The sequence below is a fragment of the Mirounga angustirostris genome, unplaced genomic scaffold (assembly GCF_029215605.1).
Source record: "Mirounga angustirostris isolate CCGP_5_RB_7025 unplaced genomic scaffold, mMirAng1.0.hap1 SCAF_4, whole genome shotgun sequence".
NCBI lineage: Eukaryota > Metazoa > Chordata > Mammalia > Carnivora > Phocidae > Mirounga > Mirounga angustirostris.
In genome coordinates this window covers 1,425,006-1,493,555 of record NW_026991712.1, presented here as the reverse complement: position 1 = coordinate 1,493,555, position 68,550 = coordinate 1,425,006, and the positions used below count along the sequence as shown (strand labels likewise).

The 68,550-nt window shown below is 55.3% G+C and overlaps 3 protein-coding genes across 4 annotated transcripts; 1 reads left to right on the top strand and 2 right to left on the bottom strand.

Moving 5' to 3' along the window:
* Window positions 1-13,488: 13,488 nt before the first annotated feature.
* On the bottom strand, window positions 13,489-17,257 carry LY6E (lymphocyte antigen 6 family member E). 2 transcript variants are annotated; one of them, XM_045895808.3, is made up of 4 exons: window positions 17,048-17,257; window positions 15,069-15,177; window positions 14,556-14,675; window positions 13,489-14,478 (listed from the first exon to the last, which is right to left on the bottom strand). In XM_045895808.3, the coding sequence occupies exons 2-4, from the start codon at window positions 15,118-15,120 to the stop codon at window positions 14,258-14,260; spliced, it is 393 nt and encodes a 130-aa protein (XP_045751764.1). In that variant the 5' UTR covers window positions 15,121-15,177; window positions 17,048-17,257; the 3' UTR covers window positions 13,489-14,257. The 2 variants fall into 2 exon arrangements, with proteins under 2 accessions (XP_045751764.1, XP_045751763.1); XM_045895807.3 differs by having other exon boundaries at window positions 15,069-15,174; window positions 17,048-17,255.
* Window positions 17,258-31,400: 14,143 nt separating this feature from the next.
* Window positions 31,401-32,682, bottom strand: LOC123858679 (lymphocyte antigen 6H-like). The gene is made up of 4 exons (XM_045895806.2): window positions 32,614-32,682; window positions 32,377-32,433; window positions 32,073-32,189; window positions 31,401-31,809 (listed from the first exon to the last, which is right to left on the bottom strand). The coding sequence occupies exons 2-4, from the start codon at window positions 32,426-32,428 to the stop codon at window positions 31,565-31,567; spliced, it is 414 nt and encodes a 137-aa protein (XP_045751762.1). The 5' UTR covers window positions 32,429-32,433; window positions 32,614-32,682; the 3' UTR covers window positions 31,401-31,564.
* Window positions 32,683-60,495: 27,813 nt separating this feature from the next.
* Window positions 60,496-62,867, top strand: LY6L (lymphocyte antigen 6 family member L). The gene is made up of 3 exons (XM_045895556.1): window positions 60,496-60,568; window positions 60,650-60,766; window positions 62,647-62,867. Exons 1-3 carry the CDS (start codon window positions 60,496-60,498, stop codon window positions 62,865-62,867), a joined length of 411 nt encoding a protein of 136 aa, XP_045751512.1.
* The last annotated feature ends 5,683 nt before the right edge of the window (window positions 62,868-68,550 follow it).

The following is a 68,550-nucleotide window of genomic DNA, read 5'->3' as shown; positions in this document are numbered from 1 at the left end:
CTGGTGCTCTGGGCCAGGTGCAGGAGGTGCACAGGGAATGTTAGTCAAGTAGAAGAATTGCAAAGGGGGGGGGGACATGGCAGAGACCCCTGGAACTCCATTGTCCTGGCATAGTCCCCTCCCTGCCAACTCTCCCCAGGGGTGTCCTTCGGGTCTGATCTCTGACGAGGCCTGCAGGGGTCGGCTGCGTGTAGGGCAGGAGGGTAGTCGGTATGCCTGGCCAGGGCAGGGGCAGAAACTGCAGGTGCATCTTTAAGCCTGGACTTGCCCTTGTTCCCAAGGGCAGAGCTGCCCTGTCCCTCCTGTCCACCAGCAGGTGGGGCTGGTGGTCATGTTCAAAAAAAGAAACCATGGTGGATTGACCAGTCATAAAAACCCAGTTTACCAAATTTATAGCAATCAGAATAGTCGAGGTCCATTTCTAAGAGTGTGCGGTTTTAGGTGTTTACCCGTTTGCCCACTTTTGACCTTTCTGAGGCCATTCTAGCCTTTTATTCTAAGGATTTATCTTCCCAATTTCATGTCACACACAAGCATTACAAGCTGATTGGAAAGTGAGGGCCTGCCTGAGGCTGAGCTGCAGAGCCACGGACCCTGTGTGTCCCCCCACACCCAGCGTCAGGAGCGCGGAGGAAGGAAGGGATTCCAGCTCGGAGAAGTGCTGTCTCCAGTCAGGAAACACAAGACTGCACAACCTTCGGCCGGCTTTCACTCACCTCCCATAAGCGGCTGAGAGCAGGCCCCTCACTTTGTCATAACTGGCTCTGTGCCAAACGTCATCGGGACCCAGATGGATCAAAGTTCAGAGGAAACTACTCAACTTCAGAGAAACTCTGCTTTTGCTGTGGGAGGGACTTCCTGAGCAGCAAAGGGAAGGTTTCATAGTTTCCATGATAGAAAATGTCAGTCTTGGGCCACCTGGGTGGCTCAATTGGTTAAGCGTCTGCCTTCGCTCAGGGCATGACAGTCCTGGGATCGAGTTTGCATCAGGCTCCTTGCTCAGTGGGGAGCCTGCTTCTCCCTCTGCTGCTCCCCATGCTTGTGCTCTCTGTCTCTGTCAAATAAATAAATAAAATCTTTAAAAAAAAAAAAAAAAGGAAATGTCAATCTTATGCACAAACAATAATTAAAAGCTGAGAAAAATGCTCGACAAGAGACTTTTATCTTTAATATATAAGGAAGTGTTAAAATTGCCATGCAGGCAAATAACAGGAAGAAGGGACCAGTGACTACTTTTTTTTTTTTTTAAGATTTTATTTATTTATTTGAGAGAGAGAATGAGATAGAGAGAGCATGAGAGGGGGGAGGGTCAGAGGGAGAAGGAGGCTCCTCGCGGAGCAGGGAGCCCGATGTGGGACTCGATCCCGGGACTCCAGGATCATGACCTGAGCCGAAGGCAGTCGCTTAACCGACTGAGCCACCCAGGCGCCTTATTTATTTTTTAAAAGATTTTATTTATTGAGAGGGAGAGAGAAGGATAGCATGAGAGGGAGGAGGGTCAGAGGGAGAAGCAGACTCCCTGCCGAGCAGGGAGCCCGATGCAGGACTCGATCCCGGGACTCCAGGATCATGACCTGAGCCGAAGGCAGTCGCTTAACCAACTGAGCCACCCAGGCGCCTGGGGCTGGTGACTCCTAAGCAAACGGACGGACATGAATGCTCAGCCTCACTGGCAATAAAAACTTCAAACAAGGAGGCCCTGTCTCACCCAGCCCATGCCTTCTGCTGTTTTATTTGATTTTCAATCGTAAAACCCAGTGTTACTCAGAGTTAGGAATGAGCACTGAGGAAAACTGCACACAGCTGTGGATTCTTCTAGAAGACAGTAGGCTAATCTGTGCCCAAAGCTTTAGACCGTCCCCAGCCTCTGACCTAGTCATCCCAATTTAAGAAAGTTATTGAAAGGCAATAATCAAAAACGCAATGTGCATTTAGGACTATATTATTCATATCTGAAAAGGCACAAACAAATCAATTCAAGAGAGAGGAACGAGGGACGCCTGGGTGGCTCAGTCATTGGGCGTCTGCCTTCAGCTCAGGTCATGATCCCGGGGTCCTGGGATCGAGTCCTGCATCGGGCTCCCTGCTCCGCGGGGAGCCTGCTTCTCCCTCTCACACTCCCCCTGCTTGTGTTCCCTCTCTCGCTGTGCCTCTCTCTGTCAAACAAATAAATAAAATCTTTGAAAAAAAAAGAGAATGGAACGGGAGGCAGCCATTCTTCAGAGGATTAAGAGCCTGACGACTGACAGAGGCTGTAGGCCTGGGCCTGGAGACAGTGAGGGGCGGCAATGGAGCCTCAGCTCAGGAGCCCCGAAAGACCAGCGGCGGCCAAGTCCCCAGGTCACACCCTGTACAGCAGCAAGGACCCAGCACAGACACGCACAAGTATCTTGTAGTGTCCCACGTTTGTGTCCATTCTCTCCTGGAATCTGAAGTATGGAGGTGCAGGCCCGGTGCCGTTGGGACAGGCCAGGAACTGGGGCGGGGAGGTGGGGCCCAGAGATGGGGAGTGTCATGCCTGAGGTCACACAGCATGTCAGTTGCACAATGCGAACGGGCTCCAGACTCCTAACACTGCATCTCTTGAGCATTCCTGAGGCTGGCCTCACTGCTAGCTACTGAGGTGGGTACCCGGACACAGGGCCAGCCGCCCCCTGCTCTGCAGCTCACTGCACTCTTGCAGAGAGCTGTATTACAACAGGAGGCCTTGGAGAAAACCAGACTCTCCTGGAACCCAGGGCAGGTGTTTCTATGGTTACCCTTTCCTGGCCTGGGGGACCTGCAACACATACGACAGAGGGCTATTGATTGAAACCTGTGGAATGTACTCTTCACCCCTCTGAGCAAACCTCCCAGGGGCCTGCCCGGACCCTTCCAGATTACTCTCCCATTCTATGGGGATGCACAGGAAAAGGTGAGTGAAGTCAGGGCACTGCATGTACCCAGGGTCAGGGTTCAGTGTGTGACCAGGAGCAGGGCTCAGGGTGTGAAAAGGGTCAGGACTCAGAGTGTGACCTGGGTCAGGGCCCAGCATGTGACCAGGATCAGGGCTCAGGTGTGAAAAGGGTCAGGACTCAGAGTGTGACCAGGGGCAGGGCTCAGAGTGTGACCAGGGGCAGGGCTCAGAATGTGACCAGGGTCAGGCTTCAGTATGTGACCAGGATCAGGGCTCAGGGTGTGAAAAGGGTCAGGGCTCAGAGTATGACCAGGGTTAGGGCTCAGAGTGTGACCAGGGTCAGGGCTCAGAGTGTGACCAGAGTCAAGGCCCAGAGTGTGACCTGGGGCAGGACTCAGAATGTGACCTGGGTCAGGGCTCAGAGTGTGACTGGGGCCAAGGTCAGTCTGTGTTGAGGGTCAGGGCTCAGAGTATGACCAGGAGCAGGGCCCAGAGTGTGACCAGGGTCAGGGGTAAGTGTGTGACTGGGGTCAGGACTCACCATGTGACTGGGGTCAGGGCTCACAGTGTGACCTGGGTCAGGGCTCAGAGTGTGACTGTGGTCAGGGCTCAGCGTGTGACCAGAGTCAAGTTCCCATGTGTGACCAGAGGCAGGGCTCAGCGTGTGACCGGTGTCCAGACTCAGCATGTGACCGGGGCCAGGGCTCAGTGTGTGACGAGGGTCAGGGCTCAGAGTGTGACCAGGATCAAGTCTTATACCCTCTCCCCCATACACTTCCCTCTTCCTTTATGTGCAGCCTATACCTTCTGTTCAATAATTATAACGATCTGTCTTTTAAACTGAGCATGTCCTGTGCCACACGCTGTGTGGAGTGTCCCACATGGACCATCTCCTTCATTCATTCTAAGGACCTTGGGATGGGGACAACAGACTCATTCCCATTTTGGAAAGAGAAGACTGAGACCAGGGCAGTTACAGCATTTGCCTGGCAAATGTATGTACTGGATTAGAAACCGGGTCTTCTTGGGGCACCTGGATGGCTGTCAGTGGAGCATGGGACTTGATCTCAGGTTTGTAAGTTGAGCCCCACGTTGGGTGCTGAGATTGCTTAAAAACAAAATCTAGGGGTGCCTGGGTGGCTCAGTCATTAAGCGTCTGCCTTCGGCTCAGGTCATGATCCCGGGGTCCTGGGATCGAGCCCCGCATCGGGCTCCCTGCTCCGCGGGAAGCCTGCTTCTCCCTCTCCCACTCCCCCTGCTTGCGTTCCCTCTCTTGCTGTGTCTCTCTCTGTCAGATAAATAAATAAAATCTTAAAAAAAAAATCTAAAAGAAAGAAAGAAGGAAGGAAGGAAAGGGGAGAGAGAGAGAAAAGAAACAGGGTCTTCTCAGACTCTTCTGATCTCACCAGCCGCTCCATAGCCTCCTGCCGCTTGACCCGCGAGCTCTGCAGCGCCCAGCCTCCTTGCCCTCCTGAGGGGCGGTGCTCACGGTGCCGGGTGGTCTGGCAGAGCAGTGTTCTCTCTCTCTTTTTCTTGAAGATATTTGTTTATTTGAGAGAGTGCGAGAGCACGGGGCAGAGAGAGAGAGACCAGGGGGAGGAGCAGAGGAAGAGGGAGAAACAGACTCCCCGCTGAGCAGGGAGCCTCGATCCCAGGACCCTGAGATCATGACCTGAGCCGAAGGCAGACGCTTAACGCCTGAGCACCAACCCCCATGCCCCAAACAGGTGCTCTCTGCAAGATGTGGGCTGGAAGCGGTACTCTGGTCACCAAGGGGCACCTGGGCTGGGGGGACAGAGCTGGTGGTCGGAGGCCATGCCCGGGTCCTGCCCTGCCCTCTGACACCACAGCCTCATAGGCTGGGACCTGGCATGAGCCTGGTGGCAGCCTCCCAAACCAAACCCCTGGGAGGTACCAGCTTGCCAGACACGTCTCCCCCCCACCCCCCCCACCCCCAGTGTAGGGAAGCCTGTGAGCATCACCGCCCCATGGGTGCACACGTAGGCTCAGACAAGGAAGCTGCAGAGCCTGTGGTTGCCTTCTGGAGAGGGCAGCACAAACCCCTGAGGTGGGGACTCTGAGCAGCAGAGATCCTGGTACCAGGTGAGCCCAGCCCCGCAGCCCCTCACAGCACCTCTGGGGACGTCAGCCAGCCCGATGGAGGGCAACTCTCCAGGGGCTGCAAAAGCAATAGTGGGTCCAGTGACGCATCTGGGTGAATTAGGAAAAGGCTGAGGGGTGCTGGCTGCATTCGATGTGGGAACTCCGGCAAGCCCCTTCCTTTCTGTGCCCTGGCTTCCCCTTCTGGGCAGCAAGGGACCCCTCCAGAAGGTCAGCTTCCAGCCCTCAGGATGGCAGTCAGGGGCTGGGGGTACCCAGAGGAAGCAGGTCCATTGGCTCACCCAGCCAAGCCGGCAGGAGCAGAGCAGGTACAGGGCAGGTGCAGGGGGCAGGTGCAGGGCAGGTGCAGAGCAGGTGCAGGGGGCAGGTGCAAGGGTTAGGGGCAGGGCAGGTGCAAGGGTTAGGGGCAGGGCAGGTGCAAGGGTTAGGGGCAGGGCAGGTGCAGGGCAGGTGCAGGGGGCAGGTGCAGGGCGGGTGCAGGGCAGGTGCTGGGCAGATACAGGGCAGGTGCTGGGCAGGTGCAGGGCAGGTGCAGGGTAGGTGCTTGGGGCAGGTGCAGGGGGCAGGTGCAGGGCAGGTGCAGGGCAGGTGCTGGGGGCAGGTGCAGGGGGCAGGTGCTGGGGGCAGGTGCAGGGGGCAGGTGCAGGGCAGGTGCAGGGCAGGCAGGCAAGTTGTGCCTGGCCTGTCCTCAGAGGGCCTCCGTCCAGCTGTGACTGGGGTGGGGCAGTTACAGCCCTCACTCACCCCTGACTCTCTCTATCCCAGCGTGCCTCATCACCTGAGGTGTGGTCAAAGCAAGAAATCCTTCCCCCTGTTCCCCAAATGCCCACAGCTGCCCAGGCCCTCCCGTCCCCCTGACCCCCTGACACACCTCCCCCTCCACCCCTCCTCTCACCCAGCAGGCATCCATGACAGGTTGCAGAGAAGTGGGACCCCCACTTGTCACAACAGACACCACTGACGGGACAGCTCAGGCAACAGAAACCTGCTGTCTCTCTCGTAGTCCTGGAGGCCGGAAGTCCGAGCTCCAGGCGTGGGCAGGGCTGGTCCTCCTGGCGTGTGGATGACTGTCCCCTCCCCACGTCCTCCCATGAGCGTCTGTGTGTGTGTGTGTCTGCGTCCTGTTCTCCCCTTCTTGTAAGGACACCGGTCAGCGTGGATCAGGGCCCCCAGTGACCTCCTTTGTCCTAATCACCTCCGCAAAGACCCATCTCCAAGCACAGTCACCCTCTGAAGTGCTGGTGTCAGAACTCCAACATGTGAATTTGGGGACATAGTTTATCCCGTGACACAGGAGGAAGACACGGGTCATGATTGCTTGATGGCAGCCTTGTCTGTAGCACCCCCAAAAGTGGAGACAAAGATGCCCCCACCGGGTGAGGGTTATGGCACCTGTGATGAACCCACATCAGGAAGGGCTCAGCAGAACTAACTCGGGGTCTCCAGGATGTTATGCTGTGTGGAAAAGCCACAGACTGTGTGACTGCATTTAAATCACATTGTCCTGCACCCACGTCCACAGCAGTGTCATTCACAATAGCCAAGACATGGAGGCAACCTAAGTGTCCACCCACGGTCCAATGGATGATGAATGTGTGGTGTATACATAGTGGAATGTTACTCCGCCGGGAAGAAGAAGGAAATCCTGCCATTTCGGAAACCTGATGGACCTGGTGAGATAAGTCTGAGAAAGACAAACGCTGCCAAATACCTGAAGATCTCACTTACTGACTTATACATGGGACCTAAAAAGAGAGGAAGAAGAAAGAAAAACCGAACTTGTAGAAAAAGAGATCAGATCTGGGCGCCTGGGGGTGGCTCAGTCGGTTAAGCTTCTGCCACCGGCTCAGGTCATGATCGTAGTAGGATCCTGGGATCGAGTCCCAAATCCTGAATCCCCAATCCTAGCTCAGCGGGGAGCCTACTTCTCCCTCTCCCTCTGCCCCTCCCCCTGCCCTCCCTCTGCTCGTGCTCGCTCTCAAATAAAATCTTTTTTATTTTTTATTTTATTTTTTTAAAGATTTTATTTATTTATTTGAGAGAGAGAATGAGATAGAGAGAGCATGAGAAGGGGGAGGGTCAGAGGGAGAAGCAGACTCCCTGCTGAGCAGGGAGCCCGATGCGGGACTCGATCCCGGGACTCCAGGACCATGACCTGAGCCGAAGGCAGTCGCTTAACCAACTGAGCCACCCAGGCGCCCCAAATAAAATCTTTTTTAAAAAACCACACACAGGGGCGCCTGGGTGGCTCAGTCATTAAGCGTCTGCCTTCGGCCCAGGTCATGATCCCAGGGTCCTGGGATCGAGCTCCGCGTCGGGCTCCCTGCTCAGCGGGAAGCCTGCTTCTCCCTCTCCCGCTCCCCCTGCTTGTGTTCCCTCTCTCGCTGCGTCTCTCTCTGTCAAATAAATAAATAAAATCTTTAAACACACACACACACACACACACACACACACACATTAAAAAAAACAGAGATAGAGATCAGACCTGTGGTTTCAGCAGGTGGGGTGGGAGAGGGGAGGTGGAGGAGGGGCGTCCAAAGGACCGACAGGGCGCGATGGAGAAGCAGGTGCTGGCCCGTCAGGTGGGCGCCAGGCGCCTCGTGCGGCTCTCCGGCGCCTCTGCAAGTGGACAAGGGAGTGGATCCTGAGTTCTTGTGGCGAGGAGAGGACATTTGTGCCCCTGTCTGAGGGCCTGCTTTGGCCGTCGATTCACTGCAAACATGACTTAGGTCAGCACGCGGCACAGCGGACGCCCGCAGGCTGCACGTCGGTCACGTCTCCATAGCAAGGGCAGGAAAGCAGAGCAAGAAAGCGCACCAAGCACCGTTCTCAAAGTGACCCGTTTGCGGGGCGGAGAGCCGCGGAGCAGCTGCGGGGGCTGCTGGCGGTGCGAGGAGGGGCCTGAGTCGCTCCGAGCGTGGTGGGAGCGCTCCGCACGCTCGAGGCGGGGAGGCCGCGGGGGTCCTAGCGCCGCGGGACGCAGAGCGAGGCCCGATCGGCGCCCGCACCGGTGTCCCCGAGGCTGGGCCGCTGCGGGGAGGCTGAGCCGCTGCGGGGAGGCTGAGCGCGGGGCCGCGGGCCTCCCGTGAGTGCACGGCTCTGTCGAAGTAAAACTTAAAAAAAATCAGAGCTTTTGTGTTCTATTGTTTCTTGTAATGGTTTTATTAGCTTTTTTTTTTTTTTTAAGATTTTATTTATTTGACAGAGAGCACAAGCAGAGGGAGAGAGGGGGAGAAGCAGGCTCCCCGCCGAGCAGGGAGCCCGATGCGGGGCTCGATCCCGGGACCCTGGGATCATGACCTGGGCCGAAGGCAGACGCTTAACGACTGAGCCACCCAGGCGCCCCGGTTTTATTAGCTTTGGATGAATAATTTTCCTCATCCACCTAAATTTTCAAATTTTCACGTTAAACGTGTTAGTAAAATCCTTGAGTTGGGTTTTAAACGTGTTGGTACTGTCCTCGTCTGTTTGGGCTACAGCCACGAACGCCACGGCCGCGGGGCGGGGCGGGGCGCGGAGCTCAGCCACGGGGGCGCTGAGGTCGGGCCGCCTGTTGGCGCAGAGCCCCCTCCTCCGGGCGTCAGCACCCGGCCCGGGGGCTTTTGTAAGCACCCTAGTCCCAGTCATGAAGGCGGGACTCTCAGGACTCAGAGCCCAGCCAGGGTTAGGCTCCGAGGCGGTTCAGAGGAGACAGGCCCCTTAGACCGCTGCACGATTTTCCCACTGCTGAGACCGCTGGTTCCCCTTCTCATCCTGACTAGTCTCACCACACTTACACATGTCATTAGTGTTTCCAGACGAATCACTGTTGGGGAGCCCTGTCCACTGCAGGCATGGCTTCTGGGTGGTTACGTTCTGATCTCTTATTAGTTTCCCTTCCACTTTTTTTTCCTTCTATTTGTTAGGGATTTATTTTGCCGTTCTTTCTGTAACTTCTTTTGATGGTCGCTTTCTTCATCAATGTTGAATCTTTTCTTGTTTTTGATGTACCAAGGTAAGACCATACAGTTCTCTCCAAGTGTGGTCGGTTGCTTGCAAGTCTGTCATCATTTAGTTAGCGGGCTGTCTGATTCCCATTTTGATTTCTTCTGTGACCCATGAGTTATTTATTAAAATTTTTCTTTATTTCCAGGGCGCCTGGGTGGCTCAGATGGTTAAGCCTCTGCCTTCGGCTCAGGTCATGATCCCGGGGTCCTGGGATCCAGCCCCCCATCAGGCTCCCTGCTCAGCAGGAAGCCTGCTTCTCCCTCTCCCACTCCCCCTGCTTGTGTTCCTTCTCTCGCTGTCTCTCTCCGTCAAATAAATAAAATCTTAAAAAAGAAAATAAAATACTTCTTTATTTCCAAATAGAGGACTATTTTCTGTATTTGTGTTAATGGTTTACAGTATAATTGCATGGTGATTGCAGAAACTACTTTGTGTGATTTCTGTTTTGTCTTTTGATAATGTAATTATACAAGATTGATTTAAAAAAAAAAAGCTTTTATTTATTTATTTGACAGAGAGAGACCCAGCGAGAGAGGGAACACAAGCAGGGGGAGTGAGAGAGGGAGAAGCAGGCTTCCCGCTGAGCAGGGAGCCCGATGCGGGGCTCAATCCCAGGACCCTGGGACCATGACCCGAGCCGAAGGCAGGCGCTTAACGACTGAGCCACCCAGGCGCCCCACAAGATTGATTTCTTTTAAGATTTCAGGGCTCTCCATGTTCCACGGTTTTGCTTCAACCCTTCCGTCGTCTTACAATTCAGGTGGATCTCTGGGAACAGCATATATTGGGTCTTCAAAAACTATTCAAACTTTAATCTTTAATTGGAGCATTAAATCCATTTACATTTAATAAATTATGGAGATACACTTGGGTTTTAATCCTCCATATTACTATGATTTTTTATGGCCTACCCCTATGCATCTATGTTCCTTTCTTCTTTTCTCTCTTTGCCTCCTTTCTTGGTGATTTTGTGTATTTTTTTCATCCTTCCCTTTACTAGTTTGGAAGTGGAGATTCCCTTTGGAGGTGTGCAATGCTGATCTAGAGAAAGCACAGACACACGAATGTGTCACCGGCAGGAGAGGCCCCACCCAAGGCGGTGCCCGGGGCCCCCCACCCCATCCCCTGCAGGCTCTGCAGCTGTGCTGGGCTCAGCACTTAGCTCTGTGTTTTGAATTTCAAGTCTCCCTCTACAAATTGTCTCCCACAAGACACACTTACTAATCTTCTTACAAAATCAGTGTTCATTTAGATTTACCACTTATTCACCAGTATTTTCCTCATTCCTGGATCCTTCCCTTCCAAGTGGTATCCTTTTCCTTCTGGCTGAAGAATACTTCCTACACTTTCTTTTAGTGCAAGTATGCAGTAAGAAACTCTCGGATTTGTTTCTCTGACAATGGTTTTCTTTCAACTTTATTTTGGTACTTTTGCTGCACAGAGAACTCTAGGTTGTCATCTACTTTCTTCTGCTTCCTAGTTGCTGTCAAGAATTCAGGGGTTATTCTCAGTGTCACTCCTTAGTAGGTGATCTTTTTCTCTAGCTCATTAAAAGATGACAAGGACTGGGGAGAGGAGGCGCAGGGCCTGCCCAGCCTGGGCCGAGACCACCACAGGAGGAGGCCAGAGCCGGGGCAGGATCCCTCCACCTCCCAGGCCAGCAGGTGCAGGCAGCAGAGCCAGCAGCCTGGGAGGGGCAGGCGAGGGGGCAAGGGCCAGACACACCCATTCCCTCCCCAGAGAGAGATCCCCTCCCTGCGGGGACTCGCAAACCGAGGCCAGAACACAGAGCTGACTTTGGCTACTGAGATGGGGGGTGGGGTGTCACCCGGGCACCTGACGCTGAGGTCAGGGAGTCTGGGCTCCTGACGACTGTGCGCCTGGCCCCTTACTGCAGCCTGGCAGGTTGCCAGGGCAGGGCGAGAGTCTGGGGCTCCTTCGGCCCGCCCCTCCCCGCCCCTCCCCGCCCCTCCCCGCCCTACCTGCCTTCCTTCCGGCTGCGGGAAATGGAAACTTAGAGCTCTGGGCTCCTCCTCCCACCCCTCCGCCCCTTCTCACCCAGCCCCACCCCACCTCCTGCTGCTCCCGCCCAGCCCCCAGCCTCTCCCCTCCCCAGAGGGGAAGCAGGAACCGGGGAGGCCACCAGCCTGGGAGCCCAGCCCTTAAGGACCTGCCCTCCCACCCAGAGCAGAGGGGGTGCAGAGCCCGAGGGCCACCCACCCCGTCGTGCCAGTGGCTTCATGCCCCCAGCCTCAGGGGGGCTTCTGAAAACGGACAAGCATTACCATCTCTGAGTGCAGATGTAGGAAGGGTAGTAAGAGATGAAGAGCCCCCGGGAAACGGTAGGCGCTAGAGATGCAAGCCTAAGAGACTGCTAGCAGGAAGGGAGCATGGGGTGCACGGCTATCCTGCCACTGCCCCAGCGCCGAGCCCAAGTACCTGACCAGGGCTCTCAAGTTTCAGGCCCACTTGTGCAACTTCCTCTGCCCAACCCACCGCGGCCCACGGGTCTCACCTCGCCAGTCTGAGCCATGCTAGCGCGCTCGCTTGATCTATGCTGAGTGAACAGCACGGTTAATGCATTCTACCCGGGGACTCAGGGCCCCGAGGGGAATCGTCTGTGACAACACCTGCCAGTGTATCTGGGGGACATTCTGATTTCTAGCTCCTTGAATTCTTTTTCTTTAAAAAAAAAAATCTTTTTTAAGTGATCTCTACACCCAACTGGGGCTCGAACTTCCAACTCTAAGATCACTCCACAGAGCCAGCCAGGTGCCCCTTCTTTTGTTTTTAATGCTGGCCTGACCCATTCAGGCGAATCACATGCTCACTGCCCACTGAATCTCAATCAGGCTGCTCTGATGTGCTTCTGGATCCTTCTACAAGGAACTGGTTGGGCCTGGGTCTCCTTCCTCTTATCACCCTACTGGGGCAGATCCCTCCTGCCCCGCTTATTTGGGGGCCGTCCCTTCCTTGGGCGCAATCACTGCGCTGTCACCTGGCTCTGTGTATTGGTGGGCTGTCCCCCTTTGGTGGCCGTGACAATGACATTTCCATGCTCCCGTGCCCATGCCTGATCTCAGGGATTCCCTGGAGATGGGCCAGGATCCTGAGCCCCACACTGACCACTGTCCCACCCTGCTGGACACCCTGTTCTGTGGTCGCTGGACACAGGCACACCGGAGCTTCTGGCCAGCCCAGGACAACCTGGGTGTGCGGGCGTGTGGGGGGCAGGGAAGCTGAAGGGACTGCATTTCGCAAAGTCTCTGTCCTGCTATTTCTCCCCTTGGTCACAGTGATTCATGCCCTGTAGTTCCGCTTGCGTCTGTGCAAACCAGAGCTTGTTTTCTGCTCCAGGGGGAGGCAAGACAATTCACCGTTCCGAGTTCCTCCTAGGCCCCAAACACCTGGTAACACCTGGAAGAATGGGATCCCAAACACGTCCCAGGACACGAGCCTCCAACAAACCTGGGCCGATGCTGGCATCAACACCCCCACCCTCAGCGAGTCTCGGACTAACACCCACTGTTCACCTGACACTCACCTTTGATGGGACTCTACCCTGGATTCCTGAAGGAACAGTAGCCCGGACCCTTTCTAATAGGAACCCCCAACCCGAAGGGACAGGGAGTCTCCCAGACGCTCCATCCACTATACTCTAGCCCTTGCGCTCGTCAGTAAACTTTGCTCTCACTTCCTCCTGGCTCCCATCTCATTTCTAGCCTGCATGAAGCCATGGACCCTCTCGGCGGGTCCTTCGGGGCCCCCTCTGGGACCTCAGACGCGGCCTGCCAGCATGAAGTGGACGCCAACCCGTCCCACCTTCCCAGAGCGCCCCGATGTGCCACGGCCTCCGCCACGCCCCCAGCGGGATCAGAGAAGTCCTGGGCTGCGAACACAGAGCCTTCCCCGGCAGCGGCCCCTGCAGATGGCTTCCCTGGTCACCACAGACACAACGTGGCTTGCAGAGCAGAAGTGGGCTCAGGGCAGGGGTCTCACTCACCCGCTCACCGGGCCCCTGCCTGCCCAACCAGGGTTTCCTGTGCCCACCTCGGCCCGACGGCCCCCAGCATCCCATTCTCAAATCCCAGAGAGCCGGGCGCTGGTGCCCGTCCCACGTGCATGCTCCTGCAGGCTCCTCGCCTTCTCCCTGTCCAAACCCATTCCTCCCTCTGGAGGGTGCTGCCTCCCTCCCAGAAGCAGACTGGCCGCCCTCCCTGCTCCCGGTCCTGCCCTGTCCGGCCTTTGTCCTGCCTGAGGACGAACTTCCCACGTGGCCCGGCCTGGTCTGGCATGGGAAAGAGTGCAGGATGCGGGTTAGGGTTAGGGAGGTCCCCTTCTAGGCCTTAGGGCAGCGAGCTGTGGACTCGGGGAAGCCCTCTCCCCGATATGGGCCTCAGGGTGGGGCTGTACCACAGGGGGACCCCCCACGTTAGGCCCCTGCTGGGAGGGGGACTCCCAAACATGCAGCCACAGCCAGAGTGTGAAAGGTGGAGAATGTGTTTATTTGAGGCACCAAAGCAGCAGGCCGACTCCAATGTGGGGGTGGAGGGGGGTGGTGCCGCAGCTGGGGGGCGGGGGCTGATTCCTGGGTCCAGCGGCCTAAACCCAGACGCACTGGAAGCCCATCTTCTTCCAAAAGGCCACCGTTAAAGTGGGTGAACGTGGGACGCAGAAAGGCGAGAGAGAAGCAGCTTTGTTGTTGGGGCTCGGGTGGCTCAGCCACCGCTAACGTCGGACTCGGGTCTCTGTCCCCCCGTCACGGCCCGGCTCTGGCAGGGCCTCACACTGCACGCACGCACGGGGGCGCACGCACGCACACACCCGTCCACACAGCTGAGAGAACGCACTCCCCTCTGACAACAGCACGCTGGTCCCCCTGGGATGCAGCGGCACAAAGCACATCTCCCACCCCACCTGGGCACAGACGGAGCAGAGCCTGGGGCGCACGTGCCCCTCCCAGGGTGTCCCCAGGACTCAGTTCTGACTCCGGGCCCTCAGCCCTTCCAACCTGAGGAGGTCACATCCCCGCCCGAGAAGTGAGGTTAGGGGCCGCCTCGGAGGGCAGATGGGGGCGCAAGGGGCAGGCCTGACCGTGGGCACCGACGGCGGAGAGCGCTGGGATCGAGCAGGGTGAAGAGTCAGAGGAAGAGGCTTCCACATCGTTTCGGGGGCTGGCGGGGCGGGGGGTGGGGGGCGCGGGCCTTCCTTCCTGAGCTGGGGGTGTCTGGGCCAGCTGCCGGGCCCCAGCGGTCAGGGCCCGAGCCGCTGCAGGGCGGACAGCAGGCTGAGCAGGAGCCCGAGGCCCAGCACTGCGCCGCTGGCCCGCAATCCCCGGCCGGCGGTGCTGAGGTTGCATAGGAAGCTCTGGCAGCAATAGGTGCCGACGGACGCCACGCCCAGGTTGATGCTGGGGCTGGGGCAGATCGGGGAGCAGCCCTTGTTCAGGGTGTGGCCGAAGTCCACCAGTTTCCCTGCACAGGACAGCAAGGCGGTGAGGGGGGGCGGGGGGGGGGCGGCCGCGCGGGGAGGGGCGGCGGCCAGCACTCACCGAGTCCGGCAGAGGCGGACACCGTGACGCAGTAGCTGTCGGAGTCCGCGCAGATGGTCGGCTTCAGGCAGTAGAAGTTACTGTTCTGGTTCGTGCACGAGAAGCACACCAGGGAGTGGGCTGCAGAAGAAGGGGAGACGCTGCAGGTGAGACCTGTCTTGGGCCCTGGGATGCCTTCCAGCGGTGTCCCCTGCCAGTCCCGAGCCAACACCTAACCACCTCCCAATCATTTGCCGATGTTATTCGAGCAATCATCACACTCCAGACCTTGGCCCTGCAGGAGGAGCTCCAGGGACGTCCCAAAGCACAGTAGTAAGTGTGTCAGGGTCAGAACTCAGGCCTCCGGGGGAGCAGCAAGGAGCAGGGACCTGCTTTGCTGGGGGAGAGGACCGTTCGGCCGGCCACAGCAGGTCAGGCAGGAACAGGCCTGAAGGGCCCCTGGGCACCGCTCGGGGGAGTCCAGGAGGAAAGCACAGCTCAGCCAACGGCCCGGGGCCCCAAGGGGCATCTCACCTTGCTCCACACTCAGGAGGGCAGCCAGCAGCATGGGCAGGAAGACCTTCATTCTGGAGGAGACCGGTGTCCGGTCTGGGGCCTCACAAAGCCAAAGATACTGCTCCTGCTTAGAGAACAACTCGGTGAGGGACCGGGCTGCCCACTGGGAGGAGGGGCCAGAGCCTCAGGCCCTGGGAGCTGCGCTGCCCCCATTTGATAGACGGAGGGGCAGGCGGGAGGGGGGCGCCTATCCCTGGCAGAAGCACAGCCAGCACACGGAGGGTCTTCCTGCCCCATTCCCACCTACCCCTCAGTGTGCCCACTCCTTCTAGTTGAGACCCGTCCCCCAGCCTGTGGTGCTTGCTGCTGGGGCCAGATGAGGGAGCTCATGAAAGATCTCAGGATCACACAGAAAGGGAGGCCAAGAGAGTGGCCCCTGCTGGTGGTGCTGGGGGTGGGGGGAGAGTGGCCAGGAATATTAGCTGGCCTGCATCCAGGACTTTCCATGAGCCAGCTCCATTCCTGACATGAGGGACTCGGGCTGGGCTGGGTGCCGAGCGCCCACCTCCAGCAGTTTTCTATGTTTCTCCCTATGTTATTCAAAGCTGACGACAGCGAACCTATAAATATCTGCTATTCCCCCATCTCGTGCCTGAAAAAGAGGTTCAGCGAGTCTCAGCTAGGTAGATAGGAGTCTATGGGGGCTGCCTGGTGCCCTCCACCAGGACCCTCTCCTGGGCAGAGACCAGTGGCAGTGGGTGGAGAAAGCACAAGGAGGGGAGCAGCTGGGGTTCTGGTTCCCTGTTGGGCAGGAGGCATGATGTGGGAGGAGCAGTCTCGTGCCTTCTTCGGCTGGGGACGCCATGGGTGTGGGAAGGGCATTCTGGGCCTGGGGAGCAGGTCCCAGGCACTGGGAAGAAGAATGCCAGGGAGACAACAGGCTTCCCTGGCCCAGTTCTAGGCCTGGGATGACATCCTGGGGTCGGGGATAGGAGCTGCAGATGCCCAAGAGTAGGGCCGAGCCCAGCTCCAGATCCAGGTAGTTCAGGGAGAAAGGAGCCTTAGTTTCCTCTTCTGTAAAGTGAGGTTTGGGCCTGGAGAAACTGAGCTGTTCTCAAGGAAGCTCTGGAATGCACAGCCGCCGATCACAGCCCGTGTCCCCACTGTCCCCTGCCAGGCCCCCAACCAAACAGGCCCCACTGGGCTGAGTCGGGGCACTGGCTGGAGTGGATGGACATGAGCAGGGTCAGGCCAAGGGGCCCCGAGGGGAACCAGTGGGGCTCGGGGACAGTGCCATCTGGGACCCAGACTGCCCACTCCTGCCCCAGGCTCGCAGGGCTGATTTCTGACAAGGCCAGGCATCCAGTGACTGGGGGCCACTACAGAGGTAGGAGCTAGTCCTTGTCCCCGAAGATCGAAGATCGGAAGGAGCCAGATGGCTCAGTAGGGGGGTAGGGAGTGGGGGGGGGGCGCTGGGGGTGGAGGCTCCTAGGCACCTCATATGCTTGCATAATCTTTGGCAAACAAGGAGCTTTCACCCCTTCCCAGAGTAGGTTCCAGTCCCCAGGGTGGTCCACCAGGAAGGGCACTCAATTCTTCCCATCCTGCTGCCCCGCCAAGATCCCAGGCCCCTTCTTAAATCAGCAACGATGCCCCTCGCCAATCCCCACGGGAGAGGTGAAGGGGAACCTAGAGTCGGGTGATGGGCCCCAAGCCTGCGCGGCTCTGGGCCACCCAGCCAGGGAGGGCGCCTGGTGTTGGTCTGCGCCCGCTCCAGCCCCGATCTCGGGAAATATTCGGAAGGGCTGGGAGGGCTGGGGGATGGGAGTGGAGGCTCAGCCCCCAGGCGCCAAGCCCACCCGTAAGCCCGGACTCCCAGCCTCCTCCAGTCCCTCCCGCGTCTTTCCCGGCACCCTGCTCGCCCCGCCTCCGTCCTGCCCGGGGCCAAAGGGGTCGTCCCCGCTCCCCCAGCCCCGGTCCGGGCCCCGCCGACTCACGCGGGGCAGACGCAGGTCCACGGCCTCGCCGAGCTACCCAAGTCTGGAGCCCAAGCGCACGACACCCCGGGACTCCGGCAGCCGGCAGCCGCGGCGGGCGGGGGACCGCAGGCGGAGTCGGCGCCCGTGCTGGCGAGGGGCGCAGGGGCGAGCTCGGGGCGCAGGGGCGGGCGGGGCGGAGTCGGCGCTCCCGCGGGCGGGGGAGGAAGCAGGGGCGGAGTCGGGGCTCCCGCGGGCGGGCGCGGGGTTGGCTTTCCTGGGCGCGGGGGCGGGGGCGGGCTCCGAGTTCCCGGACCGGGCGGGGCTGGCGGGCCCCCACCTCGGCCCCCAAGCCCAGCCCCGGGGAGGTGTCGCCGGCCCGTCCGGCCGGTCCTTCTGGTCCCCACGCGGGGCGCGCGTCATCGCGGGGCAGCCGGGCGACGTGTGGCGAGCGTGTGGGGGCGGGGACGGGGGCCCACCGGTAGCCGGCCGCGCTCGGGCAGGGCTCGCGTCCCTTCTGCCGAGTGCCGTGGAAGCGTTTCAGACCCCGGGGCCGGGGCCGGTTGGGGGCGGGGAGGAGGCCGGGAGCTTGCCTCTAGCTCGCCGTCCCCTCTGCCCCGCGGTCCCCCGGGGTCCCAGGCTCCTGGCCTCGCCTCGGGGCCGAGGCCTTAGCCCTCCCGTGGGTGGGGGAGGAAGGTCGCAGGGGGCAGTGGTTGTGGGCCACAGGGATCTCCAGCGAGACGTCCATCTTTGCTGGTTCCGGATCCCTTTTCGCTCTGGGCGCAGGGGTTGCCTCTTATGGGGCTGCCCCCACCTGGGCCACGACACTCAGCCAGGATGCTCCCAGGCCTCCAGCTCACTCTGCTGCTAGAAGATCCTTTCACAAAGCCGGCCTCATGTGACCCTCCCAGCGCAGAGCCTAGAAGCCTGCTAGGATAAAGCCAGCATCCTTAGCCTGACAGCAAAGCCTTTCGTGCGTTCTCTCAATAGGTATTCCCTGGCTGGACCTGCACCATCCACTCTGGGCAGGGAGGCCCGGCTCTGGCCAGAGAGGGCGGTCTGGCAGGACCCCACGCCCCTGCATCCTGCTTCTCATTGGCCAGGATGGGAGACCAACTGCAGCCAGGGGAGCGGGAGGTAATGGGCTTGCCGGCAGGCCGGGCTGCCTGGTCCTTCCATCCCCCTCTCATTTGGTGGTTTCCCCTCCTTCTGCAGAGACTTTGGCGCAGTTTGCTGAGTCTCAGCCACCTGCTTGTTTTGGAAATGCACTTCACAGTTCACAGCCACACTTCCTGTGGGGAGCTGTGGCACCTGACCTTTTCTCTCAGGCTTTCTGGTGGCACCTGTGGGTGAAGGTGGTGGAGGGCGCGGGGGAGGGGGGGTGGGGGGAGAGGCTTCTTAACTATCACAGTTGGGGAGGCCAGGCAAGGGGGAGGGAGTCGAGGCAGAACGGCAGGGTGGCCAGGAGGGAGCTGCATGGGAAGAGGGGCCATTGTAATGGACCAGTCACATGAGAAAGGCCTAGGGGTTCATGAGGCGTTCATGGGAGTGTGCAAGGGAGTGCGTGAGTGTGTGGTTGGTGTGTATGAGTATGCACGGAAGTGTGTGTGTGTCTGCACAGTTTGGGGATCAGGGTCAGACGTTCCAGTGGTTCTTTGTAACATCCTGATGATGTGGGATGGATCAACTTGGGAAGGCTTTGGGGGCTCTCTCCTTGGAGGCTGAAGGTGAGGCTCTGCACATGTCCCAAGAGGTCCCCAGCCAAGGAGCGGCGATATCTTCTAGGGGTGATGGCCCTGCTGTCCCCGGGGACATGCGGTAGGCCACAGTCCTTGGTTACCCTTTCTGGATCTTACCTTTGGAAGGCAGGGGGGTGTCTGGGTGGGGCTTCCTCATCCTTTCCCCAGGCAGCACCTTGTTGGTATCTTAGTCTAAGCTTTGGGCTTAGCCTGGAAGGGGGAAATGTGAAGCTCCTTTGGCAAGTGGAGCCCCTTGCTCACCTGCCCAGAAGGGATTTGGATGAATTTTGGTCCCCATAAGAGGCATACATTTTATCTTGGCAGTGCCCATCAGTTTTGGTATGGGCTACTTGCTTGTTGATTCCGTCCAGCAGGTCAGCCCTCGAGGACAGTGCCCAGCACCCAGACCACTTCTGTCTCGTGGTGGGTGCTTAGCAAGTATTTGTGGGTGAAAGCATAAGTGGACTCTGCCCCATTCAAGACAGGACCCTTTGATTCAGAGGGCTCTTGTGATTTTGAACAACCAACTCACAACAAGTCCCCAAGGTCACTGCCACAGAACAGGCGTGAGACTCAAGAAAATGTATCTGAACATGTATGGCAAGCCAGGAGTTTGTGCAATGCCTGATGACATAATCTGTGGGGTCCTTCCAAAAACCGAGGCAGGGAGGCTAGGCTGGCCCGCTCCGTGTGCGAAATGGCCAGGTATGTGTCTGCCTGGTGGACTTGTGTCTTCAGACAGCCCTGCTTCTGCTTCCCTTTCTCGGGCTTGCCCAGGTCTTTGGGTTTTGTGAACTACCTGCTCATTTCCTGGGTCAGCCCCGCACCCCCACCCCCCCACCCCTGGCCCCCGGCCCAGAATGTTTTTTTCTTTCCCTGCTCCAGTATTGCCTCACTGCTTCTTGGGCAGACCCTGTCCTGGAGAGGGGCCAGTGGGTAGGTGGAGGGGGGCACAGCCTTGGTGAAATGTCCTCCCACATGGGCACTCTGTGTGAGCCTGTGCCCCCCCCTCCCCCGCAAAGGGCCAGGTCCCAAGTGCAGCACTGCCCAGGCCCAGTGTCTGCTGCCCCACCTCAGGCTGGCCAGGGAGGTCCAGAAGGCCCTGCGAATAGTGACCAAGCGAGCCAGGGAGTGAAGTGGCCGGACAGTGACCCACCCCTGCCAGTCACTCAGGCGCCTCTTTCCAGCATGGGTCCCCGCAGCCCCCTGCTGAGCCCAGAGAGAAGGAAGGCCTGCACAGGTGAGAACCCGGGAGGCTCTTCCTCTTGGCCGCTGCCCTGGGGTGGCGGCGCCCCCCAGCCTGGGGGGGGAGTAGGGTGGGGGGCGGCAGCAGGCAGAGGCTGAGGGTGGCGTGCCTCCACCCAAGGTATGTGCCAACCCGTGCTCTGGCAGCTCTCCCCCGACTCATGCTTCCTGGGGAACTTTCTCCTGGCAGAGACTGCTGGAGTTTGGGTTGCCGGCCCTTTGAATGTGTGGGGGGGGGGGCACATTTGCTGCTGGATGCCTCTCAGTCCTGTCCAGGGTCTGGACCCTGGTGTGTGCACGGTCAAGCTGGTCCAGAACTGGGAGAGATGGGTGCCTGTTGCCCTCACCGTCTGCTGGAAGGGGACCCATAGGCTGGAGGAGCTAATAATAGGAGCCCCCCTCAGGGACCTGAGTTAACAGGAGCCTGGCACGGGATGCTGAGGCTGGAGAGGGGGCTGCGGGGTGCAGGTAGGGCAATCGCCCTCGTCTGGCATTCTAAGAGGGAGGTTCAGCACCCTGCCACGGGAGGTGTCCATGCCTGACCGCGTCTGCCCGTGGGTGGTATTCACAAGCTGCTGGCAGGGGTTCTCGGCCTCCTTGGGCCCCTGGCGCAGTGTCTCTCCCATCTGGAGCTGCCCCCCTCCCGCGTGGCTCGGGGACTCCTACTGCAGGTTTCTGCTTAGGGGTCCTGTGGGGAAGTGTGCAGACCCCCCCTGGCCCTTCTCTCCGGCTGCCCTGTCTCTTGTAGGGCCAGGGAGCCTGGAGCCAGCCACTCTCGGGCTCTAGCTGGATTGGAGGCAAGGCCTTGTCTGGCAGTGGGGGTTCAGTGTGCAAGGAGAGCAGCCCAAAAGGCTGGTGGCTGCTGGTGAGGCCACACTGTGGGGCTCTGTATCCCTGCCTTACCTCTCTGGGCACAGCTCCACGTCTCTAAGTGGAGCCTCAGCATGCTCCCCTCAGGCTGGCCCCCGCTTCACCCAGAGAACAGTCCAAAGTGCTACTGTGATTTCAGAGCATCTGCTCCAGCCACAGGCTCAGCTCACCCTGTCACATGCTCCCACCTCAGGCCCTTTGCACAGCTGTTCCCAACCCTGGAAGAGGAAGTCCACTCCAGACCTCCTTGGCCTGCACCCTCGCTCATCTGCTCAAGAACCCATTCAGAGAGATCCCTCCCTCCTGCCCTGGAAGTACCTGGCCCTTCTCCTTGACACAGAATACTGCCTGGCAAGTATTAGATGCTCAGTGAATAATCAGACCAGTACATTTGAATGGAAATACAGTTTGAGAGCTGGTGTTGTGGGATAGAGAGCCACACTTAGAACTTAGAAGCTAAAAAACAAAAAAACAAAACAAAAAAACAAAACCACCACACTTAGAATTTAGAAGCTAAAAAAAAAAAAAAAAAGTGTGGGGGCGCCTGGGTGGCTCAGTTGGTTAAATGTCTGCCTTTGGCTCAGGTCCTGATCCCAGGGTCCTGGAATCGAGCCCCACATCCAGCTCCCTGCTCAAGCGGGGTATCTGCTTCTCCCCTGCCCCTCCCCCTACTGCTCCTGCCCTCTTTCTCTCTCCCAAATAAATAAATAAAATCTTAAAAAAAAAAAAAACTGTGATGTTTGCAAGGATGGCACAGCATGGGGAGGGGGGGTTGGTCTGCGGGAGGGAGGGCTGCAGGGAGGTAGCCTGTGGGAGGGGGCTGCAGGAAGGGGTGCTGGGGCCATAGTCCACCAGCCTCCTTCACATGCAAGACCATAGGCTTCCTACAGACTCAACCTAAGAGCCTCCAGCTGGGTGGAGCTCCTGTGACAGTCAGCGGGACTCTAAGTCAGTCGACTCAGACAGGCTCTGAGACGACCCGTTGGAATCCATCACAGTACTTGCTGCGGAGCATGCGAAGACCCCCGACCTACATGACTACATGTAGAGCTAGAACGTTCAGGATCTTGCACCTGGGGCTGGGTGCCTGGAGGCTGAACTTTGTTGGTGGTGGATGGAGACACGAGGGCAGGGGCCTCCCTTAGAGCCATGCCCATGAAACTCTACCTGAGCACGCCGGGAAAAGACACCACCACAAATTTGGCAGAAGGTCCTGCATTGGTCTCAACTAGGCAGTGACCAACCAGACCCCACCTCCCACCAAATTCTCAGCCCTCGGGTGGGGTTCTGTCTCCCCTGGGGGGCCTCCTCCACACCCGTGGTGGCCTTGGGAGTTCCCCTCCCCTTCCAGCATCACGGCTGGGTCCTGTCCCAGTCAGTGGTGCTGTCTGGGAGCTGGGCTCACAGGAGACCCTTAAGCATGGGTCCGAACACTAGCTCAGAGGACTGCCCACCTCCCACACTGCCTCCCTTCGAGCCAGCTTCACCCTCCTCCTCCCGCCCATCCTCCCTGCCAGATGTGAGCCCAGCAGGACCCAGGAGCACTGCTCCTGCCCCAGCCTCCCTCTCTGCCCCTCCATCTCCCTTCGCAGGACCCTTCCCTCTTTCCTGACCACTCCCTGTTTCCCTTTAGTCTCCCTAGATTGAGCGGTGCATCTGCTGCAGGCTGTGAGGCTGGGACCAGTCCACCACAGAGGCTGTGGTCAGTCTGGTCCGGCTGGGTCTCCATTTTCCTGGACAATTTATGGATTCACTCACATGGTCCCAGGACAGACCAGCTTCATCCTTTCCCTGCCGTCCCTGCCCTGGGCCCTGGTCAGGACCCTTCAGGCTGGCCCAGCAGATCTCCCAGACTTGAGGCTTGGGGGTCCTTCCCTCTCACAAGCAAATCTGCTTCAGGCTTCACAAGCTGTCCCGGGGGTGGGGAAGAGCCCTCCACGGGAACACCTGCTGTGGTCTTGCTGGGTGTGGGACCTGGATCCTAGTGGGGTACTGGCTGGTACCAGGACCCCGTGAACCCTCCCTGAGGCTCTGCCTGGTGGGAGCCTGGGGCCCAGCTAGGTGGGACAGTGAGTGAGGCTCTGAGTTTCTCCAACAGAGCAGTCAGCACAAGCCAGCTCTGGCCCTTTGCCACCCCAACTGAGGGGCAGAAACCAGCCATCTGTGGCCCCTGGGAGCCCAGATGGCTGGAGGCTGGACATGCCTCACTCTAGACTTTGACTTCAACATGGTTCTAAAAAGCCTCAGACCTGCCTGCAGGCTGCCCATCAGTGGAGGCTTCCTTGGGGCAGAGCTGGCCGGGCTCAGGCTCCATGCCCTGAGCTTGTCTGACTGGCTGTCTTGAGATCCTTGCGGTGCGGGGTCCCTCTGTTGCCGCCCCGCTCAGCCAGCAAGGGTGGCCGCTATGAGCCCCAAGGCCCCTCTCTTACCTTTTGCAGACTAGCTTATTTGTAAAATTTCTACTAGGAAATTCAGAAAACTCACCCCTCAGCATAACAAATGGGAAAGGAGGTGAGCGAGGCTGTTCTCAGAACCCAGACCCCAGGTGGTAAGGATAGAGTATGGCTCCTCCAAGAGAGGACATGTTCCTAGAAGCCCAAATGTGCCACCTCTGCCCCTCTCCTCGCACCCTTTGTCCTCCGTCCTTGGTCACAGGGCTCACTGGGTGGCTCCCTACACCCTGCCACCACTCTTGCCCTCCATCCCTCAGGCTGACTCCTCCTTGCTTGGAAGAGAAGGGAAGGCGGGGAGTGGGGGGGGGCGGAGGAGTGGGGAGTAGGAAGGGGAGGGTGAGAGAGGTGTCAGTCTGGGTGCTCTGGGAAGCAGACCCCAAGGGAGAGTGAGAGCTTCAGGAGAGGGGTCCTCAGGGACTCTGAGAAGGATAAGGGAGGAGGGACCAGGGTGAGGTGGGAGAGCCTTCAGGCCCCTCTCCAGGCAGGGCAGGAGGGAGCCCTGGGGGAGGAGCCCGGCGCTGGGGGCAGCTGGGGAGTGCCACTGGCAGGGCTGGTGGGTGTGGGGCAGGATCCTGGGAGCTCCGCCCTGCCGGGAGCGGGAGCGGGACGGGGTGGGGCCTTGGTGTGAAGAGCTGGCTGCCGTAGACGCTGTCACGCAGGCTCTCTCTTGGTGGGACTACCGTGGATGCCACGAAAGGAAAGGGAAGATGGAAAGCCTTTGAAAACTGGCTTTGCCAGAACAACATTTAATCAGTTGTGTGCCTCGTGGATCTTCCAACGGTTCACACATCTCATGACTTTGGGTCTGGCAAGGGATGGGCTTTTCCTGAGCTCCCCAACACCCCCAGAGCCAGGCCTTGGCCTGGGCCCCGGGAGAATTCTCTGTGGGCCGGAGGTATAGGATTCGGGCTGGGGTGAGGCTCAGCCACAGTCCTGCCCCTTCTTGGGGGGGGGGGTCACAAGTCTCCCCCACCCTCCAGGAGGCTCATGCCTTAATGAGCACACTTTTCCACATTTTTTAAAACATTTTATTTATTTATTTTGATAGACACAGCGAGAGAGGGAACACAAGCAGGGGGAGCGGGAGAGGGAGAAGCAGGCTTCCCGCTGAGCAGGGAGCCCGATGCAAGGCTCAATCCCAGGACTCTGGGATCATGACCTGAGCTGAAGGCAGATGCTTAACGACTGAGCCACTCAGGTGCCCCACTTTTCCACATTTTTGACCCAGATCCACTGTAAAAAATACATTTTACATTATGACCAGTATATATAAATCCTTACTGTGTGGGAGGCAGTCAGTATATTCTATTCTATCCAGTTCTGTCTCGCTCCGTTCTTTTTTTTTTTTTTTTTTTTTTTTAAAGATTTTATTTATTTGAGGGCGTCTGGGTGCTCAGTCGTTTAAGCTTCTGCCTTCTGCTCAGGTCATGGTCCTGATCCCAATGTCTTGGGATTGAGCCCCAGGTCTGCCTCTCTGCTCAGAGGGGAGCCTGCTTCTCCCTCTCCCTCTGCCCCTCCCCCTGCTTGTGTTTTCTGTCAAATAAATAAAATCTTTAAAGAAAATATTTATTTGAAAGAGAGTGTACATACCAGCACAGGGGGAGGGGCAGAGGGAGAGGGAGAAGCAGGCTCCCCGCTGAGCAGAGAGGCAGACCGAGAGCCTGACTTGGGGCTCGATCCCAAGACCCCAGAAGCAAGAACTGAGTCCAAGGCAGACGTTTAAAAGACCGAGCCACCCAAGCGCCTCTATTTTTTATTTAAAAAATCTAATCAGAAGCCACTTTACTGACTTCACCAGCATTCTGGAAGGCACCACAGAAGCCCCTAGTTACCAACATTTACTTTTCAGAGGGCTCATTAGGACTTTCTTACAGAAAAGTTACCTAAGTAAGGAAACCATTACGTTCGCAGAAGAAATGGAATGTTAAGTGCAGATGAGCTTGGTTTCAGCTGTGGGAAAGGCACCTGACCCCCACTCCCCCATGAAGTGGGGGTGGCCTCACTGATCCCTCAGAGCCTGATGTGGGGGTCTTCGCAGGCGCCGCCCACCCCTGGGGACCCTCCCGTGTTGTCCACGGTGCCAGCCTGCACAGTGCGTGTGCGTGCGAGCTGCAGCAGAGAGTCCCTGCGGCTGTCCCCGAGGCAGTCCCCTACGCCTCAGCCCTCCCAGGCTCGGGTACCCAGCAGTGAACCCGATGAGGGAGCCGAAGGCGAGCCGAGGACAAAGCGTAAGCTGACACCCTGTGACCTCTTCCCCCTCCCCTCCCCACTCCTGGGTGGGACTGACGTGACATTCCTCCGGGAAACTCCCAACTGTCTAAAGCCTTGCTAGAGGGAAAAACAACCTTAGCTTGACAATGACAAGGCCTGCGTGCGGTATCTGGTGAGTCCTCTTTAGCGTATGAAAGTTCTTTTGAAAATCTCCCCTTTTCCCTTCGCGCAACTCGCAAGTAGGGACTTAGCCACCCTCACAACCCCGGGGCAGCAGCTCTTCCTGTCCACGGCTCCGGGTCCTGTCCACGGGTCCCGGGTGCCATCCCTGGGCTTTAATAAAACCAGCATTCATTTTGCACCAAAGACCTCCCAAGAATTCTTTCTTGGTCGTGGGCTCCGGACCCCACCCCACCAAACCTCACCTATATTCCAAAACCACATCACCACTAAGAGCCAGAAAGCACTCAGCCAGGACCTGTGGCCGGTGGGGAAGGGAGGGGGACCAGAGGTTCCCGAGCCACGTGGTTTCTCAGCCACGCTGAGAAAGATAAAGCCAAAATCTCCTGCCACCCCAGAACACCGCTCACGAGCATCATCACGGGCCCTACGGAAGGAGCATTAACCCAGAGCATGGGCGCCCAGCAGGGCAGCCCCGTCTGGGCAGCCAGACCAGGAGGGAGGCCTGGGGAAGAGCAGCACCGCACTCGGTCACCCCTCCAAGAGACAGAACTACTTCTCCAAGGGGCGACACGGAATTCGCAAGGACGCGCTGTCTCCAGCGCATGCTCAGAGAGGGGAGGCCAGAAACTCCGCCTTTTGCCGCACCAAGCGGGGGAGGCGCACCCCTCCCCGTAGGGACCGCCAGGAGCCTCCAGATCGCCTGTCTCCTCTGGTCTGACTCTACCTGCCTCTCCTGGTACCTGCTGCTCATCCACCCGTGCGCGGTTGCGCTCCGCGGGGGTCTGCTGCCCGCCCTCGGGGGCCCCAGCCCCAGCCTGTCTGGTGTCCCCTTCCTCCCCGGCTGCCTCTGCCTCTGTCCTCTTCGCTCCACCCCTCCAGAAGGCTCCCCCTCCCACCTGCCCCAGACCAGGACAGCTCTTAGCCTGAGCTGACCCCCCAGCTGTCCCTCCCTCTCTGGGTGGACACGGGTCAGTGCTCCACCAGGGCTCTGGGCGCCTGTAGGCGGGGAAGCGGTTTTGATGTAGTTTGGGAAAGCAGGTGAGGTTTGGTGGGGTGGGGCCGCCCCCAGCCCACCCAGAACGCGAGACTGATGACCAATAAAGAATTCTTGAGATGTCTTTGGTGCAAAAAGGTGGTTTTATTAAAGCCCAGGGGCGGGCCTGTGGGCAGAAGGAGCTGGTGCCCCAGAGTTGTGACGGGTGGGAGTGGGAGGAGGTAAGGAAAAGGGAGGTTTCAGAAGGATTTTCATATGTTAAAGAGGATTCATACCAGAGGCCTTGCCATTGTCAAGCTAAGGTTGTTCTCCCCTCTAGCAAGGAGTTAGTGTTTAGACAGTTGGGAGCTTCCCAGAGGAATGTCACGGGTACCCCAACCTAGTGGGGGGAGGTTGTGGGGTGTCAGCTTGCTCTTTGTCCTCAGATTGCCTTCTGCTCCCCCATAGGTGGGGAGGGCCGGGGAGGGGGCTTCACGCCTCCACCCCAGCCCCACCCTCTCCTGGCCCCCACCTCCGGCTTTGGAAATGCGGGCAGCTCATTCAGGAAGGGTAGGCTCTGGCCAGGCCCCCCAAGACCTTGAGCGCTCAGTTCCTGCATTGTTTCTGCCCCGGCTCTCCCGTCCTGGCAGAGATTTTATCTGCTCACTAGGAAGCCTCCTCCCACGTCAGCCGAGGCGGGAATGGCCAAGGAGGTTGGGGAGGTCTTCAGTCACGCGTTCTGGGTGGGCTGGGGACGGCCCCTCCCCACGTGGGGCGCCCAGTCCCTTGGCCTGCTGCCTTCCAGGCCAAAAGAGCCCCCTCTCTCGGTGCCCCTCGCCTTTCCTCTGCTGCTCAGGCTGGGCCAGGCCCTACGGGGGACGGGACACTGGAGGGCCACTAGGGCCCTGTTCTGCCCCAATGCCCACCCACGCAGTGCTGCTGGCATCACGTCCCCTCCCTGAACACACACAGCACGCACATGACACCCACTCACACACTGTGCTCGACACGCCGTGCACATACCGCACACGCATGCACCCTGCTCTCTCGACCCTCGGCACGCCGCTGGCCTCCCTGCCAGTCGTGCCCGGCAGCTGGCCCAGGGAGGCCAGCGAGGCCACCCGGCCATGGCACAGAAAGGGGAGTGCCCGAGGGGCACGTTCCTAACTGTGCAGCAGGACAGGGCAGGACAGACGCTGAATCCACACGGGCAGGAAGACCCACTTTGACTCGTCAGCCCGCTTTCCCGAGGCCACTGTTAACCAGGGCCCGTGCCCACGGGCCTCCCTCAGATAGTAACTGCCCAAGGCAGGCTGTAGGGGTGGGGTGGGGGCAATGGGGTCTGACCTGGGACCTCACTTCTTGTGGCGCCTGGAGCCCCCCACCCCCGGCCGGCATTTCCAGGTCACAAACAGGTGGGTAAACCCTCGTTAAGTGTCAACTGTCAAGAGCAGGAATAGTTATGGTTAATTAAGTTCTTAGAAAGAGGTGGAGTGAAAACCCTAGAAGCCTGCCATGGGCACTGGCCGTGGAGTGGCCAGGAAAAGTGGAGGAGCCGGGCCAGGGTGGGGACCGCTGATGTCCTGCCACTCCCAGGACTAGGCTCTGGACCCCAGGAAAGCCCCGTGCCGTGCGGGGCTTGGCCCAGGGTCTGCCGTGCAGATCTTTGAGAGTCTGCATCAATGCTGATCTCCTGTTTTTGAACCTGGTTACGTAAGAAGTTAATATCGGGTAAAGTGGACTGAAGGGAATATAGGAACTCTATACTATTTTTGAAACTTCTTTTTAAGTGTGAACCTATTTCAGAACGAAAAGCTGAAACGTTTTAAAAGCAGCATGGAGGGGCGCCTGGGTGGCTCAGATGGTTAAGCGTCTGCCTTCGGCTCAGGTCATGATCCCAGGGTCCTGGGATGGAGCCCCGCGTCGGTCTCCCTGCTCAGCGAGGAGCCTGCTCCTCCCTCTCCCACTCCCTCTGCTTGTGTTCCCTATCTCCCTGTGTCTGTCAAGTGAATAGATAAAATCTTTAAGTAAATAAATACATACATACATACATAAAAGCAGCATGGAGTAGGCTCCATGGGAGATAAGAGTGGGGGGGTGGTCACAGGCCACTTCCCCACCTACCTCCCGGGACCGCAGGGGGTGTGGTGGGAAGGGGGGGCGGGGGTCTGGGCAGCAGATCAGAGAAGGATAAACTCTGCCCCGGACCCTGTTGGGTCAGGGCTGGGGTGTCAGGGAGAACACATTTTCTTTTTTTTTTTTCTTTTTTTTTTCTTTTTTTTAAAGATTTTATTTATTTATTTGGGAGAGAGAGAATGAGAGACAGAGAGCCCGAGAGGGAGGAGGGTCAGAGGGAGAAGCAGACTCCCTGCCGAGCAGGGAGCCCGATGCGGGACTCGATCCCGGGACTCCAGGATCATGACCTGAGCCGAAGGCAGTCGCTTAACCAACTGAGCCACCCAGGCGCCCCAGGGAGAACACATTTTCAATGGATCAAAACCCAAATTGAAAATGGAGAACTTGGCAATTTTAAGAAGAAACATAAGAAAACCTCTCCATATATTGACAGAAAATATTTTTAGGTAACCCACTAATACATTTAAGAATATTAACAGTAAAGGGGCGCCTGGGTGGCTCAGTTGGTTAAGCGACTGCCTTCGGCTCAGGTCGTGATCCTGGAGTCCCGGGATCGAGTCCCGCATCGGGCTCCCTGCTCAGCGGGGAGTCTGCTTCTCCCTCTGACCCTCCCCCATCTCAAGCTCTCTCTCTCTCTCTCTCATTCTCTCTCTCAAATAAATAAATAAAATCTTTAAAAAAAAAAAAAAGAATATTAACAGTAAAAAAAGTTTGCCTGTTATCATGATATACCAATTAAAAAGAAAAGACACATGCTAAGACACTTGCAGTAATTAGTACCACTTATCAGGATGGATCGATTAAAAAAGCCCAAGGCGATCATGGCACGGTGAGCACACGGGCCGGCGGCTCTGGTTACGGCCTACAGCCGCTGCAAGGGGACAGAACCCAGCTGTGTCCCCTTGGCCCTTGCCGGTGCACGCGGAAGGCCCTGGTCATAACAGAGTGAATTCACCGAGGCCAGATGTGGGTCCTTGCCCAAGGTCGCCGGGGGACAGTAGGCTGAGGTCAGGAGGCAGGAGACGGCCCACAGAACGTGGTTCTTCAAACCCCTCTGACCACAAAGCACCCCCTGCTCCCCCCATGCACACTCACTCTGGAGCCCTCCCCCACTGCATGGCATGGTCGGTCCCTCGGTCGCCCCTGGGGTGTAGAGACAGGGTGTGTGGGTTGAGGCTAGCACTGTAGGGGGTCGAGTTGGGAGATGCTGGAAGGAGGGGTGTTGGGGAAGAGGCTTCAGATTTCCACACATCAGAGGCCCTGCTCTGCCCCCAGGACCTGTCCCTGTGGGGCTGGTGCCCTCCCCAGGCCCTGTACTTCCTCCAGCACCCAGCCTGGGGCGGGGCCACATCCTTTTTGGGGGTGAGGCTGGGTCTGCCAGGCTTTTCTGCTCAGTAGTGAAAGGACCAGAGGGAGATGTCACTTGGTCCACTCTGTGGAGGCACAAAGGACACAGGTGGGCCAGGGCGGCACTTCTGGTTCCTTGTCTTTGGCACAGACTGGCATGAGGCTCCCTGTGCCTCAGTTTCCCTGCTTATGAAGGGAAGGCCCTGCCCTGGTCTCCAAGGTGCTACAGTCCCAACCCTCACAATCCCATGGAGTTCCCGAGGCCACACTCCAGGTTTTCTGAATGGGGCAGGGAGAGGAGGGGGTTCTCTTCCTGGAGGAGGTGACTGGGGGGACCTAGGGAGGAGATGAGGCTCTGGGATCTCCATCCCATGGGGAGGAGCAGGGTCCTATGGGCTTGTGGGGGCAGGCTCTGAGCTTCGGGGTCCACCCTTTGGGGCAGGGGCTCAGAGGGGAAGAATGCGTGAAAGAGGAAATGCGTGAAAGAGGAAATGTGTGAAAGAGAAAATGTGTGAAAGAGGAAATGTGTGAAAGGAAATGCGTGAAAGAGGAAATGTGTTAAAGAGAAAATGTGTGAAAGAGGAAATGTGTGAAAGGAAATGCGTGAAAGAGGAAATGTGTGAAAGAGAAAATGTGTGAAAGAGGAAAGGAACCAGCTGAGACCCGCTCTTCCAGCACCACCACCACCTGCCTCTGCTGAAGCCCCCCCCCAGCACATCAGCCACCGGAGGCCCTGGGCAGATGGAGGCTCCCAGGAGGGACTGGGGGGGCCGGTCGTGTGCATTGGAGGAAACGCTTCATGGGGGCGAGGGGGGCCACACCCAGCTGTGCAGAGCTAGCCCCTCCAGAACCGACCACTGCTCCTAGTCCCTAGGGCCATGGGCACTCACCTGGCTGAGTGTAGTCTCCCTCCCAGGCAGGCCACGAGAGCCACCAACCCTTTCCTAGGGGACCGAATGACAAGCAGAGGACAGGAGGATGCAGAAAGGGTTTATTTTCTCCGGGGGCTGGCTGGCACACTGGGAGCAGGACCCCGGGCTGGGCTGTGGGCTTTGCTCTTCTACAGGTCCGTCTGGTCAGGGCGTAGCAGTCTCTGCATCTTGCGGCAGTGGTTGGTTGATGGTGTTTGCAAAACGGGACAGGCTTGTTGGCATAGCAGGGCACTGGGGGCCTGAGGCTGGGGCTGGCCAGGTGGGTTGGGCAGGAGAGCCTGAGGGTCTGTGGGGTCTGCGCGTGCAGGTGCATGCGTGTGCATGTGTGTGCCCAGGCGTGTGGGTATGTATGTATGTATGTGTGCGTGGGTGGGACAGCGAGCTTGCTTCACGTGCCTGCCACCTGAGACTCTGTTCAGAACGAGGCCCTGTGCTGGGGTCAGGGCTGGTCACAGCAGGGCCCAGAGGAAGACGGGCCCTAGGCTGAGCAGGAGCCCCCCGCCAGGACCCAGGAGCTGTGCACCCCCATTACAGAGGTCCTTATCACAGCACATCAAACCCTGCACTTCAAGCTTAACTAGGCCCAGCAGGCCTGGATTCCCCGGGCCGCTTATCTCCGAAATCTGCTTCAATATACTAGAAACTTCCTTACAGGAGGGGGCACACCCCTTCTGCTGGTACTTCACCTGGGTTCCTATGGGCAAGAACGGAGAAGCCTGGCGTGAGAGGTCACCCCGCCTCTCGCAGCCTCCTCGGGCCACATGCTCCCTGGGGGCACTTGGCCCTCCGTCCCTCTGCTGGAGTCCCATCCGGCCCCGTCCAGGAGGAGGCCTCTGGAGGATGGGGACACTGAGGCAGGCTGGAGAGTGGCCCCTGCCAAACCCACGCTCCTCTGAGAGGCTGGGGGAGCCTCGGAGCAGAGCTCCCTGGACACCCCCCTGGGTGCTGGGGACTCACCATCCTCCGTGGTCAAAGTCAGATTACCGGTGTAGCAGACATTGTGTATCTGACACTGGAAGGGCTGGCATGGACTGTTGTTCATATCAACGCAGAAGTAGCACCTAAGGCTCAGGGCTGGCCCGGCCGGTCGGCAGGAAGGATGCAGTTAGACCCCTTCAGGCAGAACCACAGCTCGAGGGCTCCTCCCCACCCTCAGGGATCGTGGAGGACAGACCCCTCACAAGCCCACACAGGGCCTCTCACAGCGGCTTGCCAGCCATGCCCCCCAGCACAGGCCCCGGCCCTGTGCCCCATGGCTCACCGAGCTCCGAGCGCAGCAGGAGGGCCAGCAGGAGGAGATGGATGCCTCTCATGGTTCCTGGGGGGGACACGAGGCAATGTGGGTGGGCCCCTGTGGGGTGCCCCAGACTCAGGCTCCCGCCTCCCCTCCCCAGACCCTGGCCCTCCAGGGCTGAGCCCTGGCCAGCCTGGCTCCCTCCCGCCTCACTCACCCACTGGCCTCAGGTCCCCTTCGGTGAGCTGGTACCACAGCACTTACCCCCCCGGCCAAGGAAGTTGTCCCCCAGTATCCTGTGCCCCAGCAGGAGGAAGTTGGGGCTGGGCTCTCTTGTCTCCACCTTCTTCCGGAGTAGCTATCAGACCCCAGGCGGGATCCTGAGTCCCAGGCCAGGAGGGGGCCTCACCTAGCCAACCAGCAGCGGCTTTGGGGAAACTCCAGGAGGAAGCTAGGTGCCCCCCTGCACACCCCCCACCCCGTTTCTGGTTTCACCTTCAGAGGTCTCTCTGAGGTCATGGGCCCCTCCCCAGCTGTAAAGCTGAGACTTCTCTGTCTGTCTCTCTTCCCCTCCTGGCCCCCAGTCCCCAGTTCCATAAGCCTGTCCTATCCTCCCTGCATTCTCCCCAAAAAGTACCCCTCAAAAATCACAAAAGCAGAAAAAAATTGTTTTGAATGTTAAATACTTTTTTTCCCCATTTTTCTGCTGCACTTGATACACATGTTGAGCAGCTCATTTTTATGGCATCTTCCCCTTGTACACTTGCTCTTAGGGTGAATTTATAATTTTTATAATCTTAGACATCCAGTGGACATAACGGTAGCTTGTGTGACTGGCAAACTCAAATAGAATAAAGATGTGTGCTCATGTTAGACTGAAGGCTGACAACGCAGGAGACACGGCTGTTTTGATTAAACTCACAATATTAAACTAGTCTTACTTCCCGAACACTTGCCCAAATCACATAAACTGGAACAGTATTTGGCTAGTTTCTCTATTTATAAGAGTGTTAGGGATATTTTGTTTCTGTGAGCACTTATTTATGTGTAAGCAAATTAGAATAGAACAGTCTTCTCCGCGGGATTTTATAAATCAATTTGATAACATTATCCAGAGGTAGGAGAATGTCATATATACATAGAATAGTGTAGACACACATATCCAGAAAGGTACAAATAGATACGGTAGAGCTTTCTTCCAGAATTCTAGCCTCGAACCAGGCAGAAACACAGTAATACAAAATTCTCTGGTTTATATAAAAGAGTTGCTTCTCCCCTTTGCCCTGCTTTCTAATTTTATCTGAATTGTGTTTCTGCAGATGAGACCATTTGCGACCACCTGCCCTACATGCCGGGGAATGCTTCCCATCAAGGTTTATGGAAGACACCTCAAGATTCTCTCTTGCCAGGATGTGTAGTCTTATGGGCTGCGGACTAAGTTTTGGTTGGGGTGCTGCGGAGTGGCCAAGCAGCCATCTGGGTGGAAACTCACCTGAGTGGATAGAAATAACAGTGTTTCCAACTAGCCTCCCAGCCTCACTGGTTGCAGTTAGGGTCCCCGCGTCCCTGAGAGCCCCCAGTGGTGGCAGGCAGCCTCCTCGGGTTTGAGTGGGGGCAGGGGCTGAGGGTGGAGTGGAAGGAGGGAGGGAGGGAGGAGGTTGGGGTTTGAAGGACACTCAAGGACAGGCAGGGAGGCTGGCGGTGGTAAAAGCAAGCAGGGGAACAGAGAGGTCTTGGAGGAACCAGTCTGGGGAGGTCTTCCGTTTCCTCAAGAGGCCACTGAAGGTCCCAATTATCCTTAGCAAAATCTTGCCAACGAGGAGGAAGTGGACAGAGCTAGCGCCGTGGTGGCCGGCCGCATGGCCCCGGAAGCCGGCGGAAAGCAGGACCGCCGGGGAGGAGAGCTTGGGGGTGACAACCAAGGAGAGTTCCAGCAGGCCTCTGCGAAGAAGGGGCGGCCTGAACCGCAAGGGACTCCATTTCAACCAGGTTAGACCTCAGCGCGAAGGTTCCAGGCCCTAAAACCGTGGCGCCTGGCGCGGGCTGAACCGTGTCCCTCCCGCTCCTGCCCGCTTCCCCCGACGAAACCTTAGCCTTCAGGGCGGGAGCGCTTCCGCTCGGGCACGCGCTCCAGAGCCTCCGGGGACCCCCGGGCGCGCGGATTGAGCTGAACCCGCATATACGGTGTTTTTTCCTGTGTGTCCGCACCTTTGGGGAAGTTTGACGATTAGGCCGGATCACTAAGAACAAAAGGGAAGGACGGGGCGGATGCTGAGTATGTCCGAAGGCACACCGCCGGACCGGCGCGCTCTCCCAGAGCCTGTCGTCCGGACGGGCCCTTCTTGTGAGGACTCGACGGCATGACCTGCCCGGGTGACCCGAGGAAGTGAGGCCAGGGCCGCCGCCCACCGCAGGGGATGGGGGCTGGGCAGAGTGAAACCGCACATAAGGGGGACCAGAATGCCCCAGCCGGGAGCAGCCATCCCTGCCAGGGGACATTTGGCCATGTCTGGAGACCTTTCTGGTTGTCAGTCTGGGGGAGGGAGGGGTTTTGCCGGCAGCGGTGGGTAGAGGCTGGCTCCTGCCCCAGATGTTCCGGTGGCCCCACCCACTGGGCAGTCCCAGGCTTGCGCTCAGCATCTTCCCGCTGAGACCATACTGGTACTCGCCCTGGCAGTTGTCCCGGGAGTTGCTGGGTGGGCCTGTGCCCTTCGTGGAAACACCTCCAGGAGGCGCTTCTCGGGGCTCTGGGCCCCGGGCCCCGGGAGACGCAGGACGGCTAGAATGGCCTTCCTCTGTCCCTTTCGAGGGTTTCTAAGCCTCTACAAGGAAGGTGGACTGTGTGTGTTACCCAAAGAAATAAGAATTTCATTAAAGATAATGCGTTTGTAAAAGCCCTGTTAGGGGGCATGTGGCCATCGTGAGGCGGCTCCCAGGCGCACCTGCAAGTTTGAGGACTGGCCAGGAGGCTTGGGAGAAGAGGGTTGGGTTTGGGAGGGTGCACGGGAAACGCACCGAATCCAAAATGTGCAGATGGCAAAGCCTGGATGCATCCAAGAGGCAGTGTGGACAGGGAGTGAGGTGGGAGGTAAGTTCCCAAGACCCACCACGTGCTCCACAACCTCAAGGGAGCCCCACGACCTTCCTGGTAGACCCGGTTCTATCATTTCCCAGCCAAGGCCACACAAGAGCTGCCCGAGTGGTGATGTGGCCAGAGTGCCCAGGGAGGGAGCTTGCACTCAGAGCTGCTCTCTGCTCCAGAGCTGAAGGAGCCCAAAGCACGCTTCCTCCTCCTGGTCTGCGTTGCTCTAGTCCTGCTTACCAGCCAGTGGGTGTCCACATGGGTCAGTAGGCCTAGACCTGCTTTGATGTTCACGTTATCCCAGACTTGGTGCTCGGAGCCCTTAGAGCTGGCCTTTGTGTTCTGCTGTGTCCCCCGCATGCAGGGAGCACATCCTGGCTTTGTGGCGGAAGGAATGTTCCAGGCTCATCCTGTTCTTTCCCAGATACAGCCCTGGAGCGGCTGTTTCTCCCCCAAGCCCAGGTTGTTCTTGGTGGAGAGCCGTTCTAGGGTCAAACCGTAGATGTGCTTGCCACGGTGGGGTGTCGCTGCCCCAGACTCTCTCAGTGCCCAGAGCCAGGAGACACCAGTGTCTTCATGTGAGCCCACAGCCCCGGCTGCCTCCCGGCTGCCCCTTTCCCGCATGGCTCCCATTGCCCACAGTGGCCCAGTCCCTCTGCGAGTCACCAGTCTCCATTCCCCCCTGTTCCGGGATTGAACCGGGTTCCCCAAAAGATAGGTCCGAGTCCAGGTCCGAGTCCTAACCCCCAGTGAATTTGACCTTATTTGGAAGTAGGGTCATTGCAGACATAATTGGCTAAGTGGAGATGAGCCCCTACTGGAGCGGGGGACTCTGACTCCTATGTTAATGAGAGTCCTTCTTAGAAGACAGGTGCGCAGGGAGAAGAGTGCCAAGTGACCGGAGGGGCAGGGATGGGGGAGAGGGAGCCACAAGCCAAGGAATGCCAAGGACCGCAGGTCAGCTCCAGAAGCAGGGGAGGCAAGGCACAAGTCTTCCCTGCAGGTTCCAGAGGGAGCACAGCCCTGCCGACCTTGGTTTGGGATTTCCAGCCTCCAGACTGAGACAGAACACATTTCTATAGTGTGAAGCCACCCCGTTCATGGTTGTTTGATGCAGCCCCCCGCCCAGGCCCCTCCCTGCAGACTGCCTTCTTCCCCACTGTGGGGAGATTCCACCAGATGAGCACTTCCCCCACCCCCACCCCCCCATCTGGGGCCCCTCAAGCCAGGTGTGTATCTTGATGACCGCAGGATAGAAGACTGCAGCTTCACTAACTGAGCAAGAATGGTTAGGTCTGGGCTCTTGATTCAACTGGGGTCCCTCCCTCCACGTGGGTCTGAGCCTGACAGTCCTGAGCAATGGGGATTGGGAAGCCCTGTAGGACAGGGTTAACTAGGGCTCAGAAAGTACGAGGCCCAGGTGCAGCGAACCCTCGGGGACGCCTGCACTGCCCAACCTGTAGCCGCGAGTTCTGGGGCCCCCGAAGCACCTGCTCGACCTGCAGCCGTGAGCTCATGGACCCCCGCAGGTGAGCTCCACAAGATGGGGCCCCGGGAGAGTGGCAGTGTGCATGATCACGGGAGACCTAGGCAGAAGCCCCAAATGGCTGCTCACTCCCTGATGGCTGGGGGGGTTGGGGTCCCGAACCCAGCAGGCGGCTTCTCCATCCTCAGCCCCAAACCCGGCACCTGCTTGGTGGCAGGCCAGCTGCTGGGGGCAGAGAGGAGGGTCTGGGGGCAGAAAGAGACGCCTGAGAATGGGGGAGAGCCTGTGGGCCTTCCATGAGACCCCCTGTGTTCGGGGTGGGGGTGAGGGGACCAAGCCGAGGGCGGGGCTCTGCTCTCCTCCTGGGACTTCTATAATGAAAATGCACAAGGAGGGAGAGGGAGGGTCTCTTTCAAGCTCAGTAGTGAGAATATAAAGGGATTTGGCAACAAGTAAAGGAAGCTAGAAAAACCTCCCTCCCTGAGCCCCAATAATTGCATTCCAGGGAAGTGACCTTCTGCAGGTCAGCTCTGCACGCCCCACTTACGCGTTCCTGATTTACTTAGCGCCTGTTCCTAACAGGCTATGCCAGCTCCTGGCAGTCCATCCGCGAAAAGAGGGATTTTTTTGCCTTAATGAAACTTGGATTATGATGCACAGTAAGAAGTAACTTGCTGGGTGTTGGGGGGCTGGACAGGAAGGACAGCCTGGGGCAGGGGCTTTAAGCTGGAGTCTGGAGCATGGTGGAGGGGAAGTTGCAATTTTAAACCTAATTTTGTAATTTCAAGCTGGAGAAAGGGATATTTGACCAAAGACAGAAAAAGGAGAGAGAGCTGTTATGCGCAATGTGTCTGGAATGTTCTAGAGGCAGCCGAGGGGGTGAGTGGGGGGCAGAGGGGTGCAGGCCAGGGTCTGGCTGAGGTGGCTGTGAGCCGGAGCAGAGGTCCGTCCCAAGTGCTCGGAGGGCAGAACCGACAGGATTTCTCTGTGAACGGCTGAGAAACTTCGTGAAAGAGGAACAGGCCCTCACTGGGGAAATTCTCCAGGTGTACAAACAATGGATTATTTTGTGCCTGTTAAATGATGTGAGGGGTCCTTCCCACTGATGGGGTGGAGTCTCTGTGTCCTACTCAGTGGGGAGAGTATGTGCACACACACACACACGCACGTGTGGGTGCGTTGCCGAAACTGTGCAGGCTTGTTTCCCTCTGGAGCTCACATTTTTTAAAAAAAGATTCTTATTTTTATGTAATCTCCACACCCAGCGTGGGGCTTGAACTCACAACCCTGAGATACAGAGTCACTGGCTCCGCGGACTGAGGTAGGGTATGGGGGAGATGCCTGGGAGGTTACCTTTCTGAGTCCTCCTGATTTCCAGCATGGTTTGGGTCTTTGAGAGAGCCGTGCAGAGACTCAGATATGACCAAACAGCTTTAAGGAACTAAGGTTGACTTTATGAAACCTGGAACCATAAAGCCCCTTGGAAATGTTGGCCTGATACCTTGCTTACAGAGTTCCCAGCAGCCTCACCAGGTGAGTAAATAATGTCACTTCCTAGCAGGTGCAGGAACCTCAGGATACTTTGCGAACCTCATGAGGAGGAATCTGCCCAGATGGGCAGATACTGCAGGCATGTCTGATGGCAAGTACTTGGCTTGGCTTCTGGCCTGGATTCTACTAAAAGTCTAGTAGAAAAGATTCAATCTAGATTCCTTATAAAAAGTTCCAGCAAGGGGCTCCTGGGTGGCTCAGTCGTTAAGCGTCTGCCTTTGGCTCAGGTCATGATCCCAGGGTCCTGGGATTGATCCCCGCATCGGGCTCCCTGCTCAGCGGGAAGCCTGCTTCTCCCTCTCCCACTCCCCCTGCTTGTGTTCCCTCTCTCGCTGTGTCTCTCTCTCTGTCAAATAAATAAATAAAATCTTAAAAAAAAAAAAAGTCCCAGCAAAGCAGATTTTTAAAAGGGATTTTATTTATTTATTTGAGAGAGAGAACACAAGAGGGGGGAGGTTCCTAGGGAGAAGTAGACTCCTCACTGAGCCCGATGTGGGACTTGATCCTGGGACTCTGGGATCATGACCTGAGCTGAAGGCAGACGCTTAACCAACTGAGCCACCCAGGCGCACCAGCAAAGCAGATTTTTTTTTTTAAGATTTTTATTTATTTATTTGAGAGAGAGAGACTGAGAGACAGAGCACATGAGAGGGGGAAGGGTCGAGAGCGTCAGAGGGAGAAGCAGACTCCCTGCCGAGCAGGGAGCCTGATGCGGGACTCAATCCAGGGACTTCAGGATCATGACCTGAGCCGAAGGCAGTCGCTTAACCAACTGAGCCACCCAGGTGCCCAGCAAAGCAGATTTTAAAAGATCTATAGATCAATCACTATTCTTGCTGAGTTTATGTAAATAATCAGGCCAAGTTTGTTAAAATTATACTTGTTTTACAAACAAATTAGTCTTAATTTGGCTACTTCTGGAAATAACAGTGATTTTAGTGAGAAAAATTGTATTTCAATAACACACCTTTACAGATGTTAAATCGTAGTTCTGATTGTCTTTGAGTATTTGTTGTTTGCCTAAGCTAGACAAATTGAGAAACTTCAGAGGAATTACCACAATAGCTCATGTATAGACAATCTTGCTTGTTATTCTATGGAGATAATAACAGGAGCCCATGGGCACATGATTATTTGAACAACTAGAAAATGAGATTGACTCCCCAACAATTGTATAACTCAGCAATCACCTTGACCAATTCTGTGTGGCTAGGATGACAAAATCGCTCCTTAAAAGCCAGAGCGTACCCCACTCCATGGGTTAGCCATGGACTTGTGGAGATAATGGATGGCCCCACTTTCTTTGTGATTGGATTGGATGATGCACTTGGGGATGCCCTTATCCTGAGACAAGTCTTCTCCCACTTGCCAGTGATTCCTCCTAATTAGGGTAATGTTAAGGCTTGACCTCAGACAAAGGAGGCTTCTTGATGGTTTTATTCCTTAGTCACATTTATCCTAGAAGTTACCGCTGTTGATATAAAATTGCAAGTAGAGGTTTTAGCCAAGCATACAGTGACCACCTTTAACTAAGCGTGACATACAGTCCCCCACAAATGCAAAAGGTGGCCCTCCAAAACTGAAGGGCCCTTGACATCGTGACTGCAGTTCAAGGAGGCCCAGAAGCAGATGACTGGCTCCTCACGACTCAGGGACTATGTGGCTCTAACTTGTGGCCAGGGCTTCCCCCAGGCTGGATAGACCGCTGGACTCGGTTTTGCCTGGATGCACGGACGCTTTATTAAAACCATTGCCAACCCAGCCAACCTTCCCAACTGAAAACAAAGGTGGGCATGTTCTGTGTTTCACTGGTATGACCACCTAGCATCCATCTTTGTTGCCTCTTTGGAACTGGGGGATGTTGTTTGGCACACGGAAGCTCTTAATAAGTACCTAAATGGTACTTACTAAGTACATGGTCAAAGCCCTAAATGACACTCAAAATAGCATTTCTCTACTAAATACTGAAATAACACAAATGCGTAAAGCAGTTTTACAGAACAGAAAGGTGTTAGACGTTTTAACTGCTGCACAAGGTGGAATGTGTGCTATTATGAAGACAGAACGCTGTGTACATGTTCCAGATTTCCACTAAATTATTTCTAGGTTTCCAACTGACATGAATACTCAATTGGCCCTTTAGAAGATCCCTGTCTCTCCTTTAATGATTTGGTTCAACTCCTGGACCGGAGAAGGAGTTTTGTCAACTATCCAAGGACTCTTGGGGCACCTGGGTGACTGGGTCTGTTAAGCGTCTGCCTTTGGCTCAGGTCCTGATCTTGGAGTCCCGGGAGGGAGTCTCCGGTCAGGTTCCCTGCCCAGCGGAGAGTCTGTTTCTCCCTCTCCCTCTGCATCTCCCTGTGCTTGTGCTCTCTCTCTCAAATAAATAAATAAAATCTTTTTTTTCTAAGAAGAACTCTTATTTGGGTTTCTTTTTTCTTTTTGTTATTCTGATCATGTTTTGCTGCCTTCTCCCTTGTCTCTCCACCTGGTGCTGAGACTCCTTTGCTGCCATAACTTCCAGCCGACAGAAGATCCTTTCCACTCGGGAAGATGCACACATGTGGTCTCTCTTGGATTCAACTCCCTCTGCCTTTCATAACTCCCATGTCTATATAAGCCCCAACTGACCAATACCGACCCACAGGTAGGGACATCTCTCCGCTCCTATTCAGCAGGAAGACGTTACAGAAGATGAGACCTTCCACTCTCAAAGACCTTAACGATTTAAGGATCAAAATTGTTCAGGGGGGGATGATGTGGGAAACAAAGGCAGAAGAAAAATTGAATTTCTCACTACCTACAGCCCATTGGCAAGTCCTTGAAACAGAAAGAGTGACCTTCTCTAGGGACTCAGCTGCCTGGATGTTGACACTTTGCTAAGGGCAACAAGCAATTCTAGGCCGAACCCCCAGGATCCTGTAAGTCTACCTTAACATATAAAAATTCTTTTTTGGAAACTTTATCTCTATCCCCCAAGATACACATTGGCAATCATCCTCCAAGCGTATGACCCACCGATATACATCTGAATGGTCTCCTGACTGAGTTTTTATGAAACAGTAATAAATGACCTTCTCCCAACAATGGCTAGCCCCCTCAAGGTCCTGGAAACATTGTTCCCAAAATTCCTTAGAGACTTAAACTATCTCCAACCCCCTCCGAACTTGAAAGTACATAATGGGTCACTCCTCCTGACCCCAGTGCCGCTCTTTCTGCCCATGGGTCCTGTCCCTGTGCTTTAATAAAACCACCTTTTTGCACCGAAGACGTCTTAAGAATTCTTTCTTGGCCGTCGGCTTCAAGCCCTATCTTTCCTACATCAGTAGGCTAAGTTACAAACCAGGAGCCAGTTCCCCCTGCCCCTAGCACAGTAAGTAAGAGTTTCCTGCACTAACCCCAAGAGGAGACCGCGCTTTGAGAATTATCTCCCTGCCTCCTTACCTGCTGCAAATAGTAGACTTTTTGCTCAAACCAAGAGACTTAGGCTGACGCACCCCCCAAGGGGTAGACCCTTTGTACTCGGGGACAGGAGGGGTGCTCATGCCTCAGTAGGAACCTGCAGGACACCCTGGAGACCCGGGCCCTTCCTTGCTCTGGCCAGAGGGTCCTGAGTTCGCCAACATAAAGGCAACCAACCCCTCTGTGCTAGTGCTTTGTGGAGCCACTCAGTAGATTAAAACAAACACCCATTCTTTGAACGATCTCTCTCTGCCCCTCCTGGCAGCAGGAACCCTCAGCAGGAATAGGAAGTAAGCTGCCATCCTCAAGATCACTCCTGGGGATGCTAGTGGCTCAGTGGGGTGAGCATCAGACTCTTGATTTCCGCTTGGGTCCTGATCTCAGGGTTGTGGGACCGAGCCCCGCGTCAGCCTCCACGCTGAGTGGGGGGTCTGCTTGGGATTCTGTCTCCCTCTCCTCCTGCTTTCGTGCTCACTCTCTCTGACTCAAAAACAAAACAAAACAAAACCTACAACACCACACTCTTCAACGGTTGGGGCCGGGGGAAGGGCTGGGATAAAGCAATCACGAAGCTCTCCTATGGGATTCAAATGCCTTTTTCTTAAGGAAGCTTTTGCTTGCTTTCTGGAAACCTCTGACGGCTGTTCAGCAAGGAAGTTGGCTCTGACCGTGTTTTGCCAGTTTCGTCGGTGTATCTGGAGGAGCAGGTCCCGAGAGCCCCCAGAGCTCGTGTTGCTCTGTCCTTCTGTTTTTAAGAGCTCTTGGTGTATTTAGGAGCCTTTGCCCTTCAGCTGTAATCATGCAGCAAAGTCTGTCTCTCAGTTTGTCAGTGGCTTCTGATTTTATGGAAAATGTCAGCCTTCCAAAAGTTTTATTGGGGGCACCTGGGCAGCCCAGTCGGTGAAGCGTCGGTGAGCCTTCGGCTCAGGTCAAGGTCTCCAGGTCCTGGGATCAAGTCCCGCATCGGGCTCCCTGCTCAGTGGGGAGCCTGCTTCTCCTTCTGCCGCTCCCCTGCTTGTGCTCTCTCTCTCTCTCTGTCAAATAAATAAATAACATCTTTTTTAAAAAGTTTTATTTGTATTTTAATGCTATCAGTTTCATCGATCTTTTGTGTATGTAGATTTTGAATCATAATTAGAGAGTCTTCCCAGCCTGACGCCGCCCTGCTTTTCCCCAGGGCTGCACTGGTTCACAACTTCAGGTCTGCACCCCCAATCCACCTGGCCTGCATTCTTGTAACACTGGATCTGATTCTTCCATTTCCCAAACACCTGCCTGGTTGTCCCATGACAAATCCATCCTTGCCCCAGTCACTCAAGATGAGATGGGGGTGGGGTAAAATTCTAAGACAGCCTCTGTGCTCATACCAGGGACTCTGTGCATTGCCCTCCATGTGAGTGGGAGTGAGACCGTAACTTGTTTCCCACTGAACACAGAGAAGGTGAAGGGACTGGGCAGATGCATATAGGGCCCTGATTGGTTAACTCTATTTTAATCCAAAAGGGGACATGCTTGGTGGGCCTGGTGTAATCAGGTGAGCCTTTCCCGGTCTGCCCCAGCAGTGGGCACAGCCCGACCGTGCTGGCCTTGAAGAACCCACCCACCTACCATGGGGTCTACAACTGCAAGCACATGAATTCTGTCTGTTCTGGCTTTTTAAACTCAGCATTACGTTTGTGAGATTATTGTGCTGTTGAGTGAAGCAGTAAATAATTCTTTTCACTTCCATGTAGTATTCTGTTGTGTGATTATGCCAGCATTTCCTTATTTATTCTGTTTTTCTTTTTATTTATTTAACAGAGAGAGAGAGAGAGTGAGCACAAGCGGGCAAGGAGGCAGAAGGAGAGGGAGAAGCAGGCTTCCCACGGAGCAGGGAGCCCGATGCGGGGCTCGATCTCAGGACCCTGGGATCATGACCTGAGCCGAAGGCAGACGCTTATCTGACTGAATCACCCAGGCATCCCTATTTATTCTGTTGTTAATGGATGTTTAGGTTGTTTATGGAAAATACAGCTGAATATCTTGGGTATTTATCTTGGTGGACTTATTTCTCTTCGGTACACACCTAGGAGTGGAAATATGGCTCACAGGCCATGTGTATCTTTAACTTTAAGATACTGCCAAACGTCCTTTCCAATTGCTGGAGTTCTAACAATTTTTGTAACAATTTACACTCACATCAGTAAGTGCGCGGCCGGGTTGCCCCATGTCCTCAACAGCACCTGGAATCTTCAGTACCTTTAATATTGGCCATTCTGGTTTGCATTTCTTCCTTTCCGATATACTTTATTTATTTTTATATACTTTTAATATATATTTTTATTTTTCTAGATTAATGGCATGGTTGAGCACATGACATATTTGATAATTTTTTACATGCACTTAAAGAAATGTGGATTCTGCTGTTTGGCATCATGTTCTACACATGTCCGTTATGTTAATTTTTTACGATCTTTTACAAATTTATGTATTCTAATTGCTTTTTGTTCACTCGTTCTATTAGTTACTTAAAGATTTATATAAGATGTCTAAGTGGGATTGTGTACTTGCCTCAACTTTCAGTCCTGCCATATTTTCCTTAAACATTTCAGAGCTGGTATTGGATGTGAACAGACGTAGGACAGATGCATCTCTGTGTTGACCCTTTATCACTGTGAAGTATCTTGTGTATTCCAGTCCCATCACTCGCCTTCACGTGTACTTTCTGTGGCTGCAGCCAGATCTCTGGGTTACTCCCTGTGTGGAGCATCTGTTTCCATTCTTTGTTTTTTGACTGTTCTGTGTCCTTACTTTTCTTCTTTTTGGGGGGATGAAAGGGGCAGAGGGAGAAGGAGAGAGAGAATCTCAAGCAGGATCCCCACTGAGCACAGAGCCTGATGCAGGGCTCGATCTCACGACCCTGAGATCACGACCTGAGCTGAAACCAAGAGTTGGACACTCAACAGAGCCACCCAGGTGCGCCTGCCCTTAAATGAGGGTTGTAAACCAGTTGATTCTTTTTAATCCGGTCTGAATGTCTATGCCTTTACATGGGGATGGTTGGTCCACACACACGGTGTTGTCAGCCTTCAAGACCAGTGCCTCACACTTTTATTCTTCCCAAGTGTTTCTTTTCCTTATCCTGCATTCTTTTGGGTTTATGAAATATCTCCCATATTTCCTTTTCTCTTTTATAGATATTTTTCTTGTATGATTCTTCAGAGGTTATCTTACAGGTAACAAACAGTATGTGTCCTTGCCCTATCATAGTCAACCTTGACTTTGCATGGCCACCACACCCCAAAGGGCTCAGGGACTTACAGAGGATGACTTTGTCTACACCACGCTACTACCTTAATACTCACTGACACGTGTTATAAACCCCACAGTGTCCTGTTCTTGTCGTTCCACACCGTAAACACCCTTTCGTACTTATCTCAATAGCCCTCATTTCTGCTTCCCTGACCTTCTTCCTAAAGCTTCATGCTCCCACGTGTGGTCATTTTATTTACCTTGACGAACTTCCTTTTTAATTTCTTGTAGTCGGAGTCTGCTGGCAATGAATCATCTCCACTTGTGTATAAAACCTTTTGTTTTCTATATCTCTGAATACTATTTCTGCTTGGTACAGAATTCAGGGTCACCAGATTTTGTCATTCATCACCTGAAAGATGCAGTTTCATTTTCTTCCAGCTGCCATAATTTTCGTGAAAAGTCAGCTGTAGGTCTTCTCTGTTTTTCCTGTGTCGAAAACGTTTCTCTTTCCTCTGCCTGCTCGTAGAAGTATCGTTTGTCTCCAGCCTGGAGAGAGCAGCAGGCTAGCTGCAGTGATACCCTTTGCATTTATTCTGCTTAGAGTTTTCTGGGATTCATGAATCTATGGTTTACCTTTCATCACTTTTGGAAAATGTTGTCTCTTCAAGCATTTATTGACCCACTCTCCTCCTGCTACTCCAGGCTTATGTGAGTTAGACCCTTTGGCTGGGCCTCATGGGCACTCTTGCTCTGAGCTGTTCTTTCTAGCGTTTTGTTCTCTGCAGGTTCATGTGGGCTATCTGTGCCTTCCTCTACCTCCTATTTTGCTCTTGAATTCGCCCAAATGAGTTCTTCAGGGATTTTATTTTTCAATTCCAGAATAGAGTGTTTAATATCATGTGTCACCTTCACTGGGCCACAGTACCTTGATATGTGGCCCCACACGACTCTGGATGTTTCTGGGAGGGTGTTCGTAGATAAGATTAACATTTCAGTTGGTGAAATTCGAATAAAGCAGATTGCCCTCTATAATGTGGGTGGGCCTGTTCCAATCAGTTGAAGATCTGGACGACATAAAAGAATGACCCCCTGCAAGCAAGAGGCAGGTCTGTGGCAAACAGCCTTCAGACTTAACTTGCGATGTTGGCTTTTCCCGGACTCCAGTCTGCCAGACCACCCTGAAGACTCTGGACTTGCCAGCTTCCATAACCATATAAGTCAGTTCTGTCCAAGAGATCTTGTTCTGTATATAGAAACATCCTCTGGGTTCTGTTTCCCTCTAGAATCCTGACTCTCACACAGAATATCCATTTGATTTGTTTTATAGAGCCCCATTCTGTCAAAACTCCCAGTCTTTAAATCTCTCCTATTCGTCTTTTCCTCTATTTTATTGAACACAGTTGTCATTGCTATTTTTAAATCCTTTTCTATTGGGGGATTGGGTGGCTCAGTCATTAAGTGTCTGCCTTCAGCTCAGGCCATGATCCCTGAGTGCTGGGATCGAGTCCCACATTGGGCTCCCTGCTCAGTGGGAAGCCTGCTTTTCCCTCTCCCACTCCTCCTGCTTGTGTTCCCTTTCTAGCTGTCTATCTCTGTCAAATAAATAAATAAAATCTTAAAAAATAATAATAAAAAAATAAAATCCTTTTCTGTTAACTCCATTACTTGGACCACCTGTTGGTCTGTGTGTATGGCTTTCCCCCCTTCTGTGACTGGTCGCGTTTCCCTGCCTTTCCAGATCTACTAACGTTTAATTGTGTGCTGGGTCTTGTAAAAGTAAGAACCATAGAGGCTACATATATACACACATCACCAGGTCCTGGGTCCCTCATGTCCTCCTCAGCCAGATTGGTGGGTGTGAAGTACTAATCACATCAACTGCGTCAGAAGTTGACGTGGGTCTGGACTGCAGATTGAGAAAGACGCATGGAACCTCCTGTCTGTCCCTTTCCCCCGCCCGGGCCTCTGGCTGAGATTCTGACAGGCCTGTCTCCTTAGGCCCGGAGCGTGTGGGAGATTCCATTCTGCCCACTCACTGGTGTCTCTATGCTCTGCCTGTAAGCCTCCTGTTCCCATGTTCCGGTGCAGCTTCCCAATCTGACAACTCTCTTCAGAGCAAGTTCAGATGTGCATTTGAAACAGACCTCTTCCTCTGTGGGGATTTGCTGCCTGAGAACATGGAGACTGTGGGAGGGGTCACCCTTCCATGGCGCGGTCTCCTGCATCCACGACTCTGCATGAATTCCGTGTGGGAGAATGTGTTTGCAGCTTTGCAAGTCTCTAACTAGTGGTAAGATCCTCACTGGTTTCCCTTGCCTGGAGCCGAGTCTGTGTGGGTCACACCCGTCCCTTGGTGCCTGGAGGTGGCAAATGGCCACAGGAAGGGAAGGGCCACTGCGTCGGCCCACCTGGGAGGGCTTCCCTCAAATAGATCACAGCTTTCCAGCATATATATATATATATTTTAAAGATTTTATTTATTCATTCGAGACACAGAGATACAGAGAGAGAGAGAGCTCGAGCAGGGCGAGAGGCAGAGGGAGAAGCAAGCTCCCCGCTGATCCAGGAGCAGGACGTGGGGCTCAATCCCACAACTCTGGGATCACGACCCGAGCCGAAGGCAGATGCTTAACCATCTGAGCCACCCAGGCGCCCCTCTGCAGCATATTTTAAATACAATGATTGCGGTCTGGCTTTTTCTCCCTGGTCCAGTGGAAGTGTTTGACTGCATGGTCTACATCATCCTTCTCCCCACAGTGGGAGCCCTCTGATGGCTGCAGAGTTGTATGTTTACTCTGCATCCTGATTCATCAGGATTGTTTTCCAAGTTTGCTGTTTTTATTACTTATTGTCCAGGATTCCCAGGTACACTATCATATCATCTACAAATGGAGCTGATTTTACTTCTTTCCTTTTTTTTTTTAAGATTTATTTATCTATTTTTTTAAAAGATTTTATTTATTTATTTGAGAGAGAGAATGAGATAGAGAGAGCATGAGAAAGAGAATGAGATAGAGAGAGCATGAGAGGGGGAGCGTCAGAGGGAGAGGCAGACTCCCTGCTGAACAGGGAGCCCCATGCGGGACTTGATCCTGGGACTCCAGTTTCATGACCTGAGCCGAAGGCAGTCACTTAACCAACTGAGCCACCCAGGCACCCAAGATTTATTTACCTATTTGAGAGACAGAGACAGAGAGAGAGAGAGCATATGGTGGTGGGGGCGCGGTGGGAGAAGCAGAGGCAGAAGGAGAGAGAATCTCAAGCAGGCTCCACGCCCAGCACGGAGCCCAACGTGGGGCTGGATCTCATGACCCCATCATGACCTGAGCTGAAATCAAGAGCCCCATGCTCAACCACATGAGCCCCCCAGGCACCTTCTTCCTGTTCTAATGCCTGTCGTTGTCTTGCTGAGTACTTCTGATACAATGCTACATTGTGATGGGGACACTCCTGCTCTTCTTATAATGTAAGATGATGACTTTAGGGGATTATGTGTTTCTTGAATATTTTTAATCAAGAAAGGATATTTAACTTATCAGAGGTATTTGCCAAGTCTGTAGATTTACCCCTATGATATTTATTTTCATATCTATTAATATGAGGAACTATATTAACAAATTCCCTAATATTTAACTATCATTGAATCCCTGGAATATATCCTGTTTTGTCATAGTGTATTACTTTCTTAATGTGCTGTTGGATAATGTTTGTTAATATTTATTTAAGATTTTTGCACTGATATATCTAAGAGATATTAATCTGTGATTTTCTTTCCTTTTACAATTTTGTGTGTTGCCACTTCTTTTTCTTTCCAATGAAGCCAAAATTCAGGCTTTAAAACCTTTTTCTATAGCACCGATACTTGAAGGAGTCCTTGATTACTCAAGGAAATACTTGCTTCAATCTTTATTTTCTTGAGTTTTTCTTCTCATCATTTCTGCTTCAGTGTGTCTTGCTTGCTGTTGAGAAGTCTGATATCAAGCTATTTTTTTCTTACATATATTTGGGGGCCGTAGGTACGAAGGACTATTTCTGGATCCTCTAAACCACTACTCCCACTGAGCTGGTGTTCGTCTGGGGCCCAGGCCGGTCCGGAACTGGTGCTCCCGCCCCGCACCTGCCCCCAACCACTCGACCCTTGGCTGCCCCCCGCCCCCCCCCCCCATGGCTGCAGCAATCCCCCCAGCTGCCCCGCTCCCCGCCCCCCGCACCTCCGTCCTCTCCGCTCCACCCACTCACCCACCCCCACACCCCCACACCCCCAACCCCGCCAACCCCCCCACCCCCGCAGGCCGGTCTCTAAGCTGCTCTTCCGCTTCCTTCTCTTGGCTCCCTTTCATCCGTCCTCACCTTTTTTTTTTTTAAGGTTTTATTTATTTATTTGACAGAGAGAGGCAGCGAGAGAGGGAACACAAGCAGGGGGAGTGGGGGAGGGAGAAGCAGGCTTCCCGCTGAGCAGGGAGCCCGATGCGAGGCTCGATCCTAGGACCCATGACCTGAGCCAAAGGCAGACGCTTAACAACTGAGCCACCCAGGCGCCCCAAGTACTTTCCTCTCTTACTTCCTTCTTTCCATTTGCCACCAAGCCTCCAAGGGTCTGTGCCCCGAGAAGGGATACATTTGGCTGCCCCACGTCCCGGTCACCTGTGGCCAGTCCTCTGGCCACCAGGTCTAAGTCCAGCTTCCACGTAGCCACCAAGGGGCCAGACCCTCCCCTTCTGGGGCTGGCTTTGGTCTGGTTCTGCCACCCTTGGACTCTCCCTTCCTTTCTCCCCTTTCCTCCAGGTCTCTCCCGTGACACCCCTGTCTGCAGGTGCCCAGGTCCAGACAACTCTGCCAGACTGCATCTGTCCCTCTGCAAGGACATACGGCATCTCCATCTCCTGGGCATGCTGAGGTCACGGGCAGAGGTTGGGGTTCTGTTGCCTTTCTGTTGACCTGCATTCCCTTTCTTGCTGTAAAAAGTAAGTAGGCTTGGATATAAGTAGCTGGAAGTACCCCGGGGCAGCCCAGAATTCAAGAGGGGGGGCGGTTAATGTAAGATTCTAAATTTATTGGTGGTATATAGAAAAACAATTGGGTTTTATATATTGATTTTACAGCCTGTGACCTTTCTAAATTCATGCATTAATTCCAATAGTTGCTCTGTATCTCATATTGCACTTTCTAAATTCAAAATCATAGGGTGCCTGAATGATGGCAGGTTGATTTCCTATCTTAAATAGAAGTGGTGACAATGGGAGAAGCAATCACCATAGGGATGATGCAATTATAGGTACCCCTTATCAGATTAGAAAGATCCCTTACATTCCTAGTTCACTCAGAGAGTTATCATAAATTGTGTTGAATTTAATCAAATGATTTTCTGCATATATTGGAATATAGTATGTTTTCCCTTTTGGGGGCCACTGGTGATTTTCTAATATTAGAGTACATTTTCATTAATTTTTATGGGAGATTGCCCTGGAATTTTCATTTCTTCTAATACCTTGTCCATTTTTTTCAAAATCTAGTTAACACTAGCATGTTAAAATTAATTAGGGAGTGTTCATTTCTTCTTTTCCTCTGAAAGAGGTTCTGGAAGAGTCATACTATCTTTTCTTTGAATGTTTGGAAGAACTAACTAGTGAGAGCCTCTAAATCGGAAGTTTTTCTTTGTGGAAAGTTTATTTTAAATCAGCTTTTTGAAGTATAATTTGTAAAAATGAAATGTACGAATTTTAAGTATACAGTCTCATGAGCTTTGACAAATACATGCAGTCCTGTAACCACCACCACAGTCAACACATGGAACCTGTCCTCACGCCCAAAGAGTTCCCTGGGGATGTGGTTTTGGAATATAGGTGAGGTTTGGTGGGGTGGGGTCCGGAGCCGATGACCAAGGAAGAATTCTTGAGAGGTCTTTGGTGCAAAATCGTGGTTTTATTAAAGCCCAGGGATGGACCCGTGGGCAGAAGGAGCTGTGCTGGGGTTGTGAGAGATTCTATACTTGGGAGTTGAGGGAAGTAAAGATAAGGGAAGTTTCTAAAGGATTTTCATCTGCTAAAGGAGACTCACCGGAAACCTGAGGCCTCACTTTAGTCAAACCAGGGTAGCAAAGCATTAAGATTAAGACAGCTGGGAGCTTCCTGGAGGAACATTGTACTCCGCCTTCCTCAGGTACCTGTCAATGGGCTGCAGGTCATGAGGACGTTTAGTTTTATCTTCATTTCCTTCTGGAAGTTAAGTTGTTGATAAGAATGCTTTTTTCTTGAAATCATGAAGACATTTGTAAACTGAAGGAGACTCAGGTCTTGCAGGACTGTGATCTCTCTAAGTTAACCATTTGTTTTTCTGTCCCTTAGCTTTGGGGCAGGCAGGGGTGCCTGAGGAAGGTCAACACACACCCCACCTGGGAGTGTGGGGTGTGGGGTTATGGGGTGTCTGTCAGCTTGGGCTTGTTCCTCAGCTTGCCTTCCCTCCCTCAACAGAATCACACAGTATGTATGATTTTTTTCTCTCTTCCCCCTTAGCGTAATGCTTTTGAGACTCATTCAAGTCTTTGCTTTTATCTGTAGTTTATCCCTTTACATTTGTTTGAAAACAAAATTCAACTGAGTAAATCTTAAAGATGTTCTCGGCTCTATTCACCAATTCATGAATTGGGCAGCATCCCATCTAAGCTGATAGAAAAGAGCCCTGAGGAGCTTCATGAAATAGAAGACTTTTCTAGGCAGAAGGGCGCCGGACATGCAAGTTCCACAGCAAGAAGTCACCTTCCTTTAGGGGACGGCAGGGGTCCGTCAGGCACATCACCTCCCGGGTGCTGAGCCGGTGATTCCAGATTGACTGGTTTAAGGTTCCCTTGCTCAGCGAGCTGAGACTGCAATTAAGTCTCCCTGGGTTTGCTCAGCCTCAGAGACTCTGTGGGGGGCTGTGTCTCGTATTTAACACATTGCTAAGTGGAGACACAGATGTGTGAATAGGACTTGTGTGAACACCTGCATCCAGGTCTGTTTGGACGTCTGTTTCCCTTCCTTTGGGGTAAAAGCCCAGGAGCGGGACTGCTGGGTCACGTGCTAAGACTAAGTTTAACTGTATAAGAAACTGCCAAACATTTTCCCAAAGAGCTGCACCTTTTTGCACCCGCTCTGGCCGCATGCGGGGGATTCCAGCTCCTTCCCCGGGGCGCTGGCGCTGAGCACGGCTGTCTCTGACGGTGGCCGTCCCTGCACACGCGGACGGCGGTGTCTCCTCCTGGTTTCAGTTACATTTTCCTAATGGCTGAAGACACCCAACATCTTGTCCTGAGCTCTTTGCCGTGTGAGCTGCTTCTTTGGTGAAGTGTCAATTCAGACCTTTTGCCCATTTATCATAGGGTTGATTTCTTATTATTTAATCATAGGCACTGTTTTAATATACACAAATATTTACTCCTTGCTGTGGATTTCAATTTTATTTCCTTAAAGTGTCTTTCAAAAAGCAGAAGTTTTTAATTCTGCTGAAGTGTAATTTTATATGTTTTTCCCGTTAAAGATCATGCTGTTTGAGTCCTAAGAAACCTTTATCTAGCCAGTCATGCAAGTGATCTCCTGTACTTGTTTCTAGAAGTGTAAGCTCTTCTGTTTACACGTTAGACCCATCCCACAGATAAATGACGGATAATTACACCCAGGGCACGAGGAACCACGCGTATGGCTAGAGATATAGGTTGAGACGTACTTTTCTCATATGAAAGTCTAATTATTCCAGCACCACCTACTGGTGGGACAATCCTTGATGACTTTATAAAAATCAACTGACCATACATGTGTGCATTTATTTCTGAACCTGCTGTTCTGTTCCACTGATCCATGTGTCTGTCCTGATGCCCAAAACAAAACTTTTTCTTTCTTTCTTTTTTTATTTTTTAAAAGAATTTTTAATTTCTTTATTTTCCATTTTTTAATTTAAATTCAATTAATTAACATATAATGTATTATTGGAAAACTGCCTTAATTACTGGAGTCTTACAGTCAGGCTTAAGACCAGGTAATGTTGCATCTCTGGATTTGTTCTACCTTTTCAAAAGTGTTTTTGGCTGCTTTAGCTACTTTGCATTTTCAGGTACGTTTTTTACTCCTCTCTTCCCAGCAGCCAGCTGAGGGCTGACTGGGGTTGCATGGAGACCCGTCTGGGGAGGATTGGAACCTCAGCAATACTGAGTCTTCCAATCTGTGAACAAAATATCTCTCTCCCTACATTCAAGTCTTCTTTAATTTCTTTTGACATATTTTGTTGAATTTATTGCTAAGTATGTCATGGTTTGATGCTATCCTGAATGACACTGATTTTTAGAATATTTTGTAATTTAATTTAGGTTTTTTTTTTTAGAGAGAGAGCAAGTGTGCAGCAGGGGCAGGGCAGAAGCGGAGGGAGCGGGAGAGAGAGAAACTTAAGCAGGCTCCATGCTCAGTGCAGAGCCTGATGCAGGGCTGGATCCCACGACCCTGAGATCATGACCTGAGCCAAGATCAAGAGTCAGTAGCTCAACTGACTGAGCCACCCGGGCACTCCTTTTGTAATTTAATTGTAAAAATTTTTATTGAGGTAATTGTAGATTCACGTGGAGTACATTTACCCAGAGTCTGCTCATGGTTACGTTTGCAAAACTAGGTATGATATCACAACCAAGATGCCGACTTCGATGCAGTCCACCAGTCACACTCCCCACGCACTCCCTTGTGTGTGTTCAGTACTATGATCTTATCACCGGCGTGGGTTCCTGCGTCCACCACCACGGTCAAGATACCGCACATCTCCATCAGCGCAAGCACCTGCTTCTTGGTACCACCTCACTGCCTCTCACCCCCTCCCTCCCTAACCTCCGCCAGTCGCAAATCTGCTCGCCATTCCTAAGAGTTTATCCTTTCTAGGGCGCCTGGGTGGCTCAGTCGTTAAGCGGCTGCCTTCGGCTCAGGTCATGATCCTGGAGTCCCGGGATGGAGTCCCACGTCGGGCTCCCTGCTCGGCGGGGAGTCTGCTTCTCCCTCTGACCCTCCCCCCTCTCATGTGCTCTCTCATTCTCTCTCTCTCAAATAAATAAATAAAAATCTTTAAAAAAAAAAAAGAGTTTATCCTTTCTAACCTCTTATGGAAGTGGAGTTGTACACGATGCATCTTTTTGGCATTGGCTTCTTTCTCAGCTTACCTCCCTGCAGATTCATCCAAGTTGTGCCCATCAGTAGTTGGCTCTGTTTGACTGTCAGGGAGGGCTCCAGGTGTGGTCGGGCCACGGTTTAACCGTTCACCTGTTGAAGGACAGCTGGGCTGTCCCCGTTCTCGCTCACAACTAAAACTGCTGTAAGCACACACGTCCACTGCTCTGAGGAAATGCCCAGCAGTGCAACTGCCGATCGTATGGTCATTTCCTATCCGGCTTTACTGCCAAACTATTTTCAGAGTGGCTGTACCATTTCCATTCCCTCAAGCAGCGTGTGAGTGGGGCAAGGGGATCCCCAGACACTTCAAGAAGTCTGGGGTGCAGGATGTGAGGTGACCTTCCTGCCCAGAGCCCTGAGGCATCACCCTAACCCTGTTAGAGTGGAGTGCGTGGGAGCTGCGGGGAGCCCAGCTGAGCTGTCGGGTCAGTGGAGCTGATGGAAGAAGGAGCGGCGCCACCTTCCCTCCTACTGGACAGTGTGAGCAGAGGCTAAAGCGGGGAGAAGGTGCCAACTGCCCTGTCCCGTTGTCCTCTGTGCGCCAGCCTCCCTGATGAGGCTCGGGCGGGTTTTGAGGACCCGGGGATCAGAGAGAGGGGGAGGGCTAGGGTCATGGTGGAGGTATCTTCACGTCCCCCGCCCGCCCTCCCGTGAGGAAGCCAGAGGGCACCTGGGCTGGGCGTGTGAGTGAATGTGTGTAAGCGCGGACCCCCAGGGCTGCGGTGCGCAGGCCGAGCCCCATGAGGCCCGCGCTGGGAGCCCTGTGGTCGGGCTCAACGCACACATAGGGTTTTAACTGGGAGCCCGACCGCACACGCCTTGGTCTCCAGGGACCTGAGTGCGAATCCCAGGCTACCCCATCGTATACCCGAGTGGTTGGGACTTGAGCTGCTGGGATCATAACCAGCACTTAGTGTGAAGCGGCAATGGGCCAGGGCCGCGAGGATGTGCCTGTGAGTCCCGACAGCCTCCAAGCCAGGAAGACGCCTCACGGCACAGACGGTCCACTCTCGAGACCAGGAGGCTTCCTCCTGAAGTCGGCGGAGTCTTCCTTACCCGGTGGCAGGTCTCGCACAGCATGGCCCCGGCCAGTACCCTGAGTGGTACCCTGAACGGTACCCCGAAGCTCACCGGGAGCCTTGCAGGGTTGGGGCAGCGTCTCGATGGTCGGGGCACGTGTAAGAAACACAACCCCATGTGGTACCCAAGGTCCCCCTTGTGATGTCAGGACCTCCATGAGAATAACGGGGCCCCCGACGTGGCCTCCCTTCCTGGGGTCTCCCGTCCAGTTCGGTGGGTTCCGTGCAGCCCTGGGTCTCTGGGGTACTTTAGGGTGGTCAGCTGTAAATGGTTGTTCGTCCATGATATCGGGTACACCTCCCCCACCCCGGGCTGGGCGACGTCGGGAGGGTTTCTGTGCATGGCAGCCAGGAGCTGAGGCTCCCTTTGCCATGTTGGGTGTGACCTCAGGATCACTGTCCACTCACTGTCACTTGGAAAGGGGGTGCCCAGAAGATTCTATCTTTGTTTTGCTTTACTTTGTTTTGTTCAGAGGAAGGAGAAAGCTTTCCAGAGCAAGTCTGGAGAACTGAGATGGTGAACAGCCCCCTGGCCCACGCCTCCCCAGGTCTCGGAGTCTCTGTTGGCCGCGGTCATCTGCGTGTCCTGTTGGGTAATCAAGACTTTACACTAAAAAAAATTATTCCCCATTTTCATCTGGAACTTTAGTCTGGCAGGGTTGGGTACAAGGGGGACGAAAGCATTATTAGGGAAAGACATTCAAGAGTTGCTTAGCACAAGGTCCTGAACTGCTTCGCTAGTTGAAAATGGGTTTACGGACGTGCTTGGCAGCCGGCTTGGTGGTCGGTCTATTGGAGTCTTCAGACAGCGGCGAAGGGGCTGGAGTGCCCCCACGGGCAGGCCGCGGCGTCAGTCCCTGGAAAGCAGTGCGCACAGCTGAACGAAGGGCCAGATGGGAAGGCCCTTTTAGGGACCTGGTGCCTTGACCCCAGACTGCTGCCCCAGACGTGTGGTCCCGCTAGGGTTGTCTTGTCCCCTCCTATTAGCTGCCTCAGCCTGCCCCCTACTTGTCCGTTAGCACACGAGCGCTCACCGCTGTGGCCTAGGGGAGAAACGGAGCTGGGAGAGCCCCTCGCCCGCCCTAGGACTGGGCTGGATGCACAGCTTGGCTGCACCCCATGGCTGTTACTGGAACCTGAGCAGGAGCCAAGCCGAGTCATGGAGGGCCCAGAGAGTGTGGCCCGGGCAGCGGAGCTCACTGGGCTGAACTGGGAGAGAACGTCAAGGCAACCAGGATCCAACAGACCCTCTGGACGGGGCAAGAAGCCCAGTGGGATCCACCTGGAGGCACGCTCTGCCCCTCAGCTCAAAGCCTTTCAGCACCTGGCCTTGGCGGGGTCTGGCCAGGCCTGGCAGGCCCACAGCTTTGGCTGCCGTTTCCGCCCTGGAGGGACATAGTCCGGGGAAAGGCCCAGCTTGGGATGGTGTCTGAATTTCCGTGGGCCACCCTCTGGGGGAGCAGGAGGTGACAGGCTGGGCACCTGCGTGCTCTGGGATGGAGGGCACTTTTTCTCTGCATTTAGCTGAAAAATGAAGGTTACAGAAGGGCCACTCCAGTGGGCAGCCACAGGGTCACAAAATGCTTATTGGGAGACCTGATTTTTATCCAAGTGCGCGTCCCGACGGGGGGCTTGTTGTATGCGCCAGTCTGAAGTGCGCCAGTGGGCCACTCAAGCCCATGAGTCCGGCAGCCCTGCGTGCCCCCAAGGGGGCCTGACCTGCAGCAGTCCTTGGGGGTGGGGGGCCTGGGGCGAAGGCCGGCAGGTGTGGATGACAATGCACCACCGCCAGTGACACATTCTGTGGGGGACAGCAGTCCCCTTCGCCTGGGGCCGGAAGGTCCCAGAAGCATAATTCTCTTTCCCTCCTGCTGAGCCTGAACCTCAGCACAGGATTTCCTGTCTCTCCTGGTGACCAAGGGACATAAGCCTCACTCCAGCTCTTGATTTCTGGAAGCCAAGGGATCTGGGCAACGGGGCCTCCCCAGCCCCGCCCCCCCCCCCCCCGACAGGGCTCCTGGCCTCCCTGCAGGGAAGCCAAGGGTGACTAGTAACTGAGGTCCCATAAAGGGTCTTGCTGACCGCAGGCTGGCCATCTGGCTCTTCCCTGACCCCTCGGAACCTACTCCTCCTCCTGTCCCCCAGCCACTGCAGCTTCCCAGACACTCCTTCCCAATGAGATCAGGAAGAAGGCCAGGAGGGCAGCTGGCCATTCAGCAATCGTGTCCCCTGTGCCCGTGGATGTCCCTCGCCCAGCAACCAAGAAGCAGTGGCCGCCCTCGACATGGCCACTCCCCGCTCACGGGTACTGACAACTGTGTGGCCCAAGCATGTCCCTCTCTGCTGTGGCCAGGACACCAGGCAGTCAGCCCCGGTTTGGGGAACTTGCCTCACTCCTCCCTGGAGAGACCCGCCTGCCCCCCACGCCCCAGCCCAGGCTCCTTTTCCACACCTGCATCCCACACCGCCATTCTTCCCATCTTGGCTTTGTGGATTTCACAGTCCCAAATTCACATTCAACTCAATCACAGCATGGATGGACAAATGAATAAACATATAATATAATGAATGGACTTCCTCTCCCACCTCAGACTTCTTCCACTGCCTCTAGGCCCCCCTCCAAGCCGGGAGAGGCTGCACAGCAGGAGAGGGCAGGACCTGAGGCTCACTGGGGCTGCACCTGGCCAGGTGGCATCCCTAGGACTTGGCCCCCACAGGGCAGGGAGGAGGACCTCCTGGCTGGTCCCCTGGATGGGCTGGAGGAGAGATGACCTCAACTGGCCGCACACTCTCATTCATGACCAGCATATTCTGTGCCTGCAGCCGTTACTGAGAACCTGGACCATGGTGGGGAGGGGGCTGTGTGGCGGTCTGGGGAGGGCGTGGAGGCCCCAGGAGCCCAGTGGCCACTGGTGGGGGCGGGGGTAGGGCAGAAATCACTGTGGAGGCCCGGGAGTGGCCCTCCCCCAGCACCTTCCACCTCGCAGCCACCCTTCCGGTCTTTCTGCCCCCTTGCCTCCTGCTGGACTCCGGAGGGCAGGGGGCTGGGCTTCCATCGTCCAGGCAGACTCCGACCCAGGGCCCACACCCTGCCCCCCTTGGCAAGGCGCTCAGAAGGATGTGCTTAGAAGGATGCCGTTCAGGGAATAAAGGCCAGAAGGAAACACCGGGGAAAGAGTTTACTGACCACCTGACACCCAGCGAGGGCCCCTGGGCAGGGGGTGCTGCGTTTTTGGGGAGCAACCTGGGGAGACAGGGCAGGAGGGGGCTCAGAGGAGAGGGCAGCATTCCTGCCCTCGGGGCATGGACTCCATGCTGCATCTTCAGTGCCAGGCTGTCTGGGGACAAAGATTCTCTGCTTGACCAAATTCTAGTCAGGCTCCGGAACCTTCCCCCAGGCCCATCTGCACCCTCCGGTGACATCCAGTTTTAGCAAGAAGTTACCACCCTCCACCCCTGAAGCCCTCCACATCTGATCAGTTTCCTCACACCCCGCGCCCCCCCCCAGGTGAGGTCTGACCACCTGGCCTGCCTTCAGCAAGAATCCTGGGAGGTGGGTTCAGCCTGGCCGCCCCCACCCCCGCCGGTTCCTCTTGGTCACTGTCCATCCGCTGACTCGCAGCTGCTCCTTGCCTGTAAATCCCATGGCCCCCACTGTATTCAGAGTGGAGGCCATCTCCCCCTCCCACGTTGGTCCTTGTGCCTGTCCAGACCCACCCCTGCAAATAAGTCTTAGCAGGCTTTAACAAGTGTCCGTGGATTTTGTTTCTTTAACGCTGGCTCCAGTAAGAACAGGTCCTGGGGAACCCAGGGCCCACAGAGAACACAGTTCAGGTCTTGAAAACAAGAATAACTAGCCGGGACAAAGGGAACATGAATGTCAGGGCCCTGGGAGGATGAGCCCGGTGGGCAGGGTCCAGGGCTGTGCAGGTGATAGGATGGGCCCAGCTCCACACTGGGTCCAGATCTTCCCCAAACAGGGGGCATTTTGATGAGAGAGTCAGCTGGGAGAAGGATGCCTGTGGGAGACAGCCCAGCGTGAGCTGAGGACCTCAGTCCCCAAAGCCCCAGGCCCAGTTCAGCCCCGGGGGCACACATGTGTGACACAGGGGGAAGAGCCTGTCTGTCCACTCGGCTCTCACAGGCTCCAGAACCTCTGCAGGGCCCCAGGGCTTTCCAGGGTCCTGGGGGCAACACAGTCCCTCCGGCGGAGGGGGGCGGAGGGGGGCGGAGGGGGGCAGAGGGGGGCGGAGGCGGGGTGGAGCCCAGAGTCAGTAGATACAGGAGCCCAGCAGGCCTTCGTGGCCTCAGGCTAGAGGCTGCTCTTAGAACTCACTGGCCCTCCTCCTCTCTGCCTCCCCGACCAACCCTCGCAGCACTCTACAAAGAATGAGAAGATTAAAGATTTGGAGCCTGTGATCCGATCACCCCTCCCCTTCCCCCCTTCCCTTCACTCCTGGGTTCCCAGACTGGCCTGGCTCTCAGCATTTCCCCTGGAGGACGGTGTCCAAGTCTGTTCTCCAGTGCCTCCTCCTCCCCCTCTCCCCGCCCAACCCCAGCCTCCACCTCTCTCCTCCACCTCTGACACCCAAGGGAAGGGCCCTGGAGGCAGGGACCCAGTCCTCCAGAGGTAAGAACAGGGCCCTGCCCCTCAGGGTCTGTTACATACAGGACGAGAAGGAACCGAGCAGAGGCTGGGGCTGAGCCCACCCAGGGTATGGACCCGCAGGGGGGAGACGCAGTCTGCCCTCCTTCTGCTCAGTGGCCGAGGTGGCTGGTGGCCAAGGCTGCCGTCCTCAGTGGCCCCAGGGCAGGAGCTGCCCAAGAGGGGCTGGCAGGTCCCCACCAGCCCTCCCCAGGCGACCCTCCTGAAAAGGCCAGCAATCTGCAGCGTGGTGGAGGGAGAATGCAGGAAGAGATGCTGAGCTAGTAGCATCCGGGAGAACCAGGATGCGGGTCTGGGGAGGTAGGGCCCAGGGGAGGGGAGGGAGCCTGCTGCCAGGGGCATGGGGGGGCGCTCCGGTGAGCTCTCCTTCTCTGCTCCACCCCACCCCAGGCTGAGGCTCTGGCGCCATGGAGGGGCTGGTTCCAGTCCTGTGGGCTTTGCTGGTGTCTGCGGGGTTTGCTGGCGGCAAGAAAGAGCCAGGTAGGGGCGGGCGCGGGGGGCGTGGGGCTGGCAGGCCGCGTGGGCAGCCCTCTCCACCCGGGCCCCCTGGCTGCCCCACAGGTGTGAACCTGACCTGCTACCAGTGTTTCAAAGAGACCAGCCAGGCGCTGTGCACGCCCACCGTGTGCTACCCCACCGACCAGGTCTGCGTGTCCAACGAGGTGGTCTTCCTCAGCAGTAAGTCTGGGGGCCGCGGGGTGGGGGCAGGGCTGGGTCCTGACGCCCCGGGTCCACAGCCCCACTGCGCTCCCCCAGCGCTGGACCCCTGGGGGAGCGCGCACACATTCTGAACCGTTCTCTTTCCGAAGCTCCAGTTCTTAAATGCTGCCCCTGCAGACCTGTCCGCAGGGCAGGGGCTCGGGTGTAACTGAACGCACAGGGAGAGCGAGGCATCCAGACGGATGACTGCGCAGAGGAGAGTCAGCCGGGCCAGGCGCTGCCCACTGCTGTGCCCCGCGCCTCGCCCCGCCTGGCTGCTGTGGGGCTTAAGTAGTAAGACCTGACTTTAAAAACAAGCCTCAGAGGAGATTCTAAAGTGGAACGTGAACACACTCCCTGTTGAAATATCACAGAGCAAAGCACTCGAAATACTCCTCTAGAAAAGTATAGAAATACCCAGAGAGAACCGCATGTGGGGAGGCCCGTCTGCTGTCCTGAGAAAGCCCAGAAGCCGCCGGAGGTGCCAGGTCCCCGCGGGCCTGAGCAGGCCACCGCAGCCGCCCCCTGCTTCAAGGCCTCGGGGCCTGGCTGGAGCGTCAGTCACCGAATCCGCTCCGCACGCCGAGCCTCAGGAGGTGTCCTGTTCCCTGGTTGTCCAGCAAGGATGCAAGAAGGCCCCTGGTGCACAGCCGGGCTGCCCGGAGATGAGCCTGTCGAGGGTCCGCGCCGGGCGGGACACGCTGGGGACCGCTGGGCGGGGCCGCCCGCGGGATCCTTTCCCCCTCGACCGTTCATTTCAGGGGGCACGCCCAGCCCCTCCCCTGCGCTCTGCCACCTGGGGGCGGCACTGAGCGCCCTCCCCGAGGCTGCGCCCCTTCCAGGCCTGGCTTTTCCTTACCGAGGGAGGGAATGGGCTGATGCGGAGGACATGGGTGCTGGGACTGAGTGCGGTTTGAACCTCTTCCCCGCCCCCCCCCCCCACCCCTGGTTGGCTTTTCCCTTAGCCGTTTCCTCTACCTGGGCTCCACCTAGGCGTTCTGTGTCCGGTTTTGTGGCCTGAGGGCCTGGGGGGGTGCATATTAGTGGCCCTCCCTGCAAGGAGCAAACATCAGTGGGCTCTCTCTAGGGGCCCCCTCATCTGGGCCCTGACCTTTGCCCCCAGATCTCTACCCTGAGCACTGGGAAGAGGGCGCTGGGAGCTCTGGGAGGAGGAGGCCGGTGTCTTGCCTGCCTTCAGGTGCCCCAAACCGAGCGGCACCCAGCGGCCCACGAGCTGCCATGATACAACGTAACATGATCACCACATCATACAACCGGATATAATTCAACAGGACAGACTTTAGCAATCCACACAACCAGCAGGACACAACGGGGTACCTATAATAAAGGGGGAGGGTCATCTCTTCTACAGTTTGGGTGTTTTGAGTGTTTTCCTTTCTTCCGATGTTCCCTTCAGAGGCTTCTGCCACATCCTTAAATGAGCAGTGGGAGGACAAGGCTAAGCCCAGGACTGGGCGAGTAGAGGGGACAACCGCGTCCAGTCTCTGTCCACTCCGCTCTACCCCACATCCCTAAGATTTGCAGGCTTCTGGGGGGGAGGCCAGGGTGGTCCAGGCCGTGTGTGGCTCCAGGTAAAAGCCTGCGCCAGGCCAGCAGTCCTGAACCCTGACTTTGTTGTGACCTCGAAGGTGACCGTGCGGAGCCGTGTTCCCACGACCCTTGAGGGTCCCACAATTCTCTGATTCTCAGGTCAAGTTCTGCTTTTTGCCACATGGCAAAAGTTCTGGTTTTGCTTCACATGGGAAACACCCCCTCCCCCACCTCCATGCCTCTTCCTGTGACCACCCGCCCTCCTTCCTGCAGGCTGACAGCCACCTGCCACCACCTCTCTTTTGCAGAATCAAAGGTGACACTTTCTCTCAGCAAGCGCTGTGCTCCCAGGTGTCCCAACACCAACATGAAGTATGAGTGGACACTGGGACCCAGGATACTAGGCAGGATCATCAGGCAGTGCTGTTCTGGATATCTCTGCAACAGGGCACCCACCATACGAGAGGGTCCCTGGGCCCTTCGAAGGGGGGTCCTGCTTGGAGCGGGCCTCCTCTGGGTCCTGCTGTGAGCCCCTTCTTCTCTTGGCCCCACAGACCCGCTGTATCTTCCCACCTCCTGCTTCAGCCCTGCCCCCATCCTTTTCAAGACACCGGGTGGGACCTTCCCCCTCTGAGGTTGCGGGAAGCATGCCATTGCCTCCGTCCCGGACCTGGCCACTTCTCCCATCTCTGGCAGGGGCCCTTTGTTCAGACAGCCTGGAGAATGTAGCCCAGTCCCGCTTGGAGGAGAAAGGGCATATCCCGGTATGGGGTAACGGCTCTCTGTATAAGGTTGATCACCCTGAACACACTGTTTAGGGCCCTGTCGGGGGCAGGAAGAGCCTGGGCAAGGCCAGAGGGTGGCTGTAACCCCGGGCTCTGGCTTGGCCTTGGCCAACCCCCTCCCCCTGGCCCAGCCCCACCTGTCCGTAGGGGCCCAGGCAGAGTCAGGCTGTGGGTGCCCACCTGTGCATTGAGACGACGACCAGCACTCCTGGAGACAATAAACTCACTGCCTGACCACTCTGTGCTCCTGCTCCTTCAGCTGCTTCCGCCTGCCAGGCCCAGACCACATCCCTCCAGCCCACCTCTCTACAGACCTGTGTGGTTGCCCATCGTCCATGGCAGAAGCGGTCAGAGCCGGACAAGACCACCAGCTGGGCCAACCGAGCATGGGGATGGCCCCTGGGTTCTGGGCCTAGCACTGCATAAGCAGGAGGCCAGGGGGCCAGTAGACCACTGCGTGGACGTGGGGGAGACACTGGAGGGTGGGGGTCTGGGGCATGTGGGTGGTGCTAGGATGTAAGGTACTAGGACGCAGAGACCCTGGGAAGGGACGGCTGGACAGTGGGGCCGGGTTTGTGGGCAGCTGGGTCGGAGGGAGTGAGGGCTGATGGAAGGGCTTCCAGGACAGCCCCCTGCCTGGCCAGGGGGAGGGTCGCCCAGGTGAGGGCACAGGTGAGGAGCAGGTTGGGACGGGTAGAACCAGTGACAAGCTCAGGACTGTCCAGGCTGAGCTGGAGCACCCACAAGACACCCCGGGGGACGTCCTGGAGGAGGGGGCTGAGAGCAGGGCCCTTGTGTAGGGGACGAGGAAGAAGAGGAGAGCCTGTGGGCGGCGGTGGCATCAATAGGCAGCACATCCCCCAGAACACAGGAGACTGCTGCTCCCCACTCCCAGCTCGTCAGGCCTGCCTGACCCCAAGTCTGCACACCTCCACCCTCCACGCACCTCCGACTCCTCCCCATCGCCCCATCTTCACACCTCTCCCCTGCCCTGGGTTCTTCACCCCTCCCCACCAGGGTCTGCACCAGCCTGGCTCTAGGTCCTTACACCTGCCTTCCATGGCACACCTGCACCCCATCTCCAACTACTTGTCATTTCCGCCACGGACTCAGGTGGACCTGGCTGCCCCGTGGTGCCCCAGGGCCTTTGCAAGTTTGGGACACCCCTGGGCCTTGGCTCACCTCTGGAAGCCGCTGGAGTTAAGCTGAGATCTCAGATAAGATGCCCCAAGATTCTCAGCCTGGAGCAGACCTTCACTGTGCTTGTGAGTTTTCATGCTGAATTTAAATGTCACCTCATAACCGGGCTGTCCAGGCAGGCCTGTCGCCATCTGTTGTCCGAATCTCCCCACTCAGGGGCCCTGGCACGTTGGGGCATCGGGAGTCTCTGGTTCCCTGAGCTTTGGGCCGGCCAGAAAGCCAGTGCAGAGGGGAAATGACCACTGGTGTAAACAGTTGGGGGTCTTCCTTCAGAGCTGCATTTACCTAGGAAGTATGTGTGTGTGATCTGGGTCAGGGGCCACTATGCCCTGTATCCCCATGGCCCACTCTTCCAGCCACTCTCTGCTTCCCTCTCCATGAAGATGAGCACCTTTGGAACTGGGGGCTCTGGTCCCTCCTCTGGATAGGGGACCAAGGATTGCAAGCCCTCAGGGCAGCCTCTCGGCTGGAAATCAGAACATTTGCTGAATAAATGGGCACATTAGTCGCTAAAGAATGAGTGAGGGAAGCATCTAGGAGCAGTGGGGAAATTACCCAGAGTGGTGACAAATGCTTAGCAAGACTAAGACGTGGGGCTAGGGGCCGGCTGCAGGGGCACCGGAGCGGCTAAGAGGGCAGCCCGCCCTCCTTCAGGGCCTCCGCGTCCTACCCAGCCGCTCCGCTTCCCAAGTCCCCAAATGCCAGGTGATCGCCCCCCAGCAGACACCAAGCAACATGGGACGACTGTAGGGCAACAGGAAGACTGTGCAGTCTGTGGGTATGGCTCTACTCATTTATTAGTTCCAGGAGTTTTGTTGTTGACTCTTTGGGGACCAGGGTCTCTTTCACGCTCACCGCTAGAAAACTCAGGTCCTGACATGAGCCTATCACCTCATGGTGATGCCCGGATTTGCCCACCGCCGGCTCATCTCCATCCCGGCTCATGCCCTGCCTTCCCTTTCTTCCACCCCACCTGCTTCTGATTCTCCTATTTTACACTACCTTAACTCTAAATACGAAGTGGATTTGGTGAGTCAGTGTCTATAATTTCTCTCTTTCTCGACGCTGGTCCTCGGTGCTGTGTGCAGGGCGTTGCCTGGGGAGCCCCTGCCCGGGGGTGGTGTTGACACCCCCGGCGGCGAAGCTTGGGTCTCTCTGCCCAGACACCCTGCATGAGACACGCTCTCAGGAGGCACCTGCCCAGCAGCCCGGGGCCAGTGCGCTGGTGCGGTTCTCGAACGGAAAAGTGGGGCGTGAGGCTGTCCGGTGTTGCCTCCACTCCCCTTAGCCTGGGAAGTAGACCCCAAAGCCCCTATTCTCAGGCTGTCATGTCTGCTGTATATACTGTGAATTAGGTCACATGCTCACTTCATATGCAAGAGAATCCACCCGTCCAGTGTCCCCTGCAGGCTCCCGTCTCTTGTAGCCCCCACCCCGCCCCACCCCTGGGGCGAGCACCTGGCGGCGGGTCTGCCCCACTGAGCCTGGAACACAGCAGCCGGCATCCTCGCTTTGTCCTCAATGTCCAGATTTTATCATTTAACAATAAATCATCCCATGGGCCGCGTTCTCTTGACCATACCCCTGTAAATGAAATAGAAATACAAAGAAGATAAACTTGAAAATCCCAAATATTTGGAAACTAAACTATGGCACTTCCATCAGTTTATCTGTCAAAGAAGAAATTATAGCAGGATTCTTCAATTCCTTGAACTGAACAGGAATAAAGATCAGTGCAAACTTACATTTTAACATGAAAGTGGGACTTTGAAGAAAAGGTAAACTGAGGCCTTACGGGAGAGGAGGGGGGCTGAGATCTAGCGCCTGCAAACCAAACGGAAATAGAGAAGATCCACAAACCAACTGACCAATGCTGGTGGGCAGGACTGGAATGAGGAAGGAGTGCGCGCTCACGCAGCCTCCTGCACGTAGGGCTGCTCAGCCAGGGCTCTGGGGGCCTCGGGAGGGCAGCCAGGCACTCACCGGCCCAGGCAGTCGCTCCGAATCGGGAGCGTGGTGTACTACCAACTCGTCAGAATTCACTGAACTGGGACGCCTGCATGGCTCAGTCGGTTAAGCGTCTGCCTTCAGCTCGGGTCATGATCCCAGGATCCTGGGATCGAGTCCCGCATCGGACTCCTTGCTTGGCCGGGAGCCTGCTTCTCCCTCTCCCTCTGCCTGCTCTGCCTGCTGCTCCCCCTGCTTGTGCTCGCTCTCTGACAAATAAATAAATAAAATCTTAAAAAAAAAAGGAACTCACTGAACTGTCCACTTAAAAAGGGGGCTTTTTTGCCTGTACGTAAATCACACTTTGGCAAAGTTAACTGAATTGTCACAAGAGATTCATTGCATACCTCTATGGAATAAAGTTGAAAATTCAGAAGAAAGGGAGTATTTCCTGGTAAAAACCACAGTTTTCTAAATTTAACCTAAGAAGTAAAATTTCCAAGTTTCTTCTACAAAGCGAGCGGAACATTGACTGCCGATGATGCTGATGATGACACAGGAAAGGAAATTCTAGCACTTCTGCACACTGGGGCAACAACATAATACTTGCAAACCCAATTCCACAGCGTGTTACACGGTAATGTGCGTGCGCGAGGGCGCGCGCCGGGAAGGACTGGCCGCAACTCTGTGCCCCTGCAGAGGAAGAAGGGTGAGCACCTGTATCACCGCCTCCTAGCGTCGGATTGGAGGCGCAACCAGAGAAAACGACTGGAGGCCTGAGAATCAAGGAAAACACAATCTGTATGTGCAGCCGACGTCATAGTATATTGGAATGTGAACAAATGTGTGACCATTTGGAAGAAGCCAAATCTGCATCTATGTACATGCATCCACACATCACACATAAGAACAAACTAAGTGGTAAACAACCAAAACTATACAAATACCGAAAGAAACAATATGTGAATATCTCTGTAACCTGGGTGTGGAGAAAGGCTTCTGGAGTACAAATCAAGATCCAAATGCAAGAAATAAAAAGATAGATTAATTTGACTATATAAAAATACAAAGTGGGGGACACCTGGGTGGCTCAGTCGTTAAGCGTCTGCCTTCGGCTCAGGTCATGATCCTAGGGTCCTGGGATCGAGCCCCTCATCAGGCTCCCCACTCTGTGGGGTCCCACTCCCCCTGCTTGTGTTCCCTCTCTCGCTGTGTCTCTCTGTCAAATAAATAAAAATAAAAGTCTTAAAAAAATAGTAAAATATAAATAAATAAATAAATAAATAAATAAATAAATAAATAAATACAAAGTGGGGCGCCTGGGTGACGTCCAACTCTTGATCCCAGCTCAGGTCATGATCTCAGGGTCGTGGGATCGAGCCCTGCATGGGGCTCCATGCTCGGCAGGGAGTCTGCTTGAGATTCTCTCTCTCTCTCTGCCCCTCTTCCCCTAAAAATATATATAAAGATTTTCCATGGGACACACACATACCAGGGGCTATAAAGACCTCTTTAAAAATTGAGGCAGGGGGAAGGCCAAAAGTCTGATAGCAAATATGAGCAAAATATGAAAAAACGTAACAAAGATGATATGAAATACCACTTAAACGTAAGAAAATATGTTTGACTGCACTGTGAAAGAAACTCAAATTATCGCCAGGGAGGTGGTGCGGCACCTGCTGGGGAGGGTGCACGAACAGCAAGGACGGCACGCTCAAGGCTGTTCTGAAGCTTCAGGGGAGGGGGGAATCGGCAGGCCCCCACCCCTCTCCCACTGAACGCAGCTAGGAACCCAGATGAAGCCCATGGAGGAGCTGGGTGAAGACTCTGAACAGAAAACAGTAGCAGAAAGACTGGGGAATAAGACAAAAATTTGAAGTGCCACCAAACTGGCGGTAAGATTCCCCTTTTCATTTCCTGTGATGTTCCCTGGACTTGACTCAAGACAGTCCACAGCCCGGATGTGGTACCAGAGCATGAACAGAGGAGCTCCTGGAGAATCCCTCTAGACCTCACTCGATCCGCGGGAAGAGTGCAGGGCCACTCTGAGATCCTGCATGTATCTAACATTCCGAGGGAAGGAAACTCACCGCTGGTCGGCGGAGCTGTGATTCCCAGACAGTGGGGTAAAACCCATTGACTTTTTTCTCTCCACATCGTCCTACTAATGACCGCAGATGTGGATGCAGGAGTGGGACGTGTACAGCACTGTGGGACGACGAAGACCCAGCTTTCTGACGGGATGACTAAAAAGAGGAAACCCAGGTAACTGGAAAGTGC

Excerpts from the sequence above, each read along its gene's own strand:
- LOC123858679 (XM_045895806.2), bottom strand. The coding sequence starts at position 32,428 with ATGAGAGGCATCCATCTCCTCCTGCTGGCCCTCCTGCTGCGCTCGGAG. Across the intron at positions 32,190-32,376 it reads CCTGCTGCGCTCGGAGCTCG|CCCTGAGCCTTAGGTGCTAC; the intron begins GTGAGCCATGGG and ends CGGCCGGGCCAG. Across the intron at positions 31,810-32,072 it reads GACTTTGACCACGGAGGATG|GAACCCAGGTGAAGTACCAG; the intron begins GTGAGTCCCCAG and ends TCTTGCCCATAG.
- LY6E (XM_045895808.3), bottom strand. The coding sequence starts at position 15,120 with ATGAAGGTCTTCCTGCCCATGCTGCTGGCTGCCCTCCTGAGTGTGGAG. Across the intron at positions 14,676-15,068 it reads CCTCCTGAGTGTGGAGCAAG|CCCACTCCCTGGTGTGCTTC; the intron begins GTGAGATGCCCC and ends CTTCTTCTGCAG. Across the intron at positions 14,479-14,555 it reads GTCCGCCTCTGCCGGACTCG|GGAAACTGGTGGACTTCGGC; the intron begins GTGAGTGCTGGC and ends TGTCCTGTGCAG.
- LY6L (XM_045895556.1), top strand. The coding sequence starts at position 60,496 with ATGGAGGGGCTGGTTCCAGTCCTGTGGGCTTTGCTGGTGTCTGCGGGG. Across the intron at positions 60,569-60,649 it reads TGGCGGCAAGAAAGAGCCAG|GTGTGAACCTGACCTGCTAC; the intron begins GTAGGGGCGGGC and ends GCTGCCCCACAG. Across the intron at positions 60,767-62,646 it reads CGAGGTGGTCTTCCTCAGCA|AATCAAAGGTGACACTTTCT; the intron begins GTAAGTCTGGGG and ends TCTCTTTTGCAG.